Source organism: Podarcis liolepis (assembly GCF_965112155.1).
Source record: "Podarcis liolepis genome assembly, chromosome: 7".
Classification (NCBI taxonomy): domain Eukaryota; kingdom Metazoa; phylum Chordata; class Lepidosauria; order Squamata; family Lacertidae; genus Podarcis; species Podarcis liolepis.
Window position 1 is genome coordinate 3561987 of NC_139561.1, and position 71652 is coordinate 3633638.

Below are 71652 nucleotides of genomic sequence, written 5' to 3' on the forward strand. Positions count from 1 at the left end.
GTTGGTACACAATTTTTTCTTTCATCTAGGTTAGGTTTAAATGGTGGAAAGGGAGATTTGTGGTGTGGAAAGGGGGTGTGCAAAGGCATTCAGAATTATGAGGATTAAGTATCTCAATTGCTGAGACTTTCTCAGACTCCAGGCTTATCATACTCAGAGTAGATCCATTGAAATTGATGGACAAGACTAACTTTGGCACATTAATTTCAGTGGCTCTACTCTGACTAAAATTTAGTCACATATAATCCATTTTTTAACAGAACGAGAGGTTCTACATAAAAATATATGATAGCATCATGTTGAACGATGTGTGTGTCTATTTGCAGAAAATCCTCTGGAGCCTGACTGCCTTGTCTCTGACACTTGCCTTGTGTCAGGGATACTGCTGGTTCAGCGAGCACAAAGCAGAGATTAAAGATGGTAAGTAAACAGCAACGTAATGTTAATATGTAACCTATTCATGGCCAAATAATTATTTAATGTTTGGAAAATGTGTTCCTGACTAGAGATGAGGGGGAAATGCACCCCATTCATATTTTAGCATACACCTACCAAATCTGCTCTTGCAGAACCAGAACACAGACCAAAGTGCAGCTACCTTCAAATTCTACACTTCTCTGGATGTTGTGATGCTGCTCAGAGTCTAAAATGACCTGACGCTGCTCCCATCTCATCTTCTCATTGATGAGTCCCTGCTTAAGCTCCTACTTTTATTATGCATTTTGTGTTTCTTATATTGTATTTTTAGGTTGTGAACTACCCTGAGGATGATATATAAATAGTAATAATAATAATAACTGATAGAAATTGAAACGGCCAGATTCCCCATCCACAGGGCACCCCATTCACTCCCACCCTGTTTTAAGCTTGGAACCACCGTCTGCAGACGCAAGCAGGAGACTGCATGGCCGCAGTATAAGCAAGACAGATGCCCAGGAGTTGGACAAGTGGAAAATTTGCAGTCACTGTGCTTCTCTTGCGCAGTCTCTGCATTGTGCTGAGCAGCAGCTTCTGATTTCACGAGCTGTTTGGGGGCTGATGTTAAATGTATGGGATTTCTCTCCCTAGGTCAGCCGGTGCTGCCCACTGAGTGTACCGATCTCAATGATGGGAGCAAGCATGCATTCGGAACTCAGTGGAATACAGCGGAGTGCATGGAATGCGTATGTAGTGAAAGCGGAATGCAGTGCTGTTCCAGGTAGGCCAAATAACCAGAATAGCACTGGGTCTATTAATCTCTTTCAAATTATTTTGCTCCGTTCTCTCTGAAAGACCTTCTGCTCAATAAACATTCATGGACGGAATTAGCTGAAGATGGGTGTCCCAATTAATCTTTACATCTGAAGATAGGCTGCATAAAATTGAGCATGTCTAGAGTGCCTTTCCAATCATCCAATCACCAGGCGTTCGCTGCGTTGAAGCTTGGACTTTGGGATCTCCCTGAGTCCCAGATCCTCTCATCCGGAGACCACCTAGGAGTTGGTGCTGGGGAGAGGGACCCCAATGCGCCCAATGGAAGAGGACCCCTCCTCTTTCCTGCACCTTCCTGTCTCCTTCTGTCTCCCTCCTGGCTGGCCTCTTGGTTTCGCACCAACATTTTGCTACACCCTTTTTTGTGCATGGATGCTGCCCTCAACCACCGCAAACATATGGGGGGGGGGAGAATCATCGTACAGCAACATGCAATGGCATATTGAGCAAGACATGTCCTTTGTGCATTCAGTTTGGATTCCCCAGGTGGATTTGGCCTCAGGGCAAATGTTTTCCAAGGGCTTGGCTTTCCCTGAATGGAGCAAACATCTTGCAAAACTGCTTTTCTGCCAGGCAGTTCCAATCATTCTTGGCATGTCCTAAGTGAGCAGGAGAAAGGAGCGCTCCTCTACAAGATCTCCATAAGCTCAGGGAAACCTTAGTTTACACATTCTTCTTCTTCTTTTTAGGTACAGTGGTACTGTTTATGTTCCGGGATGTAAAGCAGTGTTAAATCCAAACACATGTGAATATGAGTTCTATAAACTGGATGACCCCTCCAAACCCTGTTCCTGAGCTTTACAAATTCCTTTCATATAAGAGAATCTGAATAAATCAGTCATATATGCATTTCGGTGTGTATCTGTTGTCTTTGCTTGATATCACTCCTTGCAGAATTTGGTACATATCATAATGAAAGTGATGGACATGCCTATCTCAGCTATCAGCAGCTTTTTAGAGTCTAATGGATTGTTGTTGTTCTTTAGTCATTTAGTCATGTCCGTCTCTTCGTGACCCCATTGGACCAGAGCACACCAGGCAATGGATTATTAAATATTGCTTAATTTGATATGTTGTTTATTTTAAAGTTATTGTGACTTTTTTGTATTGGATCAGGTGGTTATTATTAATGTTTGACATTTTATTCTGTTTTGTGTGTGTTGGGAGCAGCCCAGAGTAGCTGGGGCAACCCAGCCAGATGGGTGGGGAATAATAATAATAATAATAATAATAATAATAATAATAATAATAATAGGCAAAGTTAATGTAGTGACTAAATGGCCCATCACAAAGCCGTCTGTGGCTCCCATCCTCGTTATGTCTACTCAGAAGTAAGTCCCATTGAATTCAGTTGTGCTAACTCCCAGGTAAGTGCAGGTGTGGATTTATAGTTCTTTGAGGCCCTCTTCCTTCACTTAAACAAATATGATTATGTCGACACTGGGGAGGGTGAGTTGACAACAATAATATTTCTGGGTTTGCACTCTGATTCCCCTCCTCAAACAATTGGGGAACAATTCCTTCTGGAGGAAAAGGTGGTGCTGTGCTTCTGAAATACATGTCCTCCCCTCCCCCCAAAAAATTGGGAACTATGGGGGGAAATATGGAGACAATGCTGCTGATGATGATCTTGATGATACTTATGTACTGCCTCCCAAGACAACTTGTGAATTATCTGGGGAAAGTTTATAACAATTCTGATGCCTCCACACTGGGAACCCCCTTCCCCATACAAGGGGGGGCAACTTGGAAGATTCAGGGAATAGATCAAGACGATTTAAATTCTGATAATGATTAAACTAGCGCATCTGCACTGCCCCCAACAACATTAGTTTGGGAACAATTAGGTAAAAGTGGATCATGGATGGGGCTGATGAGGCCTCTGAACTAGGAGGCCTCCTGCAACCGCTTTGCAACAACCTCTGCTGTGCAGCAGGCAGCAGGAACAAAAAAGCATTCCCATCTCCTCCCCTCTCTCTCTCATATTCCACTGAGGCGCCTCTCAAGTAGCTGCCTGCTTCATATGTCAGCAGGCAAGAAGAAAAACACGGCAGCCATGGGTTGACCCCCCTATTTCTGCCTCCAACCCACCCCGGCATTTTCAAAATGTCCCTCAAGGAGCAACACAAGCAACAGACAATTCCCGCTGCTCCACATCCCAACACACACTTTTTTAAATAAAAGGGTAGCTGCCTGCCTACTGCTCCATGTGGCTGGCAGGCAGCAAAGCAAAACTAGCAAGTGGGTGGATTCTGCCCTTCTTCCTCCAGCACTACATATACACACACTTTCAAACAAAAAACAAAACCCACTCCTCCATGGCCAAAGCAGCTGCCCAGCAAAGGAAGGAGGGGGGAATCAGACCCTGGCATGTCTGCTCCCTCCTTTTCAAAAAGACTTCCCCCCCTCCCAGACAAGAAAATGTCTCCCTCCACATTTTCCACAAGCCCTTCCATGGGTTGCAAAGTAAAGGGAAGGCTGGCGGGTGTGACACTTTCTAGCTCTCATGCTTTTTCAAAGGCCCTTTCATGGGTAGCCAAAGCAGAGGTGGTGAACAGCACTTCCCGTACCCCTAACAGCACCCCCAAAGTCCCTCTCTGCTTTAGTCCCACAGCATCTGCCAAGGCAAGGGCTTCCCTCCAGAAAGGAGTGGAGGAAGGAACAGCAGAGCCAGTTGTAGCTGGAAGTGGGTGCTCTGGGCTGCAGAACCAGAAGAAGCATTAGACTCAGCCCTCGCTTTGCGTTGGCTTATCAGCCCTCAGCTTAGATGGTTGCCTGCACATTATTTGTCCAAATATTTTGTTTCTAGAAGGGCTAGAGACTTCCTTTTGTTAAAAAGAAAGCTCATCCTACAGGCCCAGGCTAGCATAGGTTCAGGCGCAATTACTCTAACTGCACCATTAGAAATTGGGCCCTGCTAGGATGTTGGGGGCTCCTATTCCTTGGTGTGCAAAGGCATTCAGAATTATGAGGATTGAGTATCTCAATTGCTGAGGCTTTCTCAGACTCCAGGCTTATCTGAAGGCTTATCCACCCTTACTTTTCCTCTGCTCTTTCCAGGCACAGTCTGTGCTTTAGACCTCCATGTCCAAACACCCCCCCCCCAAAAAAAAAACCAACACCTGATCTTTAAAATGGAATCACAGCAAACAGACCTGTGCCTAGAAAGAGTTAGGCAAAAGGTAAATGTGGATAAGCTGTAATGCTTGTTTGTTTCTTACACTTTTCTCATTCCCAAAAAAACTAGGTGCGTCCTATAGGGCAAAAAATACGGTAGTTTTTATTTGAAAGAAATTTACACTCAAGCTTTCGCACTACGGCATGTGCACGAGGGGAGCTGCAAGCCACCCTCTTCACTGACTGTCATGAGATTTTCTATGCACACACCCAGTCTGTAGGGCACACACATTGGGGGAGCGGGCGAGTTTGTGTATGGACTTTGCTATGCTTTACTCAGTCACCATATTCGGGCCAGGGAGGAATTTTCTCTTGCAAGCAAATTGACCGGCTTGCAGATTTTGCTTGCCTCATAGCAAATTGGGCATATAAAGCATTGGACTAGATCCTTAGTCACTGGGCTCCCCCATTAGAGGGGTCCAGGAGGAGTTACTCTGCCCGGGAGTCCACTGGGGGACCAATAGGCCAATACACCTCTCCCAAAGGCAGTCTGTGCAGGGTCATAGCACCCAATCCATGTGGGTGGTGACTCCCCAGCACAGGGCTGACCTCACTGGGTTCCTCTCAAGTGGCATCATGTGGGTTGTCTGATACTGGATGCATGCCCAGTGCCTTAGCCAAACCTACTGTTGCGTGTAATCAATAAAGTTGTGGCCTAATTCTACCTAATACCAGTTTCCTGTGTCCATTATTTTGTCTCTCTCTGAACCAGCTGCAGATATCATGCAAACCAAATCTGACAGGTGCACCCATCCCTATCAGTGATTACATAACTGCATGTTGTGGCAGGGCTGGACTTTGCTGATATTTGGTGATTTTGGCACAACTGCAGATAAAACTAAAAGGGTATTTTCTTCTTCTTCATAGACCCAAATGTGACTCCAGCTGGATGTACTGACATAGGCGCCGACTCCATGGGGCCTGAGGGGGCTCGAGCCCCCTCAAAAAAATTTTTGGGGGGGCTCAGCCCCCCCAATAATTTCGGGCGCCCTTCCAGCAGAGCGCCGCCGCCGTCCCTCGCCAGCCAGCCAGCCAGCCAGCCGCGCACCCTAGTCTGAGAGCCCCGGCCGTCCCCCGCGAGATTAGGGAATCCCCGGGGGCGGGGGCTCCTGCCTCGCTGCTTCGTTTCAGCTCCCGCGAGAACAGGGGAATCCCGACTGGCCACACCTCCCAGCCAGCCAATTGGCTGGCTGGGGGGCGTGGCTTGCCCTATTTGGGGCCGGAGCCACTTTATTTGCATATTCATGAGCTTATTTATTATTCATGAGCTTTCCCGGGCCCCCCCAATATTTTTTCTAAGTCCGCGTCCCTGTGTACTGATACGTATGATGGGAAGACACATCCATTTGGGTCTACATGGAATACAGCTGAGTGCATGGAGTGTAGCTGCCATCCAGATGAGATGCGGCGCTGTGCCAGGTATAGAGTTATTTACCACTTTGAAAGTGTTGTCCCCAAAACAATAGCAGTGGCAGCTGACTCTTTACCTGCAGAGCAGGTAAGGAATGAAAGCAGACAGAGTCTAGAGGCAGCTGGTGGCTGTCACTTGTGTTGTAATGACACTGAGATCCAGTGATGAGGGCCTTCTGGCGGTTCCCTCATTGCGAGAAATGAGATGACAGGGAACCAGACAGAGGGCCTTCTCAGTAGTGGCTCCTGCCCTGTGGAACACCCTCCTTTCAGATGTGAAGGAAATAAGCAGCTATCCTATCTTTAAAAGACATCTGAAGGCAGCCCTGTTTAGGGAAGTTTTTAATATTTAATTCTTTATTGCTTTTAACACTTGATTGGGAGCGAGCAAGAGTGGCTGGGGAGACTCAGCCAGATGGGCGGGGTATAAATTAATTTATTATTAGTATTAGTATTATTAGTATTATTATGCTGCACAGTTCCCCAAATGGCTGCTACAAATTAAGATAAGTTCACTTTACACATGTGTATAGGACAAATGTAAGGAATAATCAGATGCATCAGTATAAAATGGAGGACCCCTGGCTTGCCAGTAGTGCATAGGAAAAGGATCTAGGGGGCTTAGTAGACCACAATTTTAACATGACTCAACAGTGTGATGCAACAGCAAAAAAGCTAACACTATTCTAGGCTGCATCAACAGAAGTAGAGTGTACTGATCAAGGGAAGTAATAGTACCACTGTATTCTTCCTTGGTTAGACCACACCTGGAATACTGTGTCCAGTTCTGGGCAACACAATTTAAGAAGGATGTTGACAAGCTGGAAGGTGTGCAGAGGAGGGTGACCAAGATGATCAAGGGTCTGGAAACCAAGACTGGTTAAGGGAGTTGTGTGTATGTTTAAAATGGGAAAGTGGAGGCTGAGAGGAGATATGGTAGCCATCTCCAAATATCTAAAGGACTGTCACATGGAAGATGGAATACGCTTGTTTTCTGGAGTGTAGAACTCATTCCAATGGAGTCAAGTTACAAGAAATGAGATTCTGACTAAACATCAGGAAGAATTTTCTGCCAGTAAGAGCTGTTTGACTGGAAAAATCTCCCTCAGGAGGTTGTGGACTCGCTTTCCTTGGAGGTTTTTAAGCAGAGCCTGGACGGCCATCTGCCATGGATGCTTTAGCTGAGAGTCCTGCATTGCAGGGGATTGGACTAGATGACCCTTGGAGTCCCTTTCAATTTTACAATTCTATGATTCTATGTGTGATTTTTTTCAGATATGGTGGCATTGGACATGTTGAGGGATGCACAGGAGTTCTTGATCTCCAAACATGCGAATACAGATACTATAAGCAAGACGACCCCTCCAAGCCATGTGATGATATGCCTTAACAAACCCGTTTTGTGCTCCTGTCACACATGAGGACTGGAATACTACTGAGGAGTTACACACCCCTCTGTCTCTGACCTTTAAAAAAAATAAAAAATAAAATTCATAGCTAATGAAAGGACATCTTTATTTCCACTGAGTGAAATGGAGAGAGGCCTCTGCTGACTGGGGGTTCTGTTGGCATAACCCTTTCTTTCGCAGTAACCAACCCTCACCCCACTTTAACCAGTGTCAGGCATGGGGACTTCAGCCTGGGGGGCAGGGTGGTCAAATGTCTTCCTCCTCACTGTCTAGCCCTTGGACTCTCCACAAACCTGTGTAACCCCGTCAAGAGGAGGCAACCTCTCAACCATCCAGTCTAGGTAGCCACCCATTAACAGTGCCTCAGATCTGAGTTGACAAATAGTTTTCATCACTATTAGTTGAGGTTTCTTTTGTGCCAAGCTGGGTAATGGTAGCATTTGACCAGCTTCAGAAATTTTTTTATTATTAAGATGAACACCAAATAAAAAACCTCTCGTTAATTACTAATCTGGCTGGAGGCAATTATGAGTTTCACAAAAGCTTCCTCCCCACGTATGCCACTAGAGGACGGCTTGGCCTTGGACACAGGAGGCTGCCTCAGGTGGTCCATCCATTGGTCCATGTAATCAGGGCACTTTTTCAGCCAGAACTTAATTCTGGCACCTCTCAGATGGGCATCACCATAAGAGAACAAGGGAGGTGTTCATAGCGAGTTTTGGCACCTCTTTTTCTAGAAAAGTAGCACTGCATATAACTCAGTACAGTGGTACCTCGGGTTACATACACTTCAGGTTACATACGCTTCAGGTTACAGACTCCGCTAACCCAGAAATATTACCTCAGGTGAAGAACTTTGCTTCAGGATAAGAGCAGCAGCGGCGCAGCGGCAGCAGGAGGCCCCATTAGCTAAAGTAGTGCTTCAGGTTAAGAACAGTTTCAGGTTAAGAACGGACCTCCAGAAAGAATTAAGCCCTTAACCCGAGGTACTACTATATTATCTACAGCCAGAGTGATGAGCCTATGGCCTCCAAATGTGGTCAGGCTCCAGCTCCCATCAGCCCCCTTCATGGCCAATGTTCAGAGCAGGAATAGCTCACCAGATGGGGTGGATCCACTACTATAGATTTTATTGGTATCCTATTCCAAAATGTGGACTTGCAGGCCAAAAAGAAATCACTGACTCAGCTCTCAGCCTGCGCCTCCAATGTTTTAACAAGAAAAGTGAAAGGGATCCTTGGACTTTCTCCCCAACTCCCACCGCAGCCCAAACCTGGCCGCCTTGTGCAACCTCCCTGAGAACATGTTTCCTCATCAAGCAAATAAAATTGAGCTCGCTTTTCCTTTTCTCAACCCTATCTATGAAGTCCCTTCTCTGTTGTATTCTGCAGCCACACTTTGCACCCCCGACTTCACCTTCGCCCTTCCCAGCAGGTCTTGACCCTATGGAGCAGTTGCCAGCACTGAAGGTCCTTGCCTTCCACCCTTTCTCCTCCTCTCCTGGGTGCTTCCCAAGCCGTCTCAAGCTGCGCCTGAGCGCCTCTGGCCTCTGTTCTGCTCTCCTCATTACTCTGCACATTCTTGGAGACCAGTGGGGAGGGGAGATTGTCGCAGCAGGAGAGGGAGACTCCCTGGCTTCTTCGACAGCCTCTTGACCTCCCTCCTCTGCTTCAGCCTCGGAGTCTGAACTGCTCCCTGTCACCTGCTCTCCCTGCTCACCCCCAATTCCCTGCCTCTGAGCCTTCCTCCTGTGGTTTCCTTTGGGGGTTCCCCGGCTGGTGCCGCCCACCACTCCTCATCACACAGCCAGTCCCTGACAGGTGGAGCCTCACCTAAAGCCCTGGGTAGCTAGCAAAAGACAATGCTAGAGCTGGGAGGGGGGAGTTTCAGAACTGCAGTGGGGTTGATATAAGCAGAAGAGGGAGAACAGTTGGGTTTTTTGCAAGCAGTTTGCAAGCTGGAGGAAGGGGTGGGGGTGGGAGAGGAGTGGGAGCTGGGAGTTTGGATCCGAGGAGGAAGCAATGGGAAAAGTAGGACCTTCTTGGAATGTAATCCTGGAAACCCCTCCACCATAGGTTGTACATGTATGTAAATAAACCAAATATCATCAAGCCATTGCAGCCTCTCCTGTCTCAATCCCAAAAGTAATCTGGAATCCGAGGTAAGCACCTGGAACCCCTGAAATTTCACATTGCTGTGTAGATTGGGGTTGTGCGTAACAATATTCCATCCTATTTCCTTGCCTCCTCCCCCCTCCTTTTTGGAATCCCCTTTGCACCCCCATTTTCACCTTCACCCCTCCTCTCTCCCTTCCCCTCCTTTTTCTCAGCTCTTTGCGTACACACCACGTCATTCCACGTCAGTTCAACGTGGTCATGTCACCCACCGCCTTGGATTTTGATGAAACTATATACCCTTCCCTTATGGTTGAAAGAAACCCCCTTAAATTTTTTCCCTCTATCTCAAAGAGTTTTAATTTTATAGCACTTCAAAGTTTCATGAAATCTGTGATTCTGTCCCTCTTGAGACCTTCAGCCTTGTGTACAGTTTCCACCCCCCCCCTCCATAACCAATGATCAGATTTCTTTGAAATTTTACACAGAGCTCAATAACATGATGAGGATTTCAGGAAGAAATACACCAGCACTCAAAAGATTTTATAAATGCCTTAAAAAAAATTATAGATGTAGTTTTTGGTAGAAAAACTAGGTTTAGAAAACCTCGATTTTCAGCATGTGGGCATGACAGAATCAAAAGTTTTTGATGGTGAAAATTATTACAAAGACATGCTCTTTCTCAACAAAGAATCAAAGTTATGGGGTTTTTTATGTCTTGTAACAAATTTTTACATTTTTTGGACATCGGGGGGGGGGGGGAATGGCTATTGAGTACAACTTCCCTACAATCCATAGCTGTGATAGAAAAAAATAATGAAACAAAATCGTTCATCTTAAAATTTAAACTAATATTGGTTATTATAGGTTTGTTTTTTCCCAAACGTGCAGACTTTTTTTTTAGTTTTGGGGTATTTAAAATTATGAAGATTGAAGACTGGAATAAATTTACACAATATTTAAAGGATCATTGTAATCAATTAACAACACAGGATTGTAAAAAGTCTTGTAATGTTTACAATTAGTACCTTTTTTACTTTTATTTAAAGATTGAGATAAATTTTAAAAGAAAATGTAGATTCGAATAATGTATAAATGCAAGGATAGATGAGGAATTTTGAAAGCAATGGGTGGGATGGAGGGAAGTCACTAAGCTCAAATGAGCAGAAAATTAATAGAAGGAATAATTTGATTGTATCTGAATAAATAAAATGGAAATGCAATAAAAAAATTTTAAAAAATTATGAAAATTGGCTGTATCATGAAATCAATAAAAAAAATTGGACAGAGACTTTAAATGCTGACAAGTAAAACTTAGGGAAGTGCTGGGTGAGATCCCATGGACAGTAATACTAAAAGGAAAGGGAGTTCATGATGGTTGGGAGTTTGTTAAGAGGGAGATAGTAAAAGCACAACTTCAGGCAATACGAATGAGACGGAAACATAGAAGGTGCCTGTCAGGGAACTGCCATCGAAGGAACAGGTGGTGGAAGGGCTCACGGAGGCTGGGAGAGACCCAGCAGCTGAAGCAGGAACCAGCAGGGGGAGAGGTGGATCTCTGAGAGAAAGCGAGCAAGAGGGAGGGCTCAGGGATACGTCCAGCGAGAACAGTGGGGAGGTTTCTGAACCTCCCATAGGGAGACCCACTCCTCGCCGGAAACTGTCACGCCGCGAGTCCAGAAGACGTGTTTCCGTTAAGGAGCTTTTATGCTGGAAGCGATTCCGAAAGCAACCACTGTCGGAATCTGCAAGTGACTAGAGCAGCCATGTCTGAGGGGCTCTGTCACAGACAGAGGTTTGTGGGCTTGAACAAACTCTGAGGGACTACGATTTTACGCACAAGCAGCTCATCATCCCATCACAGCATTCCGACAGTCTTTGTAAGTTGTTTGTGCAGGAGAAGGCATCATGAGTGACCCAGCCGGAACCGGAGAAGCAGGAGTTGGAGCAGGGCCAAGCCTGGAGGAAAGGTACCGGGCGTTGGAGATCCAGCTAGCGCTGCAGACGGCGAGGCTTGAGGAGAGAAGGGCTCAGGATGCAGACAAAAGGGGAAAAGCCACCCAGTTCCCCAGAAAGGTACCAGGATTGGTGCAGAAGTTTGGGGGGGAGCCCAAGGACTACCATGCCTTTAGGACAGAGATGCAATATGCCCTCAATGTGCAGTTTGATGAATTCCCTGACGAGGAATCGCGAGTGGCTTTCGTGATTGGGCATCTTGAAAAGGGGGCGAGAGACTGGGTGAGACCCCTGATGGCAACGAATAATGACGTCCTAAAGGACACAATGAGGTTCTTTCGTGCCATGGATCTGATGTTTTCCAGCGATATTGAGCAGGGAGTGGTGCGCAGACAGCTAATGGCTTGCAAACAGGGGAGCCGATCTGTCCGTGAGTACTGGACTGAGTTCACCATGCTGGTTCACAGATTGGGGTGGGACTTATCGGCGGAACCCATTCAAATGCCATTTGAAGAAGGTCTTGCTTCGGCTGTGAAAGACGAACTTTCCCGGGGTCCCAGGGCAGATTCTATGGATCAGCTGACCAAATCTGCGCTGACCATAGGAGCGCGCCAGGAGGCGAGAGCTTTGGAGAGGCGGGAAGGGAAGGGGGAACGTTGGAAGGAGTTCCGCATTCCAGACATTCCAGAGACAACTTTCCCGCCGGCAGAGCCGATGGAAATCGGAACAGCGCGCGCGCGCGCAGTTTCAAAGCCCAGTGAGGGGGGGAAGAAGGAGGGAAAAGGCGCCCGGAAATGCTATCTCTGCCAACAGCCAGGTCACTTTGCCAGAGTCTGCCCCCAGAGGAAGGAATGGCAAGGGATGGTGGGAGCTGTTGAGGGAAGAGAGGAGGAAAAACCGGAGCAAGTAAAAGCCAACGCCTGGTTGCCACCGTCAGGGCACAGCAGCCAGGCCAAAGAGCAGTGAAAGTGCCCACGCCAGAACCTCCTAAACCTGCCCTAGTGATAGAAGTGTCGCTAGAGCTGCAAAACGGACACCCCCTAAAGATAAAGGCGCTGTTGGACTCAGGCAGCTCCTGCAATTTCATGAGCAAAGAGTTTGCAGCTGAACACCAGATACAGACGATCCCTTTAAGCAACCCCCTGCAGGTGACCACGATCGATGGCAGGGAGTTGTTGGGAGGAGAAGTCAGCTTGCAGACCGTCCCAATGATAATGAGGGTGGCTAGGCACACCAAACTGATAGCGTTTAATGTGGCCACCTTGGGAGGAGCTCCTATTATTTTGGGGATGAGCTGGCTAGCGTTACATGATCCGCTGGTGGGCTGGCATCAGAGAGTGGTTTCCTTTGGTTCAGCACATTGCTTAGAACACTGCAAAAGGGGGAAAGGGTTCAGCAGGGGCCCAAGCCACCGTAGCAGGGACGGAAGTAATGGAGAAAGTGAAGGTACCACGACAATACGCAGATCTCAGTGACGTGTTCAGCGAAAGGGAAGCTGACCAACTACCCCCGCATAGACCCTTTGACTGTCAAATCAATTTACTCCCTGGGGCACAGCTTCCTGTAGGCAAGTTGTACGCCATGTCAGACAGAGAAATGCAGGAGCTAAGAGAGTTCATTGACAAGAACCTGAAGAGAGGTTTCATCAGAGAGTCCAGAGCGGTGGGAGGTAGTCCAGTGTTTTTTGTGGATAAAAAAAACACGGACAAGCCGAGACTTGTGTGTGACTTCAGGGTTTTAAATGCAGTGTCAGAACCATTGGCCTTCCCTATGCCCAGGATTGACGGCATTTTGACCAGGGTGCGGAAGGGAAAGATTTTTACAAAGCTGGACCTAAGGGGGGGCGTACAACCTGATACGTATAAGGAAAGGGGATGAATGGAAAACCACCATGTTCACCCCTTTGGGGGCATTTGAATATTTAGTTATGCCATTTGGCCTACAAGCAGGCTCGGCATGCTTCCAATCGTTTATGAACCACGTCCTGGGGCCTTTGCTTTACAAGAATTGTGTGGCCTTCCTAGATGACGTGTTGGTGTATTCTGAGAATGAGGAGCAGCATGTGAGAGACGTCAGAGAAGTGTTGAGCAGGCTGCAAGCCAACCGGCTGTGGGTGAAACTGGAGAAGTGTCAGTTTCATACCAAGGAGGTGGAGTTCCTGGGGTACCGCCTGTCAGACAAGGGATTGGCCATGGATCCCGGCAAGGTCCAGGCAGTGCTGGAATGGAAAACACCCAAAACAAAGAAGGATGTGCAGAGGTTCCTAGGGTTTGGGAACTTTTATCGTAAGTTCATCCGAAACTTTGCCCACCTGACGGCGCCCATTACGGACTGTCTCAGCAGTAAGAAGAAATTCGTTTGGACTGAGGAGGCGGAGCGAGCATTTGAGGAACTAAAAAGGGCCTTCGCCTCTGAAGAACAACTTCTGCATGTGGATTTACAAAAAAAGATGAGTCGAAACTGACGCATCAGACAGAGCTATAGGGGCGGTGCTTCTACAGCCAGGGAAGGAGGAGTCAGAGTGGAGACCGTGTGCCTTTTTTTCGCGCAAGCTGAACAAATCCGAGAGGAACTACACGGTGTACGACCGAGAACTACTTGCCATTCATGAGGCTTTCCGGAGATGGAGGCACCTGCTAATTGGAGCACAACATAAGGTGCAAGTGTGCACTGACCACAAGAACCTAGAGTATTGGAGAACGGCCCGAGTGCTCAACCAACGGCTAGTGAGATGGGCCCAGGAGTTCTCCAAATTTAACTTTGAGATTTGTTACGTGCCAGGCCCAGAGAACATTAGGGCGGACGCTCTCTCACGCAAACCTGAATATTTGGAGGGGGAGGGAGCACCCGAAGAAAGACATGTCATTCCAGAGGACCGCTGGGTGTGTGGGGCGGCATTGGTGGGGCAAAGAGAACTGGTAGAGGGAACGGAGAATGATGAATACGCCCAGGACAAACTCAGGGGTCTCAGGGGGGAGGGAGATAAACCCGGAGGTTTTGAGGAGAGAAACGGGGCGTTGTATTACAAGGGAGCGTTATATATACCTGAAGGAGAGTTGAGGGGGAAGGTACTCAAGCAGCTGCACGATAGCCCCACAGCGGGGCATTTTGGGCAACACAAAACCATGTGGCTGGTTACCAGGGAATTTTGGTGGCCCAAGGTCAGGGAAGATGTGCGGGAGTATGTGAGAGGTTGTGACCAATGCCAGCGAGCCAAAGGGGAGAGGCGGGCGCCGGCAGGGTTATTAGAACTGCTACCCACACCTGAAAGACCATGGGAAGCAGTGGCAATAGATTTCATGACTGATCTGCCAAGGTCCCGAGGGAAAACAGCCATCATGGTTGTGGTAGACCTGTTAACCAAAATGGCCCACTTTATAGCCTGCTCACATGCTGTCACGGCAGAAGAAACAGCTAAATTGTTTGTAGAAAATGTGTTTAGGTTGCATGGCGCCCCCTTGAGGGTGGTTTCAGACCGAGGGAAACAATTTACTTCCAGGTTCTGGAGGAAGCTCATGAGCTTACTGCATGTAGAGGTCAATTTTTCGACTTCCCGGCATCCTGAAACCAACGGGCAGGCGGAAAGAACCAATGGCATCCTCCAGCAATATCTGAGGTGTTATGTCAATGACAGAGAGAATGGTTGGGTGGAAAAGCTGGCGTTGGCAGAATTTGCCTACAACAATGCGGAGAACGTGTCCACAGGGATGAGCCCCTTTTTGGCTAATTACGGGTGCCATCCCAGGACTTTCCCAGGGGGGGAAGGGGAGAGATGGAGCGTCCCGGCTGCCGAACAGTTCGTAGAAGAAATGGAAGCGATCCATCGTCAGCTCCAACTTAACTTAGACAGGGCCAAGGAGGAGTATAAGAGGCAGGCAGACAAAAACAGAAGGGAAGGTGAAACCATTAGGGTGGGGGACCAGGTGTGGCTGTCAACCCAAGGGTTACCATTCAAGGGGGGTTGTAAGAAGTTAAGACCCAAAAGATTGGGCCCATTTGAAGTCACGCAACAGGTCAACCCAGTGGCTTTCAGACTCCGGTTACCGAACCACATGAAGCTGCACCCAGTTTTCCACAGGTCATTGCTGTCACCGTATAGAGGGGACAGAGAAGGGAGGTTCACTCGGGGACCAGCAATGGAGGAAAGGGAACACAGCATCCATGTGGCGGAGATCCTCGATTCCAGGTGGAAGGGAGATCAAGTGGAGTATTTGGTAATGTGGGAAGGGGAACCGGAGTCGGAAAACACCTGGGTCATGGCAGAGGATGTCAATGACGAGGTATTAATAGAAACTTTTCATCAGAGGTTCCCACGTAAACCTCAGCCTGTAGCGAGGTTCCGGAGGGAATACTTTGCCACCACAGATGATGAAGAGGAGTTGGAGGGGTTCACAGATTCCGAGGAGGAGGAGGATTCAGCGACCCGGAACAGTGACCGATGGAGGGAAATGTTCGAGACGTCTGAAGATGAAGAGGATTCTTTTAGGGGTTTTACCTCCTCACCGCCCAGAGGAGAGGGAACGGGAGGGGGTGAAGGGGGTCCTGGAGGGGAGGTGGATGTCAGGGAACTGCCATCGGAGGAACAGGTGGTGGAAGGGCTCACGGAGGCTGGGAGAGACCCAGCAGCTGAAGCAGGAACCAGCAGGGGGAGAGGTGGATCTCTGAGAGAAAGCGAGCAAGAGGGAGGGCTCAGGGATACGTCCAGCGAGAACAGTGGGGAGGTTTCTGAACCTCCCATAGGGAGACCCACTCCTCGCCGGAAACTGTCACGCTGCGAGTCCAGAAGACGTGTTTCCGTTAAGGAGCTTTTATGCTGGAAGCGATTCCGAAAGCAACCACTGTCGGAATCTGCAAGTGACTAGAGCAGCCATGTCTGAGGGGCTCTGTCACAGACAGAGGTTTGTGGGCTTGAACAAACTCTGAGGGACTACGATTTTACGCACAAGCAGCTCATCATCCCATCACAGTGCCTAAAGAAGCCAGGGTGGCTATCTAAAGAACTATTAACTGAGTTAAGATTAAAAAAGGATGTGTACAAAAAATGGAAAAGGGGGGAAACCACCAAAGAGGAATTCAAACAAATAGCCAGCACGTGTAGACACAAAGTCAGAAAAGCTAAAGCACAGAATGAACTCAGGCTTGCTAGAGAGGTTAAAAGCAACAAAAAAGGCTTTTATGGGTATGTTCGTAGCAAAAGGAAGAACAAAGAAACAGTGGGGTCACTCAGAGGAGAAGATGGTGAAATGCAAACAGGGGACACAGAAAGGGCTGAACTCCTCAATGCCTTCTTTGCCTCAGTCTTCTCCGATAAAGAAAACAATGCCCGACCTGAAGAATTTGGAGCAAATGATTCAGCAAAGGAAACACAGTCCAGAATAACTAAGGAGATAGTGCAAGAATACTTGGCTAGTTTAGATGCATTCAGGTCTCCAGGGCCAGATGAACAGCATCCAAGAGTATTAAAAGAACTGGCAGATGTGATCTCAGAACCACTGGCAGTCATCTTTGAGAATTCCTGGAGAACAGGCGAAGTCCCGGCAGACTGGAGGAGGGCAAATGTTGTCCCTATTTTCAAAAAGGGGAAAAGAGAGGACCCAAATAATTACCGCCCAGTCAGTCTGACATCAATACCAGGGAAGATTCTGGAGCAGATCATTAAGCAAACAGTCTGTGAGCACCTAGAAAGGAATGCTGTGATCACCAATAGTCAGCATGGATTTCTGAAAAAAAAGTCATGTCAGACTAACCTGATCTAGTTTTTTGACAGAATTACAAGCCTGGTAGATGAAGGGAACGCAGTGGATGTAGCCTACCTTGATTTCAGCAAGGCATTTGACAAGGTGCCCCATGATATTCTTGTAAAGAAGCTGGTAAAATGCGGTCTTGACTATGCTACCACTCAGTGGATTTGTAACTGGCTGACTGACCGAACCCAAAGGGTGCTCATCAATGGTTCCTCTTCATCCTGGAGAAGAGTGACTAGTGGGGTGCCACAGGGTTCTGTCTTGGGCCCGGTCTTATTCAACATCTTTATCAACGACTTGGATGATGGACTCAAGGGCATCCTGATCAAATCTGCAGATGACACCAAACTGGGAGGGGTGGCTAACACCCCAGAGGACAGGATCACACTTCAAAACGACCTTGACAGATTAGGGCACTGGGCCAAAACAAACAAGATGAACTTTAACAGGGAGAAATGTAAAGTATTGCACTTGGGCAAAAAAAATGAGAGGCACAAATACAAGATGGGTGACACCTGGCTTGAGAGCAGTACATGTGAAAAGGATCTAGGAGTCTTGGTTGACCACAAACTTGACATGAGCCAACAGTGTGACGCGGCAGCTAAAAAAGCCAATGCAATTCTGGGCTGCATCAATAGGAGTAGAGCATCTAGATCAAGGGAAGTAATAGTGCCACTGTATTCTGCTCTGGTCAGACCTCACCTGGAGTACTGTGTCCAGTTCTGGGCACCACAGTTCAAGAAGGACACTGACAAACTGGAACGTGTCCAGAGGAGGGCAACCAAAATGGTCCAAGGCCTGGAAACGATGCCTTATGAGGAACGGCTAAGGGAGCTGGGCATGTTTAGCCTGGAGAAGAGGAGGTTAAGGGGTGATATGATAGCCATGTTCAAATATATAAAAGGATGTCACATAGAGGAGGGAGAAAGGTTGTTTTCTGCTGCTCCAGAGAAGCGGACACGGAGCAATGGATCCAAACTACAAGAAAGAAGATTCCACCTGAACATTAGGAAGAACTTCCTGACAGTAAGAGCTGTTCGACAGTGGAATTTGCTGCCAAGGAGTGTGGTGGAGTCTCCTACTTTGGAGGTCTTTAAGCAGAGGCTTGACAACCATATGTCAGGAGTGCTCTGATGGTGTTTCCTGCTTGGCAGGGGGTTGGACTTGATGGCCCTTGTGGTCTCTTCCAACTCTAGGATTCTATGATTCTATGATTCCTATTCCTTTCAGTGGGGTTTGCACAGGAAAGCTTCCCAAAAGATTGTGCTCCATTAGTGCAAAAGGTTTGCCAGAATCAGGCCTTGTTCATGCCCCACCCTCATAGTTTTCTCTCTCCTGGCTCTATTGCATCAGTAGTTTGAAAACTGCTACTGAAAAATGAAGGCAGCCTCTGTTCCCGCAGTCTCTAACAACACTGCCATCATGTGGTGAATGTGACACTACACAACAAAAACAGGAATACGCTGAGATACCCGTCCACAATGGGACTCCTGCGTCCAGGGGTCAGCTGATGCTTGCAGAGGCACAGCAAGAAGCAAACCCTCTGCAGGAGCCAGTGGGGTGAGAAGTTCATATCAGAGTTCAAACCTTCTGCTCTGCCAATGTAGCTTACTGGGTTAAATAAAAACGAATGAACAGATGACATAACATGATGCCCATCCTGTAAGAAACATTTGGAGCCCCAAGGAGTAAATGGAGCTAATATTTCTAGCACAGGGGAAGAATGATCCAGGGTGCCTTTTGGATCTTCGGAGGAAATGGCCAGACATGGGTAACTAATGAGACAAATTGTTTCCTTTAGAGTTTATGCATCATGACTTGTGCCTAAGCTGTTATTCTGGAATGACTGAAGGGACCGGTTTGTTGTGGAATGAAGGGGGCATGTGCCACAAAGAGAGAGCCAGGGTGAGTCCAGCCTACCTAGTCATTTGAAAGGGGAGGCAGTATACCTAGATGCATCTTGATTTCTGAGCATTTAAATGTTTTGTCTGTATTAAACAGTAAACATTAGAAAATTCTATAAAAGTATTATACCGTATTTTTTGCTCTATAAGACTCACTTTTCCCCTCCTAAAAAGTAAGGGGAAATGTGTGTGCGTCTTATGGAGCGAATGCAGGCTGTGCAGCTATCCCAGAAGCCAGAACAGCAAGAGGGATTGCTGCTTTCGCTGCGCAGCGATCCCTCTTGCTGTTCTGGCTTCTGGGATTCAGAATATTTTTTTTCTTGTTTTCCTCCTCCAAAAACTAGGTGCGTCTTGTGGTCTGGTGCATCTTATAGAGCGAAAAATACGGTAAGTTTGTGGGGTGCCTGGATTCCCCTTCTAATTCCGGAGTGCCAGGCACAGAATTTATCATGTTAAAATATAAGCACTGGCAGAGGAAGAGGGGGGCAGGGGGAGCGTACCATCCCTGGCACCACAATCCCAGTGGGGTGCCATCATGGCTGCCCCCGCACTCGGTGCCACGCCCCCGGCTGCTGTACGCCCCAGGTGCCGGAGCATGAAGCTCCGCCACTGAATATAAGTAAAGTTTTAAAAAACAAGCCAGGCTGGCTTCCTGATGAAGTAATCGCCTGAAGAGATGGACCATTAAGCGGGTGCAAAAGACGGGGGTGGCCCACCAAGGAAGCCCACAACAAGGCGAGGACTCTCTGCCTGCCAAACTCAGAGGGGTAGAGACCCACCCTGAGTAGTTAGTAAAAGACAATGCAGAGTTGGGAGGGGGGAGTTTCAGAATTGCAGTGGGCTGGTGTAAGCAGAGGGGAAATAGTGGAGTTTTAGGAAGTAGTTGGGGACCTGGAGAAAAAGGGGGGTTGGAGCACCATGGGGGCAGTTTGGAGGCAACATTGCAGCCATGAGAGAGACGCTTTGAGTGTAATGCTGTGGACTCCTCCACAGTAAGGAAAGGTAGCTTATATGTGTAAATAAACCGTATATCATGAAGACACCAGAGTCTCCACTGTGCCTCATTTCCAAAGGAAACACCTGCAATTCCTGGAACCTCCAACTGCGGTGGAGAATCGGGTGGCGTGTAACAAAACTGAGCTTGTTAAAAAAAAATCTTTTAAGATCTATAGAGACACACACACTGCACTGAGTTGGTGTGGGCTGGCCTATTAGTGTGTATGGGGCATTGCCCGCCCCCCCCCCAACCTCAGCCTGTCTTCAGCCAACTCATCTTCCTCCTCCTTAGTCTCAGCAGTGCCCTGGTAGAACTCAGCAAACAGGAGGACAACACTCAAAGTTGGCTCTGCCTGCCATAGGCTCTGGTGCCACCTACTGTTGGGCTCCCTGCCTTTCACCCAATGGGAATTAGCCATGCCTACTTTTGAATTCTGGTGCTGGAGGAGACTCTTGAGAGTCCCCTGGACTGCAAGAAGATCAAACCTCTCCATTCTGAAGGAAATCAGCCCTGAGTGCTCACTGGAAGGACAGATCATGAAGCTGAGGCTCCAATACTTTGGCCACCTCATGGGATGAGAAGACTCCCTGGAAAAGACCCTGATGTTGGGAAAGATGGAGGGCACAAGGAGAAGGGGACGACAGAGGAAGAGATGGTTGGACAGTGTTCTCGAAGCTACAAACATGAGTCTGACCAAACTGCGGGAGGCAGTGGAAGACAGGAGTGCCTGACTGTGCTCTGGTCCATGGGGTCACGAAGAGTCGGACACGACTAAATGACTAAACAACAACTACTTTTAAGTAGCCATTTGTGGAATGCTTTCGCTAGGGGAAAAGGCTGGTGGAACATCATTATGTTTTCAGGCACCCAGCCAAAATATTTGTATTGATTCAGGACTCTGGTAGCTAAGCTGGCCTCACCCTATAATGGTGAGGGGGGCTCACCCTTTAATGGGGGGGTCTCCTTTTACTGGATGCGCATCTTAGGCATTTTGTGTTGTGGCTGTTTTAAATTTTCTAGGTGTTAACTGCTTTTATTTGTTATCTTTGTGACTCTTTTTTGTATAAAGAATCTAGCAAGTGTTAACAATAATAGACTAAGCAGGTGGCGGCATGTCTCCATCCTTTGGTTGTAGATCTACGAGTCGCCTCTTGACTTGTGTGCCTAACAATGAACATCATCCTTTGATCCATGAAGCAAAAGGTGGCGGCATGCATGAGGTTTCCAGGCAGCTTCATCCGAGCTCCTGCATTGCACACCTTCAGACCACGCTCCTGGCAGTTTGGGTCACTTTTCAGGGCCAGTCCTACCATTAGGCAGAGTGAGACAACTGCCTCAGGTGGCATGTGCTGGGAGGCAGTGGTGCCCACAGGGCTTCCTCCTGAGCTCCCTGGCCATGCCCTTCTGTTGGAGAAGAGAGCTGTGTGTCCTGCACCTTGCTCTCCACCTCTAGATCCACCCTGCTGATCTCAATCAGGAGCAGCACTGGTAGCAAAGTGGGGTTCACGGGGGTGGTGCCATTTTGTTATTGGCCTCAGGGAGCAAAATGTGTTGGGCTGGCCTTGCCAGTTTGGCAGAATCTAGTGGTTCTGGAAAAGCTGGAGCCAGCCCTGCTGGGTCAAAGCTAAGGTTGCTCTAATCCAGAACAGGTGCTTCTGGGAAGCCCACAGTTATTCTATCCAACCACCATTGATAGTTTTGTCTCCGTGAATTTCCCCAGTCCTCTTCAAAGGCATCTGAGTTAGCAACTATGACAGGCTTCCTCAACCTCGGCCCTCCAGATGTTTCTGGCCTACAACTCCCATGATCCCTAGCTAGCAGGACCAGTGGTCAGGGTTGATGGGAATTGTAGTCTCAAAACATCTGGAGGGCCGAGGTTGAGGAAGCCTGGACTATGACTCCTACTTTGGGCTTTCTTCGTACAGAATACCATTGCAACTTTACACTTGTTTTTCTAGATTGCAGTAATTTTCAAATACCCCCACTGGTTCTGGAATTTCTCACTCAAATCTATTTTGAGCAAAATTGGGGAAAATGCAGGCAGAACAAAAATTACCCAAATTGTCATATCCAGCTTACCTTCTCTCACTGGCACAGCTGCCTGCTACCCCAGCTTAGGGGGAAAGATTTTCCTCACAGCTGTCCGAGGATATGTAACTGGGAAATTGGAAGTGGGGTGAGAGACCACCCCCCACCCTTCCGCCTTGCCTCTCCACACCACAAGGCAAAGCCAAAGAGTCTCTGTGGCACATCACCAAGCCATTCACTGACACACGGACCACACAGAGGTATTTCCCTGCCTTTCACCCCCCCCAAGCCAAATCCTCCAGTGTCAAGAGAAAATAACAGCAGCATATCTGCAAAGGCATTGCATCTGCAAGGGGAGCTCAATTCAGGATCCTGCAACTCCCTGCTGAGCCCCAGGCCTCCGAGAAAGGAAAACAGGGAAAGTGTCAACACCAAATGTAGCAATTCACTGATAAATGTATTGGCTCTATAGGAAAACTTTAGAAATTCGTAAGAAATCACTTACTTGTTGTATCAATCTTGTGAGTTCCAATGGGATTTAGGAGCCAGGGAAGCGAGTTGTAAGGGATGGGGTGAGCGAGCCCACCATAATCCCCAAGATATAGAGTCAGGTCTAAAGGGCCTTCCAAGGAGTCATGATATCCTGGTGATATCCTGCCCCAAGACAGACAACCATCTCAATCACAATGCCTACCCGCTCCATAGTGGGATGAAGCCCGGACAAGACAAAGGGGTGTATTTGACTTGACTCAGGGACTAGGGAACTGTAAATGTTTGCCTTTGTACTGTGCTGGAGGAAGTGTGAAAGACTGTACAGTGGTACCTTGGGTTAAGAACTTAATTTGTTCCGGAGGTCCATTCTTAACCTGAAACTGTTCTTAACCTGAAGCACCACTTTAGCTAATGGGGCCTCCTGCTGCCGCCGCGCTGCCGGAGCACAATTTCTGTTCTCATCCTGAAGCAAAGTTCTTAACCTGAAGCACTATTTCTGGGTTAGTGGAGTCTGTAACCAGAAGCATATGTAACCTGAAGTGTCTGTAACCCGAGGTACCACTGTATTTGAGTGACATGCCTGAATCTCAGGTTCCACCTGAGACCACACCTTTTCTGTGACATCTCTATGATGTCTTGATGATGCATCCTAAGATGTATAATGGGAAACTTTAAAATACTGATGCAACCATTGATCGGGGCTTCTGACTGCTTCATCTTTGTGGTAGTGGGAAGTCTTGTTGCAACAATAAAGATCAGGCCTACTGGCTGCTGTTTCGCTTCCATCTTCTGGCTGAAGTTTCTTACTTGTGACCCTCTGGGAGCCAAGGTTAGGCGCTTGTGGGGTGCTCCAAGGACCCTCTATTGCTGTATACCCTTCTGCTGTGAGAAAGGAATTACTTTCACTTGCTTACAGAAGAGTAGTTGCACCAGACTACTGTAAAATTTTAAATAAAACTCTCTATATCAGGGCAATCCAACTTTCCTAATTTTTAAATAATCTTTTTAAAAAAAATTATTTCAACTTTCATAAGGCAATGACAGAGCAGTCTATCTGATCTTTGCGTGGTCCACAACTATTTTAAATTTGCACTAGTGTAGGCTCTTGGGGAAAGGGAGTGGGAGAAATTGGCAGTCTGTCACAAGCATAGAAAAATACACCGGCTGACTGCCACCGCCTCCATGTAGAATCACAGAATTGTAGAGTTGGAAGGGACCCGGAGGGTCAAACTCTGCAATGGAGAAATCTCACAGGCACCCATCCAACCTCTCACTTAGAAACATCCAGTGACGGAGAGTCCACAATTTCCCAAGGGAGTCCACTCCACTGTCAAACAGCTCCTACCTACCATCAAAGATCTTCCCAGTGCCAGAATCTCCATTCTTCTACAGTGGTACCTCTGGTTGCTAACGGGATCCGTTCCTGAGCCCCGTTGCGATTCGCTGCTTCTGCGCATACGCGTGACGTCATTTTGAGTGTCTGCGCATGCGCGAGTGGTGAAACACGGAAGTAACCCTTTCCGGTACTTCCAGGTTGCCGCGGGACACAACCTGAAAAGATTTAACCTGAAGCAAACGTAACAAGAGGTATGACTGTACAGTGGTACCTCGGGTTAAGAACTTAATTCGTTCCAGAGGTCCGTTCTTAACCTGAAACGGTTCTTAACCTGAGGCATGCTTTCACTAATGGGGCCTCCCACTGCTGCTGCGCCACTGGCGTGCGATTTACGTTCTTATCCTGGGGCAAAGTTCTTAACCTGGAGCAACCACTTCCTGGTTAGTGGAGTTTGTAACTCGAGGCGTCTGTAACCCGAGGTACCACTGTAACTTGAAGCCACTGGTTCTGGAGCAGGAGAACACCAGCTTGCTCCATCTTCCATGTGACAGCCCTTTGGATATTTGAAAGTGGCTCTCATAATTCCTCTGTCTCCTCTTATCCAGGCTACACGCGCCCATCTGACAGGCCCATTGCAAAGTACGTACACACAGGCTTGCAACTTCAGGGTGTTTGCAAGTATTTTTAAATTCTGCCAATTTCTCTTAGCAGAGGACTGAATGGGCTTCCATTTTTAATCTCAAAACACTCCCTTCTCCAGAAGCTGCTGCACCTCCAGGGGACATCCACCCCTTTCAAGAAGCCTTGTCAGTCACAAATGAGCCTGCCAATCACAGCCAGCACAACACAAAAGCTCTCTTAGCTGCCCTGGCTGGAGGACACCTGCTGCAACTCTCTAAGAATTACCACTCGGGGCTTTCAATCAAGCACCACTGTGGACCATTAATTCTGGTGCACTGGGCACAACTGGAACCTTCAGCTACTGTCAATGGGGAGAATGATCTGAAGTGGGAGGCTGGATGTTCTTTTTCTAGGAGTCATCCTAAAAATGCTCCCCTAATTCAAAATCCAGAGAGGCATGGCCACAGAGGACAAAGACTTGTTTGCATTTACACACCCAGAATGTAAAACTTTTTGGATGACAGGTGAAAGGTGCCTCCAGTTTATTTATTTCCACGTTGGGCTGTGGGGAGAAAAATGTGTTTAGGGAATAGGGTACCTGTCTCACGTCAACACCCCACCACCTGATTTCCAATTCCTGGCAATGGAAATGGAAGGGTGGGGTAAGCCCCACTGAATGGATGTGGGACAGCTTTTCTCTTTGGCAGATGCTGCAGAACTAGCCTGAGCAAGGAGACTAGAGGTGCTTAGGGGTGAAAAGGAGTCTTGAAAGAGGAAACATTTTACAGGTTGCAGCGCTGAGAGCTGCAGCCAACCCTGGCATTCCCCAGAAAGGGGGGGGGGGCATAGACGCACACCTGAGCCTCTCTTCTACCCTCCACAACTCCCAGACCCATGGAGCAGTGCATTTGCAAAGCAACTGCAACACTCAACTGGGCATCGATTCCATTGACTGGCTGGGATTCTTTTCTTCCCACGCTGCGGAGAGGATTCCGTTCACGCACAGAGTGCCGTTTGCTGGCCAGTAAGCTCCCCTCCCCCTCTGAGCCGGCTCAGGGCACCTCTCTGCACAAAGGAAGCCACCCTCAGCCCCTCCCCCACAGCCAAGCTCAAACAGAGACCTTGAGGACTAGGCACTTGTGTTTATAATGTAGGAAAGAATCGGAATGGAATTGCGCCCAGCATTACCACAGATATAAATCTCTCTTTATAGGAGCTTTGTTCCCTAATGGTTGTTGTTGTTGTTCTTTCGCGCACATCATTTGCATATCATACCAGATACAAATACATTTCAAAGTTCAAGAGTTTTGCGGGTGAGTGGAAGTGTTTGGTTTCTGTTTAAAAATGAAAATTACACGGTCCTGACAGTTGCATCCCTGCTGCTTTCCCAGGGAAGAGCCTTCAAAGATCGGCAGTCCCAAATGCTGGCACCGCAGCGCAGCTGCAGAGTCCAACTTGCGGTGTGCCTGGTCCAAAAACCTTGCCGCCCCCCGGGGGCTCCCGGCTGGGGGCTACAGCTTGGTGTTCCGGTGGAAGGCTGAGACGTGGGGGGAGGCATAGGCTGGCTGGCTGTGCCACGTTGAAACCGGGTAGAGACGGTGGCGGAGCACACTGTCGTAGGAGGTGGGGTAGTGGGCCAGTGGCTGGCACAGGTCAGAGGGCTGAACGGAAGCAGTTAATAAGGGGGTGGGGAAGGCCGGGATAATGAACGGACTGATGGACAGGGAAGGAATCAGTGAGGCCGACTGCCCTTTCAAGTGCTCCCCCGGGGTGCTAAAGTTCACAGGGAGCCTCAACATCGTCCCTTTGTACATATCCTGAACCTGAGGCACGGGAGCAACTGGGAAACCTGAACTCTGCACAGCAGCCTTGGGCTTTGCCACCGCCTGCTGGCCGCTGGGGGAAGCGCCACACTCCAGCCCATTGCTGGACTGCGCCTCCTTGACGAAAGGGGCGACGGCCTTCAGCCTCTTGCCCTGCAGGAACAGCTCCTCTTCCATGGCTCGTTTCTTCTGAGCCAAACTGCCGGCCTGTGCCTGAGAAACTGAATGGCCTCCGTTCTTGAGGACTTGTGGGCTGACCTTGGCCAGGGTGGCCACCGGGGGCACCCACGAGGGCTTGGCGTGGGGAAAGGGGGAGGAGCCTCTCTTACCCCCGGGGCTGCTCACCCGGAAGGGGGAGGTTTGCTGCTGACCATCCCCTCTCCAGGAGGGCAGAGGCTGACTCGGCTTTCGGCGGAGATCTTCTGGCTGGTCCTCGGAGCCTTCCTGCTTTTTCTGAGGCAGGCGACTCAACAGCACATCGCTGCCAGGCTGCTGATAGGCAGAAGCTGCTGCCACCTCCGGGAACTTCTTAAAGCCACCATAATACTCCACTGGTCCTCGAAGAGGATGGCAACTTATGGGTTTCATGACCTCACCTCGGGATGTGTGGAAGTAGCCCCTGGCGAGAGGTAGACCAGGCGATGGGTGGCCCCCGCAGCAAGCGTCGTCTGCTTTCTGAGGCAGGTGGCCCTCCGTGAGGCTCGGGGATGCTTTCAACCCCCCTTCACTGGCTTTCGAGGGCTGAGAGGAACCAGCTGAGCCAATGGACCCGTCCTCCTCCCACGCTGGAGTTTGCCCCTCTTTCAGGGGGAGGCTGGTGGCCAGCGGATTCTTGGGACCAGCCTCTGTGTCCGAGCCAGGGATCTCTCGGATCCTGGCCTTCTTGTACTCTGGGCAGTGGCTGAGGTGCTTCTGGTGACCATACAGGGACTCATCCTTGCTCACCTGAGCCAGGAGCTTCTTCTTGGCCAAGGGAGACATGATGCCGTGGTTCCCTTTGAAGTAGAAGCTGGAGAAGAGACGCTTGTAGCCCTCGGAGCAGCCGTGGGCACGGCAGTTGCCATGGCAGGCGTCAGGGGCCTGGCTCTCAGAGGCCTCGCGGCCGTTTGGAAGAGAGGGACACCCCTCGGGCTGCTCTTGCAGTTGGCTCTGCTCGGGGTCGCTGGCAGGCTTGGCGGCAGAGGCAGCATCAGGGGTCGGCTTCTCTGGCAAGATCTGCAATCAAAAGAGACATTTACGGTACAGGTGGAGATTGGGACCTTTCAGGAAGGGGGGAGGCAACTTGGGGTACAGGAAACGTTTCCATTCACTGGTTGGCGAATGGAGCGCATAGAGGTGCAGCCCCAGGTAAAATCAAAGCTATACTATTAATTCGTCGCTGCAGCTGTTTCGCTTCCAAGGAATCCTTGTCTGTTCCTTCTGCGCTTGCCAGTTCAGAACTGCACTTCGTGCCCCTAATAACATGGACTGTGGTGCATGGAAAGTTAAGCCAGTGAACTGGGTTCCCTCCGGCTGCCTTGGACTGCAACTTGCCTCAGCCCCAGCCAGAATGCCAAGCCCCACCCTGCTGATGTTTTCACCCCACAAGATACAGCAGAGGGTGCAGAGAATGTTCCTTACTACTACTCTCTTTACAGCTCAGAAAATCAGGTCTGTGCATTCTCTGCACTTGAAACAAGAAAATGAACTAAATCAGCCCAAACTCCTATTGCAGCCTGAATTAAAGGATGAAAATAAAAATGCTTTTGCACACTGTTTTCTACATGGTGCCTCAAAACCCTGCCTTTTGGCAGATGGAATTTCAGCAGGAACTGCCTGCTCACTTCAGGGAAAGAAAGGCTTGAAACTTACATTTAAAAAACCATTATCAGGAACCCGAGTTCTGATCCAGTGCCAAACACTGCAGAATACACAGCAACCCAGCTAAACCAGATATGGGGAAACTTCAGCCCTCTGGATGGGGCTGAACCACAACTCCCATCATTCCTGGCCACCAACACTCCTTGCAGGGGTTTATGGGAGCTGTAGTTCAGCAACATCGTGAAGCCCACAAGGTTCCAGCCAACTGTGCTACACGCTTCTATGATTTACCAGTTTCCAAGCCAAAGGCCATTGCTGCCAGCCCTGCTCCTCCACTCCCCCATCTGCAAATCTTCCTGCTCAGCCTCCTAGACCAGTGACAGCACCTCTGACCCACAAGGCCATTTCCTCCAAACCACCCCTGAAGTCCTATGAGGTGTCAGGTGCTGGGCAGGTACACACACCAATTTACCCTGGCCTTTGACACCTGAGGAGAATTAACAGGCAAAGCAAATAAGATGAAGGTGGTTGTTATTGACTGACCGCTAGAGGGCAGTCAAGCTCCAAAAATCTCCCAAGGCAAAGGGATTGGTGGCACAGCGGAAGCTCGGGTTGCGAATGTGATCTGTGCGGAAGGCACGTTCGCAACCTGCAGCACTGTATCTGCGCACGCGTGGGTCATGATTCGGCACTTCTGCGCATGTACAAAGCGCAATTTAGTGCTTCTGCACATGCGCTAGCGCCGAAACCCGGAAGTAGCCTGTTCTGGTACTTCCAGGTTTGGCGCAGTGTGCAACCCAAAAACGCGCAACCTGAAGCGTCTGTAACCCAATGTATGACTGTATTTATTAGCCCAGAAAAAAGACCAGGGGGCGGGAGGCGTAAGGTCCCCCCAAATTACACTGCCCCAATGTTTTGGCACCCAAACCCCACCAGCTCTGGGAGAGTTTTACCTGGTCCCTCAGCTTCTCCTTCTTGGCCCTCTTCTTCTCCACAGGCCCACTCCCTTTGGCCCCCTTTGGCTCTCTGGACACCTTGTACTGCTTCCGGGGCTTGGCAGGGGGCAGGGGTTTGTCGTCTTCGCCTTTCAGGTGCCGGACGTACGGGAGGACCAGCCTGAGAAGCAGGTGCAAGCCAAGGAAAAGAACATCATGACATGGCGGGGCGGTGAGAGGCCATTGAAGTTCCTCAGCCCCACAGCCAGTCCACACACGCAGAATTTCCCACAGATTCTGCCAAACGCAGCAGATTTTTGACTCCTAAGAATCTCAGCTGTCCTTTTAAAACTTTAAAGAAAGCGTTTAGTCCTCATGGTTGTGCAAGTGTGTTTGAAATACGCAAGCAGTATCTCCAGCCCAAAGTTGCCAGTGAAAGCTCAGTTTTAGAATAATTACCTGCCCTTTCTCCATTAAGCTGCTCCTTGCCAAAATTATATATATGGAGCAAAATCTGCTAAAGCATTGATAAGCCCAAGTTACGAGCTTTGACTACGTATACTTTACTGCAGAGCCATAAGCGGCTTTAAATTTAGCAGTTAGTTACAGCAGTGGAGAATGCTCACAACCTGTCCAGGGAGGAAGTATGAACCATCGCCAGGGGGCTGTGAGCGGAGGGCGGAGGAGCTCCCTGCGCCTGGCCAGCCCCTGCCACCAAAGTGACACGAGTCGTGGGAGCGACACCGGTGCAGGGCTGCCCCAGGGAGGGCGGCATGAGCCACACCCCCCCATGTGCCCAGGGCAGTTGCCCCAGAAGCCCCCCCATGCTATGCCCCTGGTGAGTTACATTTAAATAAAAGCCAGCACATCACCATGAGGTACCTTTTGGAGATACCGAAGGAAGTGCAAAATAGTTCTGTTTATTAAACCAGGTTTTTGATTCTTAGAAGGAACTGGCATAGATACTTAGAAAGGAACAGAAAGTGACCTTTTCCTTCCTTATTACTGAAACACACCAGAAGCAAAATAGTCCAAAAAACTAAAGTTGTGGTTGATTGATCTCTTACTTATAAATGTATTTTACTGAAGGCTTTGCTTATTTATTTGCAGTTCAGTTCAAGTGCAAAATCCAAGAGAGACTTCCTGGGTGCAACATTTCGATCCACTGTCTTGCCTCGGGAGCTGAAGTGGGGTCCTCCAGATGTTACGGCTGGACTACAACACCCAGCCGTGCTGGATGAGGCCGGCAGGAGTTGGAGTCCCTCCACACCTGTGGAGAACCCCATTCTCTGCCCCTGGCCTTGTTTGTGCCTCCCAGGCAGGTCTCTTTCTTGCAGGAGCAGGTAGGTCACGCAGCTCCTGGCCCCTCCAGACATTATTGGACTGCAAGACCCAGCCAGCACAGTCCAGCAACATCTGGAGGGTGCCAGGATGGCAAAGGCTAGTGAAAAGAGAAGCAGCAGCAGCAGCAGCAGCAGCAGTCCAATACCTCTCGTAATGCCTCCGCGTGCAAGTAGCAGCGCTGGTGCTCCCTGGGCTGCCCCCCAACATGTCATAGACGTTCTTCCAAAGACGCCTCCCAGTGACCTGCAATGGGAAGCAATCGAGTGAAACCCAGAGATGCCAAGAGATGCCAAGTCGGTATTACGGACACACAAACATTCACAATTCACAAGAAAAGATAAACCACCCCTTGGCAGGATGGGGGAAGGAGAATGTCAGCTGCTGGGGAACACAGTTTTGAGAGTGCTCTTGCTTGTGGGCTCAGCCACTGTGACCTACAGGCTACAGGACGCTGGACTCAATGAGCATTTGGTCTGATCCGGCAGGCAGCTTCTTCTTAGCCTCTCCCAGCTTCAGGATTCAAAATGTAGTTTGCAATCATGAGGTTGCCCTAAATTACAGCAGCGACAACTGGAGCGGCATTTCACTGGCGCCCTACCTGCACTATGCACTTAAAGCAGTACCATACCACTTTACACAGTCATGGCTTCCCGGGAAGTGCGGTTTGCTAAGGGTGCTGTTGGGAGACCACAATTCCCCTCACAGAGATGCCGTTCCCAGAACGGTTGAACAATCAATCCCTCTTCCCAGAGAACTCTGGGAATTTTAGCCCCCTTAGCAAGCGACGTTTCCCATGATTCTCTGGGGGGATTCCATGACTATTTAAAGTGATATGATAGTGCGTTGAATGTGTGCTGCAGCGGTTACCTTGCTTGAGGTGAGGGTTTGATTCGCAATGTTTTTATTTGTGTTTGCTGAAAATGGCACTCCTCTGATCGCCACTACCTCACACCCAACTCCTATGCTGGGCTTAAGAGTCCGCTTTTGCCCACCAGAGCTAGCTGGCCTCTCTCTCCCTCTCTCCCCCCCCCCCCACCTTGTTCTTCACACAGCTGTGAGCATCAATAACATCATTGACTCACTGTTATGTTCTCGTAAACTACTTTTTCTCCACCGTCACCTTGCCAATGTATTTTGATAACAAGAGATGCCTGTCATGAGCTGCTTTGAGCACCCTTTGCTGTGGAAAGGTAGCGTATAAATGAATTAAATCAATCAGGCAAATCAATCAATCAATCAATGGGCCATTTTAGATCACTGGAGATTTGGGACAAACTTACAAGGTATCTGTCAGGTGTCAAACAGGCTGTCAGTGGCCAGTTATGTCCCCATCTCACCAAAAACTGGAATAATTCTTTCATGGCAACAGTGTTAGCTGTAGTATGTCCTTTCTTACTGCTTATAGAAACTGGTGGCTGTTATATTTGTATGGTATATTGTATGGAGATAATACAGTGGTACCTCGGATTGCAAACTTAATCTGTTTCGGAAGTCCGTTCTTAAACCAAATCCATTCTTAAACCGAGGCGCACTTTCCCTAATGAGGCCTCCCGCTGCCGGTGCCCTTCCACCATTCGGATTCCATTTGTAGACTGAGGTAAAGTTCACAAACCGAAACACTACTTCCGGTTTTGCAGAGATCATATACCGAATAGTTCATAAACAGGACTGTTCTTAAACCGAGGTACCACTGTAAACCAATATGAAAATAGCGTTGTTTAGGCTTTATGTTCTGCTGCTTGCTGCTATGGGTACATTTAGTGGAACACAAACAAAGCAGCCAAGGCAGCCTTAGCTAATCTGCTACCCTCCTGAGGTTTTGGACTAGGACTTGCATCAATAATAATTATAAATTTATTTATACCATGGCTTTTTCCTTGTCAGACTCAAGGCAGCTTACAGATAAAAACAACTGCTAAAATCATTTTAAAAACCAATCATTAAAATACAGCAAAACATTGATACAATTAAAACGATAGATAGAAAAATGATAGACAGATTTATAATTTATTCTTACCAGTTCGTAGGCTCCCAGCTTTTCCACAACTTTGTAGATCTTAAACAGGTTAACTAGAAGAAGAAGAAGAAACACACCCAGGAATCAGCTTAGCAAGAGATAACAACAGACTGCAGTTCCTTAGAAGTGCAGAAAACCTCCTTCCCGAAGACCAAAGGTTTCATTTAGGCAAGCCGCTGGTCCTCATGGCTGCAAAGTTGTGCTTGAAAGGGCCTGATCACTTATCACATGGCCTTTTTTAAAAATGAGGCAAGGGGCGGGGAGTGGGGGTTAAGCTTTCCCTCCAGAGCCATGACCTCAGGTTAAAAAACGAAAAAACACCACACACAGAGCAATTAGCACAGGAACCAATATGAGGAGGTTTTCGGGGTTTTTTTTAATGATCACTGACACATGGGGAAGTGGGGGTGATCAAGATCAAGGCTGGAGTGGAAAGGCTTAAACCTCCCCCATGCCTGGTTTTTTAATTTCTTTTTTAGAACCACTACATGATGCTACCATTTGCCACTCCTCCAGCTTCGGAGGGACTAGGTCCAAATTCCAGTGGCTGAGGGCTCCTCGGACCTTCCTAGGGCACCAGAAGAATTGGAATAAATAATACATACTTTTTTTAAGGTAAGATAAATTTATGGAAATATCTGCAGAAATGTGGACAACTGAATTTGACACTGGAAAATGGGGACCTGAGGGAAACCAAAATGGAGGGCAAGGGACGTACTCTGCTTGAAGCCGAGGTGAGGCACCCTCTCGATGGGCGTGTGGCGGTCCTTCATGAACTTGTATAGGCTGACAAGGAAGGCCTGCTCCTCTTCCTTCTCGCTGCTGGGCATCTGCTCATCTCCAGAGTCCTCTGCTGGGCTCTTCTCACCCGCTTCCAAAGCCCCATCTGCCTTGCTTTCAGGAGACCCCTGAGGTGTGAGGACGACACACAAATCTAAGCAAAGGAGAAATCAAGGAGGAGGAGGAGGAGCACAAGACCAGCCAAGACCCAGAGAGCTGAAGTGAAAATAAATCCCAGCAGATGTCCAAGATTTTTGTTGTATTTTTATCCTTGATTACATTTATGCTCCATCTTTTCTCCAAGGACCTCAAGGTGGTCACATGCTGTGCCGAAGAAATATTTCACGTTCCGCTCCCCCTCCAAAAAACAATTTGCCATCCGTTGATGAGAAAAGGAATTGATCTTGGAAATTACCAATGGGGGAACAATATTGATGGCCTTTTTATGACTTGGGTGCAAGGCTTTTGGCATGTTTAGTTTACTTCTGAGGCAGCAGGAGGGTCCTTGCTTCGTTCCACAAATCACCTCATAAGTGGTCTGTGCTCTGCAGCCTTCCCGGGTGCCCATGCGGGGAAGCATCAGGAGGGAGCCCCTCCCATGTGGCTTGTTCAGGTCAGGAAGTGTGAGCAGCTGGGGAGGCTGCAGATATCTAGAGAAATGTTCACTGTAAAGATAACACACACCTACACCAACCTTTGGCCACCTCACAACGGCCACATTCACACCATACATTGAAAGCACTAGGATCAGGACCGTCCTGCCCACAAGGCAGAGGGAAGCAGCCCTCCTCAGGCGGCAGAATCCTTTGGGGAGGTGTCCCCACAGGCACCCCACCCACCACCGCCATGTAAGCCCAGAAAGTGAGGCTGTGGGGTGGGGGGTGTCAGCACCTTCCCATTTCGCCTCTGGCAGCAAAACAGGGCGGGCCACCCCTGACTATGATACCACTGTAAACAGTTATAGCTTCACCCACAGAATTCTGGGTGTTTTGTTAAGTTTGTTAAGGTTGCTGAGAATTGTTAGGAGACCCTGATTCCCCTCACAGAGCGACAATTCCCAGAGTTCCCTGGGAAGAGTGGCAGATTGTTAAGGCAGTCTGGGAATGGTATCTCGGTGAGGAGAACATGTTCAGAGGGGCATCCGAGTGCTATAGCTGCATGGTGTGAATGTGGTCTATGACAGAGAAAGAGCAAGACCCCGTGCCCAACAGAATTCTACAGAGCCCTGAGAAGGAAAGAGGAAAATGGAAGTTTATTTTCACAGGGGAAATACAGGTTTCTGCACATCACTGACTGGCAGCATCTCTGCAGGGTTTCAGGGGCCGACCTGAAGAGAGAAGTGTTCAGTTCTTAGAAATCCTCAAAGATCATCATGCAAAAATAATACTATATGCTGCTCTTTAGTTGTACGGAATTTCATCTGCTGCTTGACTCTATCTTGGCCCGGCCTGCCTCTAAGTTAAGGTTACCAGATTTTTTTCAATGAATTCGGGGACACTTTTCAACTTCCTACTAAATAGATAGATTTTGTCAGGGGACTGATTTGTAAATCCGGGGACTGTCCCAGGAATATGGGGACGTCTGGTAACCTTTCTCTAAGTCAGCCTTTGCCAACCTGATGCCCTCTAAGCATTTTGGAGGGCAACTCCCATCAGCCCCAGCCAGCACAGGCAGATGGGAGCTGTAGTCTAAAACATCTGGAAGGCCCCAGATTGGTAAAGACTGCTCTAATTGTTGGACAGCACAACCCCTGGCCCCCAGATGAGGGCTCAAAATGCAGCCACAAGGTTGCCTGGATTTCCATTCCCAGCTTATTGTGATTTTGCTGTGTATACTTTAAACCAGTTTCTAATTTAAAAAAGCAGGCGGGGGGCGGGGAGTGTCTTCTTATGGGGCCAAAATCATTTGCTCTTGAAGAAACAGAAAACAGATGGGACTCTGTTTTGGTTTTGAACAGCTGCATAAGCCAGAGCTCTGGAACTCGTGACCTGCAACCCCGGACTCACTTAGCAGGGGAAGGGAATAACAAGGAGTCTGTTTTCCCCAGAGAGAGCAGAAAGGGCTGCAGCAGAAGCTGAAGAAAGTCCACAAACAGCGCTCCCTTCTCCCGCCACCTCCAGCGCATGCAGACTACCTTGCTTTACACGCAAAAGGCCCCCAGCCTCTCCAGGTAGGGCTGCTGGGGAAAGACCCTTGCCTTGCACGAAATCCAGAGAGCTACGGCCAGTCAGGTCCGTACTGAGCTAAATGGAACAGCCGTCCCCTTCAGGAGAAGGCAGCTTCTGGTGATCCAAGATCACTGACTTCAAAGCTGGGCAAAAAGAACAGAAATTAGTGGCTGTGCAGATTGTGGGAAGCACCTCCGTGGCCCAAAACACGGTGCCACAAATAACTAAAGCTGCAAGGTGGCTTGGGGGGGGGAGAGAAAGAGGAAGCCTGCTAAATCCCAATTCTCAGCTGAAACAACGTCTTGACTTGACACCTGCCCTATCCTTCAGGGCATAAACCCTCTCAAGGTAGCTTACAAAAAGAGGGGAAACAATAAAACATAGGAAGATGTAGAATGTACTTAAAACCACCCCGACTAAATAAACACCTGTTTATTAAAGGGACCCAGCTGTGTTCCCTTACTAGCTTGCATAAAAAGCCAATTAAATGCAGAGTGAAATGAAAATGGCTTTCCGGGTCTGCTTGAGGGCAGCTTACTAAAGAGGTCAGATGTACTGTCAAGCTCGGCCATAGTGCTGATGTTATTTCGATATTGTTTTAATTGTCGGGTTTCTAGGACACCTCCAGGGTTTTTAAACAAAGGGGGTGGGTGAGAAATAGCCACAGAATTTTTCTTTAAACAAACCTTCTGCTTGCAAGGCAGAGCTACGGCGTGTGCCATGGAAGTGCCAGAATGCTTACACAGATTGGATCAGTCTCATTTCCCCCGCCCCACTTTCTGCACACAAAGCGCGGCTGTTCAATCCCATCAAGAGCTGTTTTTGTGGTCGGAGGCAATTTATTAGCTCCGAAGAGTCGCCAGCTTGTTCAGCTTAGAGAGAGAGAGAGATGTTGAGTGTATTATATGCCTGGGATTGGGCAGGCTGCCAACTTGGTCAGAGTGCTGGGATGTGTGAGAACACAAGGGACTGTTTCCAGGAAAACAGAACAGCACAAATTCTCACTCTCACACACCCTCCCGCCCTCAGCTCAAAAAACGTTTCTTGCGTTTTGTTTTCTTGGTTTTTTGTTCTAAATTTTCCAGAGTTATAAAACTTGTTGCTATTTTTGGTCAAGGCAGCTGCTCAGCACTCAACACGTCTGCTCCTTTCTATTCTTTTCCCCGCTCACGATAGACATGTTATTTTAGCTGTGGGGCTATTTATGGGGCTGCTTCTTTTTTCAAATGAATCTAATTTTGAACTGGACAGAGAGCCAAGCCGACGGTGTTTGCAAAATGCTCTCTCCCCCAAGCGGTGGCTGCAGGGCTACCTAGGTCCTGCCTGAAGGAAATTTAGAGTCTACAAGTCTGCAGAGATTGTGAAATTTAGGAAGGGTTGCTGGCATTCAAGCTGAAGATAGAACACTGTATCTTTGCACAGGCCACTCCCCCCCCCCCAAATATTGCAGGTAACATGATACAAGCATGCTTCTCCCTACAGTGTGCGCATTCATTCCACCATCATATCCAGTCAAACAGGTGTTGCGGGCATTCATATAGTTTCCAAAACCTGTTGGACTGGCGATTGTGGCAGGACAAAAGAAACGTGTTTGTGTTTGTGTGTGGCAAATATCCCTGAACTATGCTTACTTTACACTCTTGTAAAATTATTGTCCGTCTCCAGCCTTACTTTACCTGGCATTATGCACCATGCTAATCAATTGCACTTCAGGTCATGTAGAGGACGAAACTACTCATGGATGAAATTCACTGGGTAGCCCCAAGTCTCTCTCTCTCTCTCTCTCTCTCTCTCTCTCTCTCTCTCACACACACACACACACACACACACACACACACACACCCTAGACTCCCTCACAGGATTGTTGTGAGAACAAAGCAGGAGAGTCACATGCATGAATGGAAGGCAATATGCAAGTGTGATGAGACAGATGGACCCATATTCTGCAATGCCTTTCTAGGAGTGCTGAGCTATAAAAGGTCAGCCCTCATCTGCCCCATTCCAAAGCGGTCCAAATTCTGCACAATGTATTTCGTGCAAAAATTATTTTCAGAGATTGAAGGGGAAGAAAAGGATGCCCCCCCCCACCACCCAACTACTTCTTAGCAACAGAGAGCTCATTTCAGAAGTTCACACAGGTTTCTTCTCCCCAACATACACGAGACTTGCATTTTCAGTTTCTATCTTTTGACGCTAAACCCTCTGGTTTCAAAAATTTGACGTTCTCCTCCATTTCTTGTTTAAACCCTGCCCACAAACCTAGGCAAAAGTGAGCTACTCAACTGCCAACACTGAAGAGTCTATGTGCCACGATGGAGACTGGGGGTGGTGAAGAGAGAGAGGTGGATGAACCCCCAAACTTACTAGGGGTTGCAGACTCCAAGTTGCTTTGAACTATTATATTTTGGGTTGACAGGCCAAGATATTAGCATGCAGTTGCTGCCTCCCACCCTTTGCATGAGCCATAATTTTAACCAGGAAGTCGCTAATGAACTACAGTTTCCTATTTCATCCAAACTAGGAAACTAAGGGCTACCCGCCCTTGGTTTAAGATCCTGGCTTGTTCCAAAGCTGGCAATCCACCGTTTCCTTGTTTCTATGAAACAGTAAACTATGGTCAATAAAATATTTCCTGCTTTAAACGCAACTTGCATGAAGGGCAAAATGTGCGTTCATTTCTTGGCTTGTGAAACCAAAGTAATGGTAACCCAAACCAACTCAGTGAGTCAGCAACCTATAGTATGATGGCAAGTTTTTAAGCCAAGATAGGATCCTCTAAACCAGCTCTCTCTCAACTCAATTCAACTTCCAAGTCACTCCATAAACAGGTCAAAAAAATCAAGAGAGAGTTCAGTAGCCAGACCCAGGACAAGCAATCAGAGAAGCACTCCCAAAATGAAGCTGCCAGTTTGCTGGGGGGGGGGGTGGAATAACTAACTGAGAGTTGGCTTCAGCATATGCTTTGCTCTCCCTCCCCTTTCAAGCCTAAACTATAGTTCACCGATACATCTGCACCAATGCTAACTGTGGGTGATGCTAATCAGGATTCCTTTCTTAACTGAGGCTTACAAACCCTGGTCAAGATAGCAGCTCCGGTGGGAATCAACTCCAGTTTGCAGATCTATTGCAAAACTGTGGTCAATGCAAACGTGGGAAGAAATGGGGGGGGGTGCATGCATCCCCAAGGCTGGCTCCCCATTTTCCCATTTTGATTTGAAGGAAGCCAGCATTTCTGGGGCAATAGTAACCTTTTGCCAATTCAGGTCTCTGTTCTGCATGGGTCACAGCCTGACTCCAGGTAGATGGCACTAGTAGTGCTGCCATCATTTTTATACCTACACACACACACACACACACACACACACACACCCCAGCAGCCTTTCTGAGTTTCTGTCAAAGACGTGACATGAGAATTGTAGGGGCAGAAATAGAAAAGGCATCATTGGCAAGTCGGCAAAAGGCACTCCAAGAATCCAAATTCCAATCATGCTTGGAAGGATTGTCGTCTTGAGGTGGAGATTTTTCATTAGAGCTCCTGGGTCCTAATACCCGTCATTTTTATATGATTCTACAGAACCTTTCATTTTGCACCCCTTGTAACAAAACTTTTCCATTTTTAAGTGATAAGCAATCCACTTGTTTTACTGCGTCTATACGAGGGGACAACCCTGAAGATCCCCAAGAAGGAAAGATTTTGTTCTCTATCTTATTCAAAGCTGAAACAAAATACAGACAAGATTCTAAGAAATATCTCAGATTTAAGCTGGCATATGCAAGTTGGGAATTTTGGAAAGTCCTTTTCTTTTTTCTTTGCTCCAATTCCACCTTTATTGCCACTAAATTGCAAGTACAACAGGTACACCCCATTCCATTTAAAGCCTAGGGACGCAGCTGGCGCTGTGGTCTAAACCACTGAGCCTCTTGGGCTTGCCGATCGGAAGGTCAGCAGTTTAAATCCCCACAACAGAGTGAGCTCCCGTTGCTCTGTCCCAGCTCCTGCCAATCTAGCAGTCCGAAAGAATGCCAGTGCAAGTAGATAAATAGGTACTGCTGTGGCAGAAAGGTAAACCGTGTTTCCGTGCGCTCTGGTTTCTGTCACGGTGTTCTGTTGCACCAGAAGCGGTTTAGTCATGCTGGCCATATGATCCAGAAAACTGTCTGTTAGACAAACATTGGCTCCCTTGGCCTGAAAGCGAGATGAGCGCCACAACCCCATAGTCACCTTTGACTGGACTTAACCGTCCAGGGGTCCTTTACCTTTACCTTTTATTCCATTTACAGAATAAGCCTCGGGGTGATAGAATGGTTTGCTCTGATGTTTGAACCTGAGCCTGCCCACAAACAGTTGCTTGTTTAGGACTGACAAACTAGCACCTGAAAGCATAGTTTGAACCTGATTTTCAAACCAGATTCAGCTAACTGGGGTTCGCTGCTATGTCTGAATTTACAGACCACTGACAAACCACATTCTGGGCCACTGCTCCAGTTCAAGATGTGAGTGCAGAACACATGGGAAAAAAGAAACAGACAAGCAGGTCTATCCTACGGTATGCTTGTACTTCTGGGAGATCAAAGTATGGGTAGCCCAAACCATGGTTCCACAATATGTCAAAATCCAGCCTCTATATTGTGCCTCCTCACTCAATGCTTTCAAAGCCCACAGAGCCTTTGCTTACTATTTTGGTCTTTGTCCCAAAACAAAATGAAGCCTAAACACCTGAAACTTAGAGCAAGTGTGACAGAGTTAAGCTGCATCTAGTATTATGAAGATAAGCCTAAAACAAGTCTTCTATGCCTTCCTGCAGTTTGTTGTAATATCCAACACTGCACAAACTGTGGTTAATCCAACCTATGATTTGTTGAAACAAGCCAACTTCAAATGGTAGGTTATGAAACCAGCTTGTTTCAACAAACCATAGGTTAGAGTTTATGGTTTGGCTGGAACACTAAACAATGATTAATCTAGAATGGAAGCAGAGGCTTTCTACCTCCCACTTACAGCCAAGCCGGAGGTGTGTGAGCATAAGGTTTGCTGAGGCTCGTCCTTGCATGAGTGCTGCCTAAGAGTGTTCAGTCTAGACCAGGAAGAGGCAAGTTCAAAGCCCCAACCAACCACTAAGCTCATTGGGTGACGCTGGGCCAATCACTAATCTTTCTCCCAGGATTCAAGCAAGGATAAAATAAGACTCTGCCCAGAGATTCTTAGAGGAAGAATGGGATAAATATGTTGTTCACTAGCTACACCAGAACTTGTCATGTCTCTATCATGTCTGCTGTTGAAAATTTAGATTGGTCTAGCTGTGATTTGCAAAGGCCAGGATCTAAAGGTTTTGAAAGAATATCATCACAGATGTGTTAGGATTCAATTCTTGGCTTTTGTGATGCAATTATTATTACAATTTTCACTCACCACTTCTTCCAGCTTCTCTGGCGTGTTTTGATGCTCCTCAGCGCCAGGGCTTCCCACTGCAGTCTCTTCTGCCAGGGACAGCACCAGAGCATTCTGGGATTCGCTCTCAGCCATGGGAATGGTTTTCTTTTTCCGCTTGCCTTTAAGGCTGGGTGCTGCGTCAAGGGAGAAGAGTTGAGAAGCCATTAAGAACCAAGATCCAAGTCCCGTTCCCCTCAAATCAAGAGACCTTGAGTGACAGGGACCCCTACCCTAAAAACCAGCAATATCCAAACCTACCTCAGGAAGACCAAGGAGGAAACACCCCCTGAAGACATTTGAGGCAGAGGAGAGGCTGCCAGCAGATGGGGCGGGGGTCTTTTAGCCATAGGCCTACTGCCCACCGCCACCTGCTCCTCTGGGGTAGGGGCACAGTTCAGAGGTGCTTCGTACGAAGGCGAAATCAGATTTGATTCTGGAATCTCCAGTTAAGGAAAAGGGATCAGTCAGCAGACATGAAACTGAATAACACACAACGTGACAAAGTGTTTTGAAAGCAGACGTGAAACAGCACTGCCCAAAATGCTGAGGAGCAACCTCCAGTCAGCATTTGTCCACCTGCTGCCTTTTCTCCTCCACCACCATAAGGCCACATTCACTCCATACATTTAAGTGCTATGCTACCAATTTACACCGCCATGGCTTCCTCAGAAGCATCCTGGAAAGTGCCATTTGCTAAGGGCTGAGAGTTGCTAGGAGGCCCCTATTTTCCTCACAGAGGTACAATTCCCGGAGTCTCCAGGAAAGAGGGATGAAGCCACTTTGAGAACTATTGCTCTGTGAGGGGAAACCCTCATCGCCCTTAACAAACTGCAGCTCTCATAATCCCTTGGGGAAAACCATGACTATTTAAAGTGGTATTGTACTGCTTAAAATGTGTGGTACAAATGTGGTCTAAATCTCAACCTCTGCCCGCAGGCCCCACGTGGCCCATGGATTAGCTGTCTCCATCTCCTGCTGCTCTGCCTCAACAGCACCCAGAATCTACTTCTCCTCCATGGTCTGCCTCCAACAAGAAATTCTGGGCAGGAGACAGCGATGCTTGGCTCTAAGGTGGGGCCCCAGCTGAGACTCCACTGGAGCGGTTTTCTTAGAAGAGATGTCTCCTTTGATGCATGCAACTCAATGGTTTCCTGCCTGGAGGTGCAATTGCACACAAGAGCAAGTGCGAATACGGCAGACGGGCAAGACTACAGAGTTTCCACTTTCGCTTTCAAGGTGGTTTCCTGAATGGTGTGAGCCTTGCCCCCACCAGCCACATCCTTCCCTCCTAGACGCTCGTCAACCAACTGCCACAAGCAAGCCCTCCAAAGTCCACTCTCAATGCAAAAATCACCTCCTTTTTGCATGTGGAGACGCAGGGAGCCTCTTGCGCAGTCAGGGGTTTATTGAATACACCCATCATTTCCACCTGACAGTGCAGCTGAGGGAGTGGGAAGCCAAGATGGGCTGCAGGCAGCAAAACAACTCTCCTGGTACTTGGGAAAGTGAAAAAGCCTCACTCTTGAAGCTTTCATCCAAGTCAGGCAATATCACGTTTTTGGCTGCATTTTATGTTAATCTGTGCCTCTCCTGCCAAAATGATTAAAATGGAGCAAGGGTAAAATGAGTGTCCACAAATGTTTGAACCTTTCATTACTCAATTTACACCAAAGCGATTTACAGGAGAAAAAACTTGTACAAATTTACATAATGAAAGAACTATCAAAAACTACATAATGAAAAGTGACGATTCAGAAATATTAGTTAAGGAAGCATTTTTAGGAAGGCACCTTACACAGTGTAAGACCAACAATCCCTCGAGCTCCACATTGTCTACAGTGACTCTCCAGGTTTCAGACAGTGGACACTCCCTGCCCCACCTGGGAGGTGATGCTCTAAGCACTGAGTTACGGTCCTTCCCTCATCCATTCACCAAAGGATTATCACCACAAAGTCAACAGAATGCTCTCAAGAATTCACCCAAGTCTTCAATTTCACCATTCAACATGAAATTCAGAAACAAAGAGAAATTTTACCTCAAAATTCAAGTGTTTTCAGACCTTTCAGTATCTTGTCTGGTTTCTGGCAAGTGTCAACTGTCAACTGCTAAATCCCACTGAACGTTATCACTCAAATATTACCTCCTGCCAACACTCAAAACCACCGTTTCTTGTCTGCTATGAAATACTGCCAAATGCCAAGTAAGAAACAGTGAAATCAAAATATTGTCACATGTCAAAACAACTACTGAATACTCAGTGAATATTAAACATACAGGGAGTAGCTGGAGAACATTCGGTACATAAAATTCACAGAGGACAGAATCTGGTTCAGATCTCACCAGATCCACACTCTCTCTCTGGCCTGAGGTGACCCACACTCCATGATCCTGAGCTTTCCATCTGCAATACAGTGGCAATTCTGACAGACTTATTGGAAGATTTACTATGGTAATATTTCTGAGGGACTCTCAAAACATGTCCATCATCCTCTCTCACTAGCCAAAACAAAGCAGCACTTGACAATATTTTGGGAAGTCTTCTGCATCCTTGGCCAGCCTTAACTTTACTTGAATCCTGTCCAAGAAAACCAAATTGGTGTTTCTTTCAGAGAGCATCCCGGGAGAATGGAGGTTATTGTGGCTTCCCAGGAACAAGCTACTTCCAGCTGATGACGGCACACGTCATCATTTGGAAGAGCTGCATCAGGGCTTTTTGTGGAAGGTTGTGACGTAGGAAGGAGAGCAGGGAAGAAGCTGACAAAGTGCGAAAGATAAACCAAGAGATGCTCTTATTTATACTACTTGCACAGGGGCCATGCTAATCTTCTCTGTATCATTCCAATTTTAGTATATGTGCTGCCGAAGCGAGCACTACTTTTATACTACTTGCATACAGTCATCAGGAATGGTAACTGATGATGATGATACTACTTATATGCCACCCATCTGAGTTGCCCCAGCCACTCTGGGTGGCTCCCAATAAAATAATAAAAACACAGTAAGATAACCATTAGAAACTTCCCTGCCTTCACATCTCTTCTAAAAGCCATAGAGTTCTTTACCTGCTTGACATCTGATGGGACGGCGTTGCACACAGTGGGCACATAAGCAAAGCCCTACGCCCACAAATTTACAATCCTCCCAGGTGGAGAAAAGACCCCATTTCTAAAGAGAGGCAAAGCAGACGGGGTGGGGTGGGAAGAGGCTGGGGGTGGCAAATGTTTTATCCACCTCACTCCCCCCCCCCATATTTCTGGCCACTTTTGCCCCTTTCCCAAACATTTCACCCTTCCCTGCAAGCCAACTGCACACTATTCACCACCCCATGTCAATGGGGAGACTAGCAATGGGGTGCAGAAGGCTTTAATCATTCCAAATGTGCCAAATTCAAATACGCAAAGCTCTCACCCAACACCAAATTGTGAGATTTGGCTTTTGTGACGTGTTTTGCTGTTTTATTTTTCTACATTATTTGCTCTCTATTTATTTGGAAAATGTCACCTTTTTTTATTCATGTTTTATTTTTATGTATGTTGTCTCCACACTTGCTGTAAGCCATTTCTCCTTTGCCTCTCTTGACCTGTGGTCATCTATGTAAAAACCTTCTCCGTTTTGGAAAACTTTAATCCGCTTCAGTGACTGGGCTCCTAGCACATGGCACTGCAATAGCTGTCTAAAAAATCAACAAAAAGTACTTTGGGCACACATGGACTCCAAACCCAGGAGCAGAGGAAGAGGCTGGCTGCTCACTCTCTCTCTGGAGTAAAACAGAAGGAAAACAGAGTTTTGAGCCCTTTCCAGTCCTCTGCCCCCTCATCCATTTCCAGCTCATGTTTGCTAAAAGAGTTTGTATGTTTCCCTCCCTCTCAGACCCCCTGCAGGAGTCAGTGAGCTCACCCTAAACACTCACATACTGTACAATGAGGCAGTGGGGGGGGGGAGAGAAAGAAGAAGAGAATTATAAAAAGGAGGGGGGAGCCTTCCAGTTGAATGTTCTCTGGAAATGAGATCATAGCCCACGGCAGCCAAAACAAGTCCAGCTTCTGAGAGGATTACTGGACATGATGACAACTTTGGGAAACAAAAAAAAAAAAAAAAACAAAAGAAAAAAGGAAAGGGTGGGGAGGGAGAAACCAGCTTAGTTCCCCCCCCCCCGCGCCTTTAAGCTTCCACAAGGAATTAAAGGAGGCGTGGGCACTGGTACCCCCCCCAACTCAGTGCCAAGGTGAACATCTTTTATGAAAAATGTGGGCGGGTTTGGGGAAGGGACCAGGGGAGTAACCCATGAAACCCAAACAAGTTAAATTGGAAGCAGAGTCCTCTGCACCCCCCTCCAGACAAATGCCCCTCATTCACTTCAGAAAAAGTAGTCTGGTTTGGAGGGGGGGTTGGGGGGGTTGCTATCTAACGATGCTTGGTTGGTATTGGGAACGAAAGCCAAAACAGCTGATTTTCTTCCACCCGCTACCTCCAAAATGATTTATCTAGAAAAGTCACCTGAACCCCCTTCCACCATTTGAGGGTTTTTTTGGGGGGCAAAATGTGACTTGGCTGCTTCTGCCACCACCATTGCCACCTGTTCATGAGACAGGTCACTCCAAGCTCTTGCAAACCCAAGAGAGCAACGTCCGTGCAAGTGGGAATAGCAAAGCCCTTGCCCGCAGAAAGCCGCCCCTCGCGTGAACTGGAAGAGAAGTAGAGGGAACTGGTCTTTCTGCCCAACTCCCCCCACCTAAAATGGTTTTCAATCTGAAGCCACAGCTCTGCATTTCAGTTTCCTTTGACAGTCCTAAAAACACCTGTTTTTTTCATTCCCTCCTGGCCCCCACCATACAAAACAGCTGCTTGCGGGACTCTGTGCGGCTTAAATAAAAACAATTGTTTCCCATCCACAGTTGTGGAATTGACGCATGGGTGGGAGAGGGGGGGGGCGCACCAGCTTCACAGTCTGTAACCTCAGCAGAGAGAGAGACAAAGAGAGAGCGAGAGGAATGTGCTGACCTCAACCCAATTATTTGTCCTTCCATCTGGGGCAGATGTAAGGCCTATGGAGTGATGTGCCGCCCCATCCCAGTGCAGGCCCCAAGTGGGGTAGTAGCCTCAAACCCATTTCAGAGATGAGGAAACAGAATAAGGAAGTAAAATAATGGCATGGGGGGAGTCAGGATGGTGTCCTCCCTTCCAGAAAGACTGAAGGGGAATTAATTACTTCGTCGAACAATGGCAGGTTAATTTATGGAACTCTCTGCCACAAGTCACAAGACTTGTATAAAAAGTGGAATACACTTAGGGTTGTAACCAATGCTAGTCCTACTCAGAGTAGACCCACTAAAGTTGACAGACATATCTAACTTGGGTTTGTTCTTTTCAATAGGCATACTCTGAGTAGAACTTAGTTGGATACAACCCATGGTGACCAATTCAATGGCTCATAATGACAAAGACTAATGGAACCTCCATCTTCAGGGCTACTCTACCTTTGGATGCCAGATGCCAGGGACCAACAACATTGAGGCCCTGCTGATGGGCCTCCCAGAGGCATCAGGTTGGCCGAGTAAGAAACAAAATGATGGGTTCAATGGACCTTTGGCCTGATCCAGCCATGGCAGATCTTATAAGGGCAGTTGCCCAAGGAGAGATCTCAGAACAGCCATTTCAGAGCTGCTATTTGAAGCCTCTTTCCAGAGAAAGCAACTTAAAAACAACAACCCAGCAATAAAAACCTCAAACACAATGACAAAACATCAGGGAATGAAATGGGGAAATAAGATTGTCAATGCCAGTAAGTTTAAAAAAAAAATACAGTTAAAGAGAAGAACCACAGATCAGTTTCGAAACTTCAGGGTGAATCATAGAAATCAGACACAGCTTAAAGGCTATGAGCTCATTGTGTTTGTTGTTCTCAGAGTTGGAGGGGCAGGAAGGAGGGGTGGTCTCTACCTAAGCCGTTCTGTAGAGCAGGGGTGGGGAAGTAGCCCCCCACAGAATCACAGAATTGTAGAGTTGGAAGGGACTCTCTAGTCCAACCGCCGGCAATGCAGGAATCCATGAGCGATGGCCATCCAACCTCTGCTTAAAACCTCCAATGGTGGAGAGCCTACCATCTTCCGAGGGAGACCGTTCCACTGCCAGAAGGTTCTTCCTGATGTTTAGTCGGAATCTTCTTTCTTGTAATTTGAAGCCATTGATTCGAGTCCTACCCACCAGAGCAGGAGAAAACAAGCTTGCTCCATCTTCCATGTGACAACCCTTGAGATATTTTGCTCAACTCCAGTTCACCAGTGACCAGGCTAACTGGGGCTGATGAGCGTTGGGAGCCCAGAAATGTGTGGAAGGCCATGGGTTCCTCAACCGTGCTCCAGAATACAGACCCCTGTCCCACCCTAGAAACACATGTAGCTGTCTTGGACTGAATTGGACAACTGGTCCATCTAGCTCAGTATTGTCCACACTGGCCAGCAGCTGCTCTCCAGGGTGTCAGGCACAGCAAGGGTCTTTTCCCCCAGCCCTACCTGGAGATGCTTTTGGGGACTGAAGCTGGGACTTCCGCATCTCTACCACGAACAACGCCCCTTTCACAATCTTATCTGGCCTCCCACCTATAGCTTTTAAGAAAGCAGCATTAATCACTGTTTCGCTCATAAGGAAGTGAAGCAACAAGACTGTCAGCCTGCATTTCATCTCAACGGCATTGTGACATGCGGCCTGAGAAGGCAGAAGACCAGCAGGCCACTCCATCTCCGGAGGGAATTTCCCGCGAAGCACATTGATCTCTCAGCATCACCAACAAATGACCTCATTCTATGTGTGGGCTGCTCCTTATATAGCATGTGTAAGATCAGGGAACATCAGGAGAGCCAGTTGTGGATCTCCTGCATAACATGTAGGTTGGCCCCAGCGTCCACACCTGTGTGGCCCATAATATGCCCAGCGCCAGGAGAGAGATGTTATTCCACAGGAGCACAGAAAAACCAAAGAAAGTGGAAGTGGGTCCAGAAACCAGCAGCACACTCCCTTTAAAAAAATAAATAGAAGTGCCCACCCCAGCTCTCGAGGTGCAGCAATATCCTTGAAAGCATGCGGACAACTGCTTCCGACCTCTCAGAGGAATATTTTCAGTGGTAGAAAGTGGGACTTCAGAGCATTTGTCTCGCCCAGGAAGAACAGATTATGCCAATGAGAAACAAAAAGCAAAAAACGCTAGAATAAAATTATGCAAAAGTAAGAGAGAAGATCCGCCAATGCACTCCGCTTGTGGGATTTTATACAGGCTGCAGAATTCAGTTCTTCTCAGTGCGGGATTTGGAATGGATGAATGTGACACTTGAAAATGGGGGTGGGGAACCGCTGGCCTTCCAGATGTTTTGCCAGACCCCACACTTCCAGTTGCCTCTGACCATTGGACAAGCCAGCTGGGAGTGATGGGAGTGAAAAGTTCAACAGCATCTGGCCTAAAGGAAGTGGAGCGTGTGCACATGTGAACAAGGGTGATTTCTTAAAGGACCCCCCACTCCACGACTGCAACACCCTTCTGAACTGGAAGAATCATAGAATCATAGAGTTGGAAGAGACCACAAGGGCCATCAAGTCCAACCCCCTGCCAAGCAGGAAACACCATCAGAGCACTCCAGACCTATGGTTGTCAAGCCTCTGCTTAAAGACCTCCAAAGTAGGAGACTCCACCACACTCCTTGGCAACAAATTCCACTGTCGAACAGCTCTTACTGTCAGGAAGTTCTTCCTAATGTTTAGGTGGAATCTTCTTTCTTGTAGTTTGGATCCATTGCTCCGTGTCCGCTTCTCTGGAGCAGCAGAAAACAACCTTTCTCCCTCTTCTATGTGACATCCTTTTATATATTTGAACATGGCTATCATATCACCCCTTAACCTCCTCTTCTCCAGGCTAAACATGCCCAGCTCCCTTAGCCGTTCCTCATAAGGCATCGTTTCCAGGCCTTTGACCATTTTGGTTGCCCTCCTCTGGACACGTTCCAGTTTGTCAGTGTCCCTCTTGAATTGTGGTGCCCAGAAATGGACACAGTACTCCAGGTGAGGTCTGACCAGAGCAGAATACAGTGGCACTATTACTTCCCTTGATCTAGATGCTCTACTCCTATTGATGCAGCCCAGAATTGCATTGGCTTTTTTAGCTGCCGCGTCACACTGTTGGCTCATGTCAAGTTTGTGGTCAACCAAGACTCCTAGATCCTTTTCACATGTACTGCTCTCAAGCCAGGTGTCACCCATCTTGTGTTTGTGCCTCTCATTTTTTTTGCCCAAGTGCAATACTTTACACTGAGCTGAGGCGCCGCTGGCATTTCAAATTCCCTGGCTCCTGGTCAGCTCCTGCTTTGCCAATGATGCCAGGGTGCGGTTTTATTTTGCAGCGATTTGTATCCCTCTTTCTCACAGGGTCAACCATTTCTTCCACTCCTAGGTATGCCAAGCAGCCGATGAAAGAAAGGAGACTGCCGGCTCAGTCCTTCCACAAGCAGATGCGCTATTCATTCAGTGAAAAAAAATGTTCTTGGGAAAATGAGAAAGGTCAACAACCTAGAAAAACATTTCTGGGCTGATGCGGAAGCAGCAGCCGAAAGCCGTTAGCATCTTCAAAGAATGTAGATCAAGCCACTTTCAGGAAATGACAGAGAGTACAATACACCCAGGGCTGCGTGCACACACACTTCATTCAATACAGCACATATTCTTTTAACTCTTCAGGGGCCGTGAGATTGGCAGGGCGGGAGTGTGGTGGGACGGGGAGGCCTCTTCTGGGAATGCAGGGGGGGCGGGGGGGGGCTTTTGCTCACAGCTGACACAATAAATTAGCTGAGAACAGCAAGAGATTAAAAACCACAGCAGGAAAAGGAATGACCAAATATGAGAAGGCAGTGCTGAAATTGACTAAATTGGAAAGGTGGGGGGGGGAGAGAGAGAAGAGAAGTGAAATCAAAATTACCAGAAAGTCCAGGAAGGACTTTAAACAATCCACGGCCGGGGGGGGGGTAGGTAGAAATCTCCTTATAAGTACTGGGAAAACACGCAAGAAAACTTCAGACAAAGTTTATGCTGGGTTTCTTTTTTTAAGGATCCAGTCACGTGGACGGAGTTGGCATGCCCCATGTTCCGAATACCAAGCGGGGGGAGCGGGGGGGGAGCTTGTTTTGTTTTAACAGCAAACTAAGACGATTTCCAACAAGAAAACTGGCTGGCTTGGCAGACCGCGTCCCCCCGCCTCCCGCCTCCCGCCCTCTGTTCTTTCCTCCACCTGCTCAGAAATGCAAACTCAGGGACTTTTGCAACTTAATCGCCGCCAATTATTATCTGCTGAGCCGCGCAAAACGGGAAAGAGGCTTTGCCGAGAGCCCGGTCCGATGGTTCCCCGAGCAGGAAAACAACAACAGTCGCGCATCGCTTGGACTCCCCCCCCCCAGCCCGCCCCAAAGCGGACACAACTGAAAACAAGGCACCCCGAAGAAGAAGACCAGCTCCTTCCTCGCTCCCCCCCCCCGGGAAGGCGACGGGGTAAAAGTCGGGTCTTCGCGGATAAACGGGATTCGGGAGAATTCTCCCAAGCGGGTCAAAGAAAGGAAGCGGCTTCGTTTTATTGCAATCTACACTCGCTAGAAACAACTCTCCGGAAACAACTAACTGTTATAATTGATCTCCGAGGAGTTAAAACGCGTGTCCCCCCCCGCGACAAAGACCCAAAGTTTCCCCACCTCCACCCCGATCAGAAGTCTCCCCTCCAGCAGAGGTTCCTAAAGGCAAACAAGACTTTGAATCAGCGCAGGGGGTCCAAACCGACCCGACCCTCCGTCCCCCAGCCCTCGCTTCTCGGCCGGCCAAAAGGAAGCGCCTCCGAGCAAGTTGCTAGTCCTCAGCGCGCCCCGAAGCGCCCGCCCCGCTGGCCCGCTCACCCATCGCCCGGAGCGCCGATCCTGCCCGGCTCCGCACCCGCCGCAGCTCCCATGTGATGCTCCGTCCGCACCGCCACTCAGCCAGCAGCGCTTTCTCTCCGCGGAGCGCGGCTCGCCGGGCGCCTCATCCTGCGCGCTGATAGGGCGGCGCCGAGCACCCGCCTCAGGCGATTAGGGAGAAGGGCCGTCACTCAGGCCAAAGGGACCCGCCTGCTCGGTCCGAGTGGATTCTGGGAAGTGTGGTTCTGAGAGAAGGAAACTTCTGCAGCATTAATTAAAAAGGTGTTCTTCGATCCTTCCCAGTGGGACAGCCATCCTTGTTTGCTGTGGTGAAAGTAACAATCTTCCACAGGATCCAGGTGTTTCAGTTGACATCTTGGGACTGCTGGGAGCTGTCCAAATCATCTGGAGGGCATCTGGCTGGGGATGGCGGCTTAGGGGTGCTGCCCTATACAGTACTGAGGACCCAGCTCAAGAACAGCCGCAATGGAGATGGCAGAAGAATCCCCCGCAGAGCCTTTGGGGAGGGCTAAGCCAGGGTGCGGCCCTCCAGAGGTCCTTGGCCCCCAGCTCCCATCAGCCACCCAATTAGCACGGCCATCAGTCAGGGATGAGGGTGGTCCAGCAACCTCTGACAAGGACCAGGGTTTGGCCCCCACACACCCTGTTTTAAAGGCAGGCCCCTCTGACATTGGCATCCTTGCCTCCAGAAGTCCAGGGCTGGCTCAGATCATGGGAGACTTGGGGCCTTTAAATGAGCGGTCAGCGGTCAAATAAAGATTCTTATTAATATTATTATTGCAGATTTGGTTCCCTGCCCATCCTTCACTATATGCTCTCAATCTGGGTTACAGCAATGTAAAAATACAATATCAGAATCGATTCAAACAACTGGCAAAAGGATAATAAATGCAACTGCAAGAGCATTCCAAACACCTTCAGAAATAGTATCTTGCTCATTCTTACAACAGCCCTAATAAGGTAGGCAGTAAGTATTATGACTTGCATATTTTATTCTGTCAGTCTGTCAGTTTATAACCCTGCCCTTTGTCAAACAGCTCCAGGACTAGTTACATGCAAATAGGAAACGCATACAAAATAGGTTAGGTGAAAATTTACAAAAACACAAAGAAACAGCAACTGATCACAACATAGAGCCACTGCATTCTAGCTCTGGGCAATCGGGTACAGCATTGCCAAGGTAAAGACTGTTGGCACCAGATACACCTCAGAGGGGAGGGCATTGCTATCCTGTGCCCCCTCCCCATGGACTTCATTTAGACTGCAAGAAGGACCTCGTCCCTTGTTGATTTTAACACACAAGCAAGTCAACACAGTTGAAAGCATCCCCTTGGGAGACCAAAATATTCTGGACTTTACAATGATGAACTTTTAAAATCACTAGCAGAACCAGCTTGCTTGAGAAAGAAGGGAGATCAGTTTACGTTTTTGTGTAAGAATGCAGCCAGATCAATCAGATATATGTGCTGAGCTTAGTCTTTTATCACCACGATGCCCTCCATATGTTTTGGTCTACAACTCCAACAGCCATGGCAGCCGGGGCTGATGGGAGCCAGGGTCCATCTGGAGAGCACCAGGTTGGCAATGGTTGTGGCATCTGATTAGGGGGTGTGGCTGGCAAGGAAAGATTTAGTGGTTGGCTAAGATCACCAGTTCCTGGTTGCCACTCCTTGCCATGACATAAACTCAGATAGAACTTTCGCATCTCTTTCAAAGCAAAATAAATTTTCAGCTGAGCCAGTTCATAGATTTGTTGTACAGAGAGATTATTTGCATGTCGGGAAGCACACACAAACAACAATCACATGTTTACTTCAGCCTCAAAAAGGCACATATTTTGAGGTTTTAGTAATATGGAAATATGTAAATCAATTCACAGATAGTGAATAGCAAGCAGCAGACAGCTGATCACCTAAACATTCTTTAACCAGTTGACAGCACCACTTGCTACCTTTCCGCTGCCATACAGAAGGCTGGCACCAAGCATGGAGGGATAATAATAATAATAATAATAATAATAATAATAATAATAATAATAATAATTTTATTATTTATGCCATGCTCATCTGGGTGGGTTTCCCATCTGGCTGGGACAGTATGGTGTAGTGATTGGAATAAGACTTACTGGGCGACCTTGGGCCAGTCACAGTCTCCCAGTCTAGCCTATTTCACAGGGTTGTGGTGAGGATGAAACGGGGATGGGAAGAACCATGAGCACCACCTTGAACTCTTTGAAGGAAGGTGGAATATACATATATTTAAACAAATTTCAAGTGGGGGGAGAAAGAGAAAGACCTTGGTGCTAAAACATCCGCTTTGCATGCAGAAGGTCCAGGTTCAATCCCAGGCAGCTCCAAACAGTGGCGTAGCGTGGGTTGTCAGCAAGGCAAGTAATTTGCGCCCCCTAACCCGTGGATTTGCGCACCCTAACCCGTGGATTTGCGCCCCCTAACCCTAACCCCCAGATGTTGCGCCCGGCCCCCCCTGCACCCCCCACACTATGCCACTGGCTCCAAATAGACCTGGAAAGACATTATTTCAAACACTGCAAAGCTGCTACCAATAATTGTGCCGGCAATTCTTACTGAGCTAAATAGTCCCATAATTTTGGCTTTGTCTTGTTCCCATTGAGGCCACCTTTCCCCTTCCTTGTAATTCAGGCACTGCTGCCATGCTGGTGTCTTCCCTTGACAGACCTGTAGTCCACTGTAACTTACGGACTCACTGTTAAGACTGAGTTCATGAAAGACAATCTTGCTCAGCTACAAGTGATCGCCAGAGAAGAGTCCTCTTCTCTAGCCAGCGGTCCTGATGGCGCAGAGAGAAGAGAATCCGTTGTCAGCCCCACCAGAGCTGAGAACGAGCAGAGGGTGCACCAATGCAGCTAACAATAAACAACTAAATCGTAGTGGAAAGGTTAACACCCTCTGCAGAGACATCCCATGCTGATCTTGTTGCATGCTGCAAATACACTGAAAGGAACCTGATTTATATATATATATATGCAAGGGATAAAGTTGTGTCTTGCTCCTTTTGCAGGACAGTTGCCCAGGACCATCTATGTGCAAAACGTCTGCCTCGGGCCTGAGTGACATCTGTATTGGGTGACTTCCTTCCTTCCCAAGAATCACCTTTCTGAATCACCTTTTGACAAGAAAAGTGCCCAAGGCTTAGTGAGCATTTGGCTTCTGTTGTAAAGAAATAGGAAGTCCACTTCTTAGAAACACTCTGCTGTCTTATCACCAGGGACGGCTCTGTCCTGCCATACCAGTTTCTGCATCGCTTTTGACCACCAGCTTTTTCTGCCCTTTGGCTTTCCTGCCTCAGGAATCTCTGCCTTGAATGCAAACAGAACTACGTCTCCCAGAATGCAATGCCACATCACAGGGAGGGTTGAGGCTTTGAAAAACACATGAGCGTAAATTTCTCGGATTAAAAAAACAAAAAAGCAACAACCCAAAGAGGCGGGAGAGGAATCAAAGCCTCGAGCGTCATGTCTAGGAATAGAAACGGGAGTGCTGCCAAGTTATTACAGAAGATGAGTAATCCACTTAAGTCATTCCTCTAAACACCATTCCTTGTAAGAGAATTAAAATATCAGCTTACATCACCAAATGCAGCTCAGAGGCTGGACAAAATCTGTGCAGGCATTACGCTTGGATTGCAAGCATGAGTAAGATCTGGAGGGCAAATGAACAGACTGTTCAGGACTCAGATTCCAGAGGAGGAGGAGGAGGAGGAAAGTGAGGCGGGCAGGATTTTAGTCCTTTCCAAGCAAGAAGCGGTCATAAAAACGCTGTCAGGAGATCTCGGTGAGAAATTAGAAGTAGAACTATATGGAGACCAGGAAGGAGAAAAGAACGCTGTATATTTTCAGCACTGTCCCATTAACATCTCTAGAGCAGAGCATCTCAAACGTCTGACACCAAGGCACCTTTAAATAACCCCCACAAAAGCCTGGCTGCAAACAGGCAGCTCACTGATTTGATAAAGCCTGAAAATGTTTACTTTTAGAGGTGAAACTATAACGTCACTTGGGAGATTAGAGGATGCTACAAACATTTTTCTTAAAACTTTAAAGAAACTGTGTATATTCCCTGATCTAAATTGCCCTCCAGATATTGCTCTTACCACCCTCCAGGGTGCAGCGGAAGAGACAGCTACAGTATGGGAACCCGGCTTTTCTCCAGCAGGTTCAATAGCACGTAGGAGAGGGCAGTACTGGTCAGGGAGATTGTGTGAGTAGGGGAAATAGCTCCTCCCCTTTCCCCAGTGCTCTAAAGTAAATAAAAAGTCAGGAGATTTGTGTGTCTTTTCACCCTTAGGGGCTACAATCTATTTAGTTAGTTAGTTTATTTAACATAATTGATATGCCTCTTAATCATGGGGGTGGGGTGGGATTTACACAATCTAGCCAAAGTGATGCAATTTTTTATCATCATCGTCATTGTTGCTGTTAAATTTATCTCTCTACTGCTCTTCCTCCCAAGCAACAGCCCACAATCGAGTGCAGCACCATTAAACTACAGTGAGGCTAGAAGATGAAACCAATAAAAACAAACTCCCGACAGCAGAGCCAAACTTAAACATGCTGGTGCACACGACATCTGCTAGGACCCCGAGGCAATTACCTTCCAAAAGCCCAGCTGAACATGTATATCTTCAGGTTGATGCCTGAAGACCACAAGCAGATTTCCACAGAGAGAGAATTCTATAATTGGGGGGCTGCTGCCAGGAAGGCCCTGCCCCATGGAATCACACACATGCACTGGCCCAACCCCACTGGCAAGAAGAGAAGCAGGTCTTCCTCGCCAGGGCATGGGCCGAAAGGAATGGAGAGAGGTGTATGTACTTGGGCCCCAAGGTGTTTATGCCTTTGTATGTCAGCATGGGTGGGCAACTCTATCCATTTCAGGTCCTCACAGATCTTAAGTTCAGTTCTCCACATTTCCACATCAGTTTGAGAATTATTTTATATATGACTGCTGACTGTTACTCTGAAACTTCCCTTCCCTGGAGGCTCTAAGACCAAGCCTGAGCATCTTCTGTTGAGTATTCTGCACTTGGGGGGGGGGGGAATCCAAATTCCTTTTCTGAATATCGGTTAGACTTCATCTCAGTTGTTCAGATGTTTCTGTCTGTTATAGTGAAATGGGACAGGTTGCTATTTCAGCCACAAAACCATCTGTTAGACACCCACCAAGCTGGTCTCTGCATCTCTCCCCAATCCCCTTCCACATCCCTCCAGGTGTGCTACTGGCCAACTGTTCAAATTCTTTCTTCCCCTCCCTGCTAATTAACATGGGCACGTGCAAACCAATTGGCCAGATGTACTGGGGACAGCCCCAATTTTCTGTTCTCTCCTTTGGCCAACCACCAGTTCCTCTTTTGCCTTTGAGGGAGATTTGCAGGGACTGTGCCTTTGTCTTACTGTGAGATTGTGCGCAAATTTCAGCTCCATCTCTGGGGCCTCTCACCAAGCAAGGAAACAGAGTCATCATCTTGACTCCTATGTGGGCCAATTTATCACCGCCACCAGCCCAGAAAGTAAGGGTTGTCACCAATGACCTTCTCAAAGTAGACCCATTGAAACTAATGGACCCAAATAAGTTGTGCCTATTGATTTCAATGGGTCTACTCCAAATAGGACTAGCACTGGCTGCAGTCCCATTGCACGCTTCATAATGTGCTTGCACATGGGGCTACCTTTGAAGGTGACTTAGAAATTACAACTATTCCAGAACGCAGCTGCCAGACCAGTGACTGGGAGTGGCCTCCAGGACCAAATAACAACGGTCCTAAAGGATCCACACACTCCAACATTTCTCCAATGAAAATAGGGGTCCCTTTACCCTTTACCTTTATTCCATCTTACTGGGTTGCCCCAGTCACTCTGGGCAGCTTCCAACATATATGAAAACATAATAAAACTATACAGGGCTGCTTTCAGGTGTCTTCTAAAGACTGCATAGTTACCGTATTTTTTGCACCATAACACTCACTTTTTTCCTCCTAGAAAGTAAGGGGAAATGTCTGTGCGTGTTACGGAGCGAATGCCTATGGATGGCGGGGGGATTTGCTGCAGTCGTGAGCAGAGGATCCATGGTTCCCCTTCCTTCCCTCCTCCGTGGCTCACTTTGAAACAGCAAAGCGGGAGAAGAGCCGCTGAGTGGGGAGGAGAGAGGGACAGAGAGCCTGCTTGCTTTAAAGGAGCAAAGCGGGAGAGGAGAGGAGCCGCTTACACGAGTGTAAGCGGCTCCTGTCCGGTTGGCTCCTTTAAAGCAAGCAGGCTCTCTGTCCCTCTCTCCTCCCCACTCAGCTCGCTAAATAGCAGCAAAGTTTTTCAGCTCGCTAAGCCGGGGATGAGCGGGGAGGAGAGAGAAAAGCAGAGCCTGCTTGCTTTAAAGGAGCAAAGTGGGAGAAGAGAGGAGCCTTCTCCCCTTATACCCTTCTTCATTATTAGCAGCATCCTTCTCCACACACCCCACGCATGCTCCTTGTCCCTCGAGTGCTTTTCCTTCCCTCCCCACTTAAAATGTGGTTACAAAGCATGGATTCACATGGATCCTCAAGCTTTTTGCACTGGGTCACCCCAAATTCACCATCAGATCACATAGCATGTCCATGGCTACATCTTGCACCAAAAAAATCACGCACCCACTGTTGCCTGGGGCTGCAGTAGTGCAAAAACATGGTTACAAAGCATGGATCCACATGGATCCTCAGGATTTTTGCATTGAGCTACTCCAAACTCACTGTCAGATCACATGTCTGTGGCCACAAAAATCATACATCCACTGTTTCATTTAGAATATTTTTTTCTTGTTTCCTCCTCTAAAAACTACGTGCGTGTTATGGTCTGGTACGTGTTATAGAGTGAAAAATACGGTACTTATCTCCTTGGCTCAGGGGTCGCATGACTCCATACCTTCCAACATTTCTCCAATGAAAATAGGGGTGTCCTAAGGAAAAGTCGGACATTCCAGGATCAAATCAGAAACTGGGACAGCTTCTGTAAATCTGGGACTGTCCCTGGAAAATGGGGACACTTGGAGGGTCTAAAGGATCTTTCACTGGCTCCCAGGACGTTTCCGAGCACAATTCAAAGCCCCACAGACATAGAAAATGCTTGTGTTATTTTTCTCCATAACCACTCAGGTTAAAAGGCAGGGTTACCAACTGACCAAGGAATTTTGCTCTGGACAGCTCCCGTTCTTCGACAGCAGATGATCTAACAAAAAATTCAGCAGCTGAGGCTTCTCCAGGCATGGAGATAGGCTTCCTTGCACACTAATATCTGCATATCAGGCTCCTGTTGAAAGCACTGGAGGAGCAGGGGCCAGTTGGCGACCCTATGAAAATGGTGTTCCTTTAAAGAGGCTGTGATCGGTGCAAATTAAAGCTGCCCAAACTGTAATGAGATATCCTGAAGGGCTGGGCCAGTTTAACAGTTAAGGTCTAAAAATTTCAGTAGAAGCAACCTGTGGTTTGGTTGCATTCTTTCTAACCAGGGTCAAAGGAGTTGGGATATGACTCATTTTAAATTTTTTTACTTGTTCGTTTTCAGAACGGCTTGGGCTTTCCGGAGTTGTATTAATTGCGGTTTTGAGGTGTCTGACCAAATGAGTGAGTCTACAGGGACTTTCCAATATCAGAATGAAAGGCCCAGCTTTGCAAGCAGCAGCAGAGCTCACTCGCAAGAATATCAGGGCTGCTCCATGAGAGCAGGAGTCAAAGAGCCATTTGCACAAGGGCACCTCAACATGTAAGATTGCCATGTTTTTCACCAGTCTGGCTCCTGTGCCTTTAACAGCAACCTGGTGTGCCCAAAATTAAGCTCCCTCCTCCACCACCCTCATCACTTTAACACCAAACTGGGAAAAGCTTTGGTTTGTTGAATTTCTGCATGGAAGGCACAGAAGCAGGGCTAGACCGATTTTGATCAAATTGGGGGGAAATAGTGGGGAGGCTGGGGTTTATCAGCCTCAAACATCTCACAGATGAAAATCAGGAGGTTATTGTGCGTTTCTAGCATGCACACGCTTGTGCGCGTGCACACACACACACACACACACACACACACTGCCCTTGCCAGCACCAGCACAACCACAATTCTTCCATATTGTTGCACTTCCTTTTTGTGTTGTTGGGTTCTGTTTTGCAACAGTCTGCCCTTCCTTGATTTAAAAGCCAAGAGAGTGTTTGTTCTTTCGACTCAATATATCTTATCCTATTCTGTCCAAAAATATTACCCACACAGTAGGGCAAGACTCTGGAGAGTCTCTGCCAGTTAGTGCAGACAACAATGATCAAATTAGAGCGAGAGTTTGACTCAGTACAAGAGATTTTTGTAGTGTCACCTAATCGTGAGCAATCTTTCAAGTTCTCCAGAACTCTTCATCAGGCTGCATGTTAAGCCAAAGATAGCGGGGGGAGAAAAAGTTGCCTTGAAGACACAACATCTTCAGATTGAAACAGTTGTAAGAGCATCTAGTCCAGCATCCTGTTCTCCCACTGATGAATAAGATGCCTACGGGAAGCCTCAGAGCAGGACCTGAGCACCACAGTGCCCACCCCTTGGGACAGTGGAAGCAGAACGCAGCCATCACAGCTGGTAGCCACGGACAGCCTTCTCCTCCAAAGGATGGCTTCCAGGAGCCATAATGCAGAGCAGACTGAATTTTTCAGATAACAGCAAGGCTTGTTTCAGGTTGCACCTCTCTCATCTAAGTCCATGCTGGTTTTGACCTATGAAGCTTCGTGGACTACCTTTCCCCATATATGAAGCTACACAGACTCTGAGATCAGCATCTTGTTGGTGGCAAAGAAGAGAGAGAGAGAGAGAGAGAGAATTCCTCAGATGACAAGATCAAGATTTGGGACAAGTACTATTTGGTAAAAGAACCCCAGCAGAGAGTGTGGCTGGGGGAAGGGTGGGCAGAAAGGGAGCAGCAGTGGAGGCAGTCCATCTGCTGTGGGGTGGGGGGGACAATGCAATGCCTCTGTGTGTAGCCCCCTCACAGCCCTTTGCAAGCCAGAGTCTGCCCCTCCGGCAGCCACCCAGGTCTTCTTTGGCAATGGCAAATGGCTTTGCCCCCTCAATGGTGTTGCGGTCAGCAATGGTGACATCTTTCAGGGGTTTGTCTCGACTGTCTTTGTGTTCTCCACTTTTCTCACTACATCCATCCCTTCCAGGACTTTGCCGAAGACAACATGCTTGCCATCCAGCCATGACATCTTGACAGTGGTGATGAAGAACTGAGAGCCACTGGTGTCCTTACCAGCACTGGCCATGCTCACCAGCCAGGCCCATAGTGCTTCAGCTTGAAGTTCTCATCAGGGAAATGGTCCCCGTCGATGCTTTTACCTCCTGTTCCATCTCCCCAGGTGAAGTCTTCCCCCTGGATCATGAAGTCCTGGATCACACAGGGAAACTTGCTGCCTTTGTAGCTAAAGCCTTTCTCTCCTGTGGACAAGGCGACAAAATCCTCAACCGTCCTCAGAACTGTCTTTCCAAAAAGGCCGAGGACAACTCACCCCACATCTTCATCCTCAATCTGCACGGCCATGACCTTGGGCCCCTTCTTGCGCTCCTCCACATGAGCAGCCGGGAAAAGCAGCAGCAGCAGCAGAGAGCCGCCCAGGCCCAGCAAGGCCAGGACCGCCAGCAGCTTCCTCTTCCTACCCCCGCAGCCCCAGCAGCGCCAACCCAGCCACAGTGCCCGCCAGGCAGCCAGCATCTGCCCTCTTCCCTTCTCTCTCTAAGTTCATTCCAAATTTCCCCTCTTTCACTAACATAGAAAAAGATCATATATTTGGTTAAGCTAAAAATTGGTTTACTTACAAACTCTCCAAATGTCAGGTCCATGTGTTCATACATGAGTCAGAAAACACAGGCAGTAAAGCTTGGCTTAGTTACAGTGGTGAAAGTTCCTAAATTATTGGTATATGGGCACAAGAAAGGCTTGCTAAAGCCATGGAATCTGAGCTTGGAGCTCAGGCCTCTTTACACGCTGAGCTTCTCAGGTGAACAATAGGCTTGGTTACTTTCCTCTCAAGGAGCAGGTGATGTGGCAGGTCAGTTTATGGAATTAATCTGTCCATGCATTCATTAGACATAAGCATTTTGGTTATAGGAGGCCCTTCTCTTTGTGTCGCATCTGAGAGATATTCAGAGGTTGGCAACGAGAGAAAGAGCCTTTTCTGCAGTTGTCTCCCATTTAAAGAAGATTCCTGTGGAATGCTTTCCCCACGAAGGCCTGCCTTTGACATCTTTCCAGCACCAGGCAAAGAAGTTTTAGTTCTCATGGACATTTGGACAGCATTGATTGCCAAGCATTTGGTGATTACTAGTGTTCATCCTGCGTGGAATTTTCCTATTTTTAATTATTTTTCTTCGACTGAACACTTGTAGAAGTCTGCATTGATATTTTATTACAGTGGTACCTTTTGGTTCCCAAATGCTGAAAACCTGGAAGTAAGTACAGTGGTGCCTCGCAAGACGAAATCAATTCGTTCCGCGAGTTTTTTCGTCTAGCGAATTTTTCGCCTTGCGAAGCACGGTGTCGGGAAAGTTTTGGAAAAGCTTCAGAAATCACCAAAGTCTTCAAAAACCTCAAAAAAGGCTACCACACCGCGTTCTATGAGTCGCTCCTCGAAGTCAAGTCGCAACTGTATTAACGGTGTTAAGAAAAAGGAAACAAACTTGCAAGACGTTTTCGTCTTGAGAAGCAAGCCCATAGGGAAATTCGTCTTGCGAAGCAGCTCAAAAAACGCAAAACCCTTTCGTCTAGCGAGTTTTTTGTCTTGCGAGGCATTCGTCTTGCGGGGCACCACTGTATTCCAGTTTTCAAACGTTTTTCAGAAGCCGAACATCCGAAGCGGCTGTCAGCTATTGTTTCCAGGGCACCTGCACCAATCAGAAGCTGCACCTTGGTTTTCGGAAGTCAAACAGACTTCTGGAACCAATTAAGTTTGGTGCTTTGGTTTTTGCTATTTATTTTGCATTTTTCTTTTTGAGGTTTCTTCGGTTAATTTGTTTTAGTGACTGTGTGGAACCCAGTTCAGCTACTGATTGATTGCGTGACTGCAGAAGGGGTTAAAAGCCCCCCATCCAAACATTGACTATCATCAGTGCAGGTAAGGGAAAAAATAATTTTAATTTTTATCATCTACAATACTGTCATATTCATTTTATAGTACAGTACATTGATTATTGCTTTCATTTTATGGATCAGTGGTCTTGTTAAATAGTAACATTCATGTTAAATTGCTGTTTTAGGAGTTGCTTTTAAAAGTCTGGAACTGATTAATGCGTTTTACATTACTTTCTATGGGAAAGTGCACCTTGGTTTTGGAACGTTTTGGTTTTGGAACAGACTTCCGGAGCGGATTAAGTCTGAGAACCAAGGTACCACTGTGCTGTAAATCACTTTAGGATACCTCTAGATGCATGACATTATATGTAAATATAATAAACTCTCTGTGGTGCAAGGGGTTAGTCTGGCTGTTAACCGGAAAGCTGGTGGTTTGAACCCACTCAGGGACATTTCTGGGCAGGATTCCTGCACTACAGGGGGTTGGACTGGATGACCCTCGGAGTCCCTTCCAACTCTATAATTCTACAATTCTGATCCAACTAAACCACTGGGGAAAAGAAACAAAAATTGTAGGAATTTTTTAAAAACCCAGCCATAATTGGATTTCTCAGGTCCCTTGAGAAGCAGAGAGCAGAAGTGAAGAGTAACATGGCAGCAGCGGCAGCAGCCGTTAAGAGGAGCAAAGTTTGTTAAGAAGTATTTTAAGAAGCCAAGACGGATGAATGAATCTGTCAGTTTCTGTTTCTCTTCTCATTTTTTCCAATCTTACCTTCTGTTCTCCACATTTCTGCATCAGTTTGCATTTTCTTTTTTTAAAAAAAGATTCATCATGAAAATTCATCAGCATTAAATGCAAATTTCTCCTAAAGTACCTATTTATGTATGCATTTCCCCATCTTGCAAGAAATTTCCTGTAATATTATGCATTAGTGTATGTTGTTTTTACTAACATATGCATTATGTACACACATTTTCCCAATGTAGACATTTTTGTACATTTGCAAGAATTGACCTGTGCTACAAAATGTGGATAAGTGCGAATTTTAAAGGACAACTGCTCTTCACTTTGCACACGGCTTTGGGAAGTGTGAATTTGTTGAGGCTTGCCAGTGTTGAATTCCTCCTTCATTCCTTAAGCGACAGCAGTGACTTCTCCTCTCCTCCCTCTCTTCTACCCAAAGAGCTCCTTCTTCAGAGCCAGGCATTTGGGCCACAAGAGGATAAAAAAAAATATTAATAAGGTAAAGGTGGGAGATAAGAACTTGCTGAGTAAACTATTGGAGTTGGGATGCAGGAGGGGGAGGTGTGGGGAAGTCAAGGAAAGTGGTTAAGAAATTAGGGATTCGAAATTATAGGTGTGTGTTTTTGTGTTTGTATGTTTGTGTTGTGTATTGTCTGTGTGTGTGTAAATTTGGAAAATTCAATAAAAATTTTTTATATATATATAAAAAAGAGTGTCTGTGCTGCTCTGCCACCTCCGCTCTGCCACAGCAGCCCCCGGGCCCTTTCTCAGAGAGGAAATCCCCCCAGGGGGCCTAGAGGAAGCAACTCAAGCTGGAAGGGCTTCCCACAACATCTGTGTCCCTGCCAGGGGCCTGGTGCTTCGATCGCCACTTGCGCGTTGCCAAAAGGGAGGGCAAAAAAGGACACTGATTTGCATACACTCAGAAATAAATTACTATTATTTAACTAGAAACCCAATTCACCTTGGGGTGGCTCTGGCCAGTTGACTGCCATGCCCGCCTGCTCAGTTGGGTGTTGGGGTGCTGCTAAGCGTGGAAGGGCAATGCCAAACCCTCCCTGCCCTTCTATCTCATGGAAGCGGACTTGGAACGGGCAGCCCTTCAACCAAAGAACAGTCCTCTGCAAATTAGGGTGCACAGCCACCCTCACGGGGAGACTGGTGGGAGTCCTAAGCAAAGAACGGGACAGAAGTGTGAGAGGCTGTTATATGTTGTATATATTATATGTTAACCAACCAAAGCATGAGGCCAGTTTTCATTTCTGTATTCTGAAACCCGTTCCATTTAGCTGATCTGGTGGGAACCATGCTATTATATCGAGAGAACACTATTCTCTTTATACTGAGAATCCCCTTTATAATCTAACCACGTTTAAAACGGTTTTTAAAAATCCCCACTTTGTGACTCAAACAAAGCCAGCAAAAACATCAAATGGGCTTGTTAAAAAAACAGTTTTATGAAAGGCAGCATAAACAGGTAAGAAATGACTGATCAAAGCTGCCAAATTCTGAGCTGCAGCAAAGGAAGCAAAATGGGGTGTGGAAGAACCTGGGTTAATGTTAGGTCACACGACTCCATCTGACATTCTTCCAAGTGCTACAGGCTGCTGATTCCCATCATGCAAAGACAGAGTTTAATCTCCATGGGAGAATTTCACATCTCACGAATCTCAGTCTTTATTCTGCCCAGGGCATATGCCAGATTTAAGGCTGCCAATACACCAGGAAAAAATACCCCACTGGTTCTGGTTCTGTGCTTTGAATAACAGATTAACCTCCAGAATCATCAGGAAGAACTTTCTGACAGTAAGAGCTGTTTGACCCTGGTCTCCCTTGGGAGACTGTGGACTCTCCTTCCTTGGAGGTTTTTAAGCAGAGGTTGGGTGGCCATCTGCCATGGATGCTTTAGCTGAGTTTCCTGCACTGCAGGGGGTTGGACTAGATGACCCCTGGGGTCCCTTCCAACTCTACAACTCTATGATTCCATGATTCTAAGAGCCTGGTTGCTGGTTCAGGCCAATGGTCCTTGTAGCTCAGGATCCTCTTCTCACAGTGACCACCCAGATCCCTTCGAGAAGCCCACAAGTCACACCTAAGTGTAACAGCAGCACCCTCCCCACTTGGGACCCCCACAACTGGGATTCAGAGGCACACTGTGGGCAGCCAGGACAAGGAGGGGGCAGTCCATTCTTCCTGAATTTGGGGGGAGACTGAGCCTGAAGCTGGAGGGTACCGTCCAGCGGGCAGATGTGTAAACATTAATCAACTGGATTACTTTTCCTGGTATGGAAATTAAGTTACTGGGCGAGAGCCCAGCTGCAGCTGCTTAATGTTGTCATTTCTGGTGCCAGTTAAAGGCCAGGATCTGGCCCAAATAAGAAAAGGTGGCAACCCACGGCAGAGAATGTGCAATGCTCAAGACTTAGCAGCCCATAGAAGGTCAGATTTATCTTCATAAGCGGTTCCATGGGGATGTTCTCCTGCACAAGCCTAACTGAAATGAACCAGAACTACACAGGAGCCTTCCCTGATTTTAATTTGCTTCCCTAAATTGCTATTAAAAATGAATACATCTAAGAACAGATTGAAAAGGTCTGAGTCGCTTCTGTGCCTTGAGCTGCAGAAATCAGTGAGTGAACTTTCTCCAGAATGAAGATAAGTATTACTGCCTGTTAAGTGAATGCAGCTTAAATTACTGTTAAAGTAACAGAAGCAGGGGGCTTGTAAAAAAAGAAGAGGAGAAAGTTGGTAACCCTGTCCAGATTTGCACCAAGAGTTGCGGCCTTTTTTATTGACTCTGGTCATCTTCTACTTCTGACACCCAGAAATTTAAGAGGTGAAACTTTCCGTTTTCTCATGATCTCCTAGCAAATTAAAGCTTACCAAACTACGGTATGAAAGGCACCAGAACAGGGATAATAGAATTGTCGTGTCAGAAGGGACCACGAGGGTCATCTAGCCCAGCCCCCAGAGTGCTGGGGTAATTCAATCAGATGAGTGGCATACAAATACATTATTATTATTATTATTATTATTATTATTATTATTATTATTACTATTATTACTATTATTACTATTATTATTATTATTGGAATCTTTTGTCCAATGTGGGGCTTGAAGCTACAACCTTGAGATTGAGAGTCTCATACTGTACTCTACCAGCTGAGCAGAAACCATAAAAAAGGTTGGCAACCCAATATGAGTGGGTTTTAAAGTAAGCAAAGGCAAATTTGCACCACCCCCACCCCCAAACCCCTCCCAGTCTTGCCTTGGGCCTTCCGGGCCCATAACTGAAAGGAGAGCATCCATTTGACTCATCAGGAGTTTCAGAGGGGAACTTGCCCCCTTTGATACCAAAAACATGCTTTCTTCACACACTGGGGGGTTTGACTCAAATCAGAGTGCCTAGTCAGAGTGAAAGAGAAATTTCATTTGCAAATAACCACAGATTTCAACCCTGCTCGAAATTAGAGGAAGGAAGACCAAATATTTACAGGAGGGTTTCTGTGTGGCTGTCGAGGTTGCCAGCTTTTCCAGGCAGGGCTTGTGTCTGTGTTTAACAGCTGCCCATTAGGATGGAAATAAGTATCTCCCTGCTCCCCCCTCTACACTGGAGCGTAAAGATGTAACGATGGACAGGGATTTATTCCAGGCAGCTGTTAATGGCACAGGAGCACGGCCTGAAGAAGATGTTGGTAACAGCTGAAGGCCTGATTTCTCGGTGCATACACACGACCTGCACCTCTCCGTGGATTTTTTAGTTGTCCGCTTTTCAAACAGCCCATTTTTGCATCTTTAGCAGTGCCTTGATTTGCAGACAATAGCAATAGAGAGTATTTATCTCCAAAATGGGCGATATTTCCCCCTGAGGAGTTATGGGATTACTTGGGGGGCACTGAGGCAAGGGGGCATCGGGGGGGCACTGTAATTTGCTATGCTTTGAAAAGCTGGCATCAGTAGATCAAGTTCATCAATTTTGTTGAGTTTTAATAAATGCAATTAATTGTTGCTGTTCTGAATTTTACAGTTGTACCTCAGGTTACAGACGCTTCAGGTTACAGACTCCGCTAACCCAGAAATATTACCTCAAGTTAAGAACAGAAATTGCGTGGCGGCAGCGGGAGGCCCCATTAGCTAAAGTGGTGCTTCAGGTTAAGAACAGTTTCAGGTTAAGAACAGACCTCCAGAACGAATAAAGTTCTTAACCTGAGGCACCACTGTATTGTGTTATTATCTTCCTTAGTGGGTCATGCAAACTGCTATTCTGAATGCTTTTTATAGGGTAGGGGGCATCGGGGATGAGTTTATAGAACCAAGAGGGTGATGGACCGAAAAGGTTTGGGAACCACTGATTCATCAGAATGCTGTGAAAAGCTTGCCTGGCTAGTTTTGACATATCAAGCTGCAGTTAAAGGCACAAGAGCAGAGCGGTGAAGGTTTCTGGTCAGCTGGCAACCTGGCCTACTCCTCCAACACCGGTGCCTCACCATTGCAATACTGCTATTTGCTTAGGTTTGCAAAGTGCCTTAGTCTTCTACTTCAAAAACAACAAATAAAAAATAAATAAAAATTTAAAAATTGCATTAACGGCTTGCATGTTTTATCTACGTATCTCACTGACTCATGAATCACTTTTCTGTTAAATAACATTCTGAAAGCACACCATCACCCACACAGTTTGCAGATGGAAAGACTGAGGCTGAGAGAAAGCAGTTTGTCCAGCAAATTCAGAGCAGAAGTGAAATTTGAACCCAGGACTCCCTGGTTCCCACGGCTGAGTGTGCCAGATTTTGAAGTCAGCCCTGAAGCTGCACCTTCAGCAGCCAGTGGGCCAGCTGTAACAAGGGGTGATGAAACATGGGGAAATTATTCACCAGCTGATCTCTGTGAAATTTGGCTTTCATGACGTACTTTCTGCTTCCATCCCCTACATTATCTGCTCTCTTTTTATTTGGAAAATATAACCTCTGTACTGCTCCTGTTTTGCAACTTTGATTATGTTTTTGTTTGTTTGCATTTTTTATTTTACATTAGTTTTAAAAACAAACTTCAAAAGAAATTAATAGGGAAATGTGTAGACATCTTGCAAGTGAATCAGGATGAATGCTCATGATTATATAACCACACCACAAAAGAAATCACAACAATAAAGGCTGGATTACGGCATTTATAGGCTGTTACTATTTTGGGGTGGGATTTGATCACATCCCAGCAAATTCAGGTTGTACAATTATAGCTCTTGAGCAGCAAACCCACTTCCCCAAAAAGACCAGAGTTTTTGCAATAAGGAAAAGGAGATGAAAATGCACACATTTTGCATTCATGCATTCACAATGTGCGGCAGATTTCACACTCAAAGAAACAGCCACCACTGATCTCTATAAGACAAGCAGGAGTGCTCATAAATTTGAATCCATCTCACGCTGGGGAGTTTCCTGCTAGATTGTGCTCCAGGTTAATTAGCATGGGGGGGGGGTTGTGTGTGTCCTGTTTGGATTTTCAGACCCTGAAACATGCCAGAGCTGACTCTTCTCCTATAAGCGGTTATGTTTCATTTTGAGCTTAGACAACTATAGCTGTTTCCCTCAGAGGAAGCGGTCACACGAACTGTGTTTTAAACCTGAAACTATTAATGACAACCGAAAAGCACATTTTGGTCTCTCACTGTACTGGCCAAGACCACAAACATGAAACTTAAACTAATAATAATCTCATAATAATATGCAATGCTAGAGAGAGCGAAGAACAGCCATGCTGTTGAGTTTTTCTTGTACTATTTTCAACCCTTGTTTCTATAAAGATAGCAAAGGGGAAGTTCCAGAGCCCAGAATAAGCGGGATATTAAGCATCAGCACCACCAAGCTCGGAAATCTGGAGCCCGGCTACACTGCTCTCTTCCTCCAATGCAGATTACATTTCCCCATAATGTGCTCCTGGAAAGCTGGGCTGAATTCCTCTGGCAACTGCTTTGCTTGCGGACTCTGCCTCCCTCTGGTGGCAAAGAGCTCAATAACTTGGCTGACAGAAATTAAACTGACAGACACAGGAGGCTGCGGGCAAAATATAGCAGCTGAAGGTGAAGAAGATCAACGTAGCATTTTTTACATATTGGTGTGTGTACTGGTGCTTCTGGTGAAAGTCTGAAAGCATCTTTGCTGTTCTGGAATATTACACCTATATTTTAATAGCCTGGAGTAAGCAACAAAATAAAGACACAGTTCTGAATGCCCGGGGAAAGTCCACTGTTATCAGTGGCTATTGCTTAGTGCCAGTGTCGTTATAAATAATTCCTTTGCTCCCTCCCTCACCCTGCCCACTTCCAGGAGCAGTCTTCCCAAATATTTGCAATTTGGGAAATATTTGCAGTTTTGGAATTTGTAAATATTTCCCAAATTCCATAATGCCTCGCAAGACGGAAAACTCGCTAGACGAAAGAGTTTTCCATTTTGGAGGTGCTTCGCAAAACAAATCTCCTATGGGCTTGCTTCGCAAGACGAAAATGTCTTGCGAGTTCCTGCGGGGTTTCCCCCCCCCCCTTTTTCTAAGCCGCTAAGCCGCTTATCAGCTGATCCGATAAGCCGATAAGCCGCTAAAAGCTGCTAAAAGACGCTAATAGCGCTAATCCGCTAATCCGTCAATGGGCTTGCTTCGCAAGATGAAAAACCGCTAGACGAAGAGAATCACAGAACGGATTCTTTTCGTCTTGCGAGGCACCACTGTAGTAGCCTTGGGTCATGGGCGCATTATTGGATCCCAACAGTGGGGAAGGCATAAATTGCCCCCTCCTGGCCCACAAATCTGCACGGGGAGGGGTACACTGTGTTCTGAGGAAAAAACCCTACTCCTTTCCCCTTATGGGGTACCCAAGGGCCCATACAGAGCCCTTTTGTAGGTTCTCAATTGCTGGGAGAAAATAACCAGAGAATATTGAGAAGCAAAGCAGCTAGTAAGCCTGATCTTTATTAAAGCTGTTGCAACAGGGTGCTCCCCCCCACACACACAAACAGGAGGGGGGAGGGACCCCCAACCATGTGCACAAGCCCTTATACAGTGGTACCTCTGGATGCGAACAGGATCCCTTCCGGAGCCCCGGTCGCATCCTGAATAGAACGTAAGACGCGTCTGCGCGTGCGTGAGTTGCGTTTTGCTGCTTCTGCGCATGCACGTGACGTCATTTTGAGAGTCTGTGCATGTGTGAACAGTGAAACCCGGAAGTAACGCACTCCGTTACTTCCGGGTCGCCGCGGAGCGTAACTTGAAAACGCTCAACCTGAAGCACATTTAACCCGAGGTATGACTGTATAGACATTTTAAATGGCTCGTCCTTGAGCCCAAGACCACCCCCCCCCCAAATACATCATATATACGTCACAGAAGAGGCGGTCTACAGCAGAAAACCTGTCTTCCCGCGTCCCTTGATTTTATATATATATAAGGTCTTATAATTTTTATAACAACTGGCTATGTGCATATCAACAAATGTGCTAATTAAAAGGGTGGAAATGCATTTGAAGAGGACCATTTGACCCAAAAACTAAAATCTAAAACATGTCAGGGAGCCTCCAGACCACGGCCCAAAGGTGGGGTGCAGCGCTGTTTCAGCTGGACTCCTCGTCCCTTCTGCCTGGCCCTGCCTTCTCGCCATCCCAGCAGCGATAGAGTGGGTGAGCTTCATTGCTCTGAGAGAGCTGTGCTGGAGCTGGGAGTGGAAGCTCCTCCTGGCAGCTCCTCCAGGCCCCTTGGCTTCTTGGACCGTCTCCTCTTCAGATGCGCGACCAAAAGATGGCAGGAAGAAGGCAGGCTGGTAGCTTGCCTCCAATAGGTCCTTTCACAAAAAGAAACGCCCCCTCCACCATAGGCATAGCCAGGATTGATGTTGGGGGGCGAGCTTTATGTTAGGGGGAGCAAAACTGAGCTATCTGCAAAGCAATTGGTCAGTTAGTTAAGTATTTGAATTATTACCGTATTTTTTGCTCTATAAGACGCACCAGACCACAAGACACACCTAGTTTTTGGAGGAAGAAAACAAGGAAAAAAATATTCTGAATCTCAGAAGCCAGAACAGCAAGAGGGATCACTGCGCAGTGAAAGCAGCAATCCCTCTTGCTGTTCTGGCTTCTGGGATAGCTGCGCAGCCTTGCATTCGCTCCATAAGACGCACACACATTTCCCCTTTTTAGGAGGGAAAAAGTGAGTCTTATAGAGCAAAAAATACGCTACTTGATTGAGGGATGGCAGCTGCTCTCTATATTGGATTTCTCCTCTGCTCTTTGCTCTAGATTTCCCACTTCCAATTTCAATAGGTCTATTTCTGCCAGATTGCCTAGAACCAGCATCAGAGTTTCATTCAAGGTGTTGGCCACAATGTTAAGTTGTGAATCAACTTTCTCAAACTGCGGCTAGTCAGTTTTGTGCCTTTTGTTATGTGGCCTTTACCTCACCCAATATCCTTCTTGGTTCTCCACCTGACAGCTCAGTCGCACTCCCATTGGTTGCTTTGTCTCCTGATAGTCTAGACCAGTGTTCCCCAACCTTGGGCCTCCAGCTGTTTTTGGACTACAACTCCCATCATCCCTCGCTAGCAAGACCAGTGGTCAAGGATGATGGGAATTGTAGTCCAAAAACAGCTGGAGGCCCAAGGTTGGGGAATAGCTGGAGGGCCAAGTTTGGCCATGCCTGGTCTAGGGCTTTTGGCTGCACTTCCTTGTGTCTGGGCTGTATCCCCAACTCAAAAATATAATTTTAAAATAAATCCTTTGAAATCTTGCTCCCTATTTACATGCAGAGACTTAGGACTAACCTGCCATTAAGACTAGTAGCAGGCTGAACCCCTGAATGTCTTAGAACTCTATGACTCTTGCAAGAGCAAGGCACTTTATCTTGGGATGCTGCTGGGGGAGAGAACAGTCACTTTCAGACCTAAATGATGTGCCACCAACTGCATTCTTGCAGTTTTGGGGTGAAATCCAAAAGGCATCAATTGCCTAGTATGGGGGGGGGGGGACCATAATCACACTAATCTAATAATGTGTTGCTCTTCAAAGGTATTTCTATTGTCTGGTGCATCAGGAAGGTCCCTCTGAATCCAATGTTGAGGACCCCCCCCCCCAAGGGCTCTGGGTTGACACCTGA

General features: G+C 47.5%; 1 protein-coding gene and 1 pseudogene across 2 annotated transcripts; both read right to left on the reverse strand.

Moving 5' to 3' along the window:
* Positions 1-25566: 25566 nt before the first annotated feature.
* Positions 25567-50796, reverse strand: ARID5A (AT-rich interaction domain 5A). The gene is made up of 7 exons (XM_083512453.1): positions 50659-50796; positions 40717-40871; positions 33077-33266; positions 32359-32411; positions 30487-30584; positions 29016-29178; positions 25567-27477 (listed from the first exon to the last, which is right to left on the reverse strand). Exons 1-7 carry the CDS (start codon positions 50660-50662, stop codon positions 25951-25953), a joined length of 2190 nt encoding a protein of 729 aa, XP_083368579.1. The 5' UTR covers positions 50663-50796; the 3' UTR covers positions 25567-25950.
* Positions 50797-59548: 8752 nt separating this feature from the next.
* LOC310711126 (peptidyl-prolyl cis-trans isomerase B-like) lies at positions 59549-60419 on the reverse strand (annotated as a pseudogene). Its single transcript has one exon. The product of its transcript is annotated as a peptidyl-prolyl cis-trans isomerase B-like (transcript).
* Positions 60420-71652: the final 11233 nt, after the last annotated feature.

What these genes read in the sequence shown, in the direction of transcription:
- ARID5A (XM_083512453.1), bottom strand. An exon ending in TCACCTCGGCTTCAAGCAGA is followed by an intron (nt 32,412 to 33,076) that starts GTACGTCCCTTG and finishes TTCTTCTTCTAG; the next exon opens with TTAACCTGTTTAAGATCTAC. An exon ending in ACGCGGAGGCATTACGAGAG is followed by an intron (nt 29,179 to 30,486) that starts GTATTGGACTGC and finishes CCTGCTTCTCAG; the next exon opens with GCTGGTCCTCCCGTACGTCC.